Below are 72,089 nucleotides of genomic sequence, written 5' to 3' on the forward strand. Positions count from 1 at the left end.
GGTAAACAGCAAGAAAATGATGAAAAAGTGAAGCGTGGCAATCATACATGTCATGAAAGATCTTACTCCAATGTCAGTGGTTTTACAGCTTCAAAACTGAACTTGAATCCAGTACTACTGTAGCTGGATATGATATTGAAAATTACAAGAATTTTCTGTTGGCCTTAACGGATTCATTCAGCACTTAGTGATGTATGACAAGGTCTGTATCACCCTCATACCTGTCCACTTCATAATCTGGATATTGTTATCTTTAGACAAAGTTAGGAAAGCTGTTTTCCTGCTTATGCTAAGCTATAAGCTAACTAAAGGCTGCAGCTCCATATTTACCTGACACATACTTTGTGAGGGTGCCATTGATCCAATTCCTCTAGCAAATTCCAAAATGTCAAACTATTCCTTTAACAAAGAAGTGACTTAATTCTCACATTGTCCAATATTGGAACTACAACAAGGGTCCAATCCCAGTTGGACCTTGATATTTGTGTTGACACAGGCTCAAACAAACACGCAAATCAGCAGCTCCCAAAAGCTATTGGCATCATGCAGCAAAAATTTCCACCCTAGATCATCTTTACATGTGCATTATGAGAGGAATCAGAGCATCCCGCCAGCTACTAAGGAGGGGTCACCCAGCTGTCTGGAGCAGGGCCATGTTAGTCAGCTACAGCGAGGGAGTACTGCTGCCACCAGCCTGTGAAATCACCGATCAGATGATGGGACTCGTCCCCCTGACAGCCCAGGAAACGGTGACAGTGGAGGTTGGAGAATGAGTCTGGTGAAATATGGGCTTGTCAGAGGGGAGAGAGGCTGAGCACTGTGGCGCAGGGCCGTCACTCCCCGTGGCTGACTTCATCATTGACGCTCCCTACGGAGCCAGTGGAGGGGTGGGTGGTAGAGTGGAGGTTTTTGCAAGGACCCGATTAAGGCTGTAAGCCAATCTTCCTTCTACAAGATCTCCTCATTTGTTCCAATTGCTTGGGACTATAAACACGAATATCCCAACTTCAATTTCTACCTTCAAGGAAGGAAAGCCTTAATGAGAATTTATTGCCCTGTTGTTGTAACGGTGTGGACTCCCAGGGATCCATTTGCATACTTGAAATTGATGAGTGGGCAAAGTGAGGGAAGTAAGTCATAGGAGAGCGTGCCTTTTCTGCAGCAGACACCAAAAACAAGCCAGATGTTTCAGTGATGGGGCAGGTGGTATTTAAACTGTCAGCCAGTGCACTCGAGTGTGTCTTGTGTCAATGACACGAGCTGCTTCTTTGCCCCATATAACGCCCATCGCTTTCAATGTGGAGTGTTAACACAAGAAGTGAAATGTTTGTTAACTCAGATATAGTATATGGTGGCATCGGCTCTGCGTAAAATGTGCGAAGGATGAGCTATTATCAAAACAAATGAGCCAGCGACTGCAGCTGCATGTAAATCAGAACACTGTTTTCCCCTCCTTATTCAAATGTCTTCAGCCATTCCCTATCTCCCAGCCAGTGGTTTCTCATCTGCCTCTATTCTTCCTTTACAAAGCCAGCCTTTCCTCTTACCTTTCCCATGCAGCAATGTGTTTATCCCTTCGGAAATGAAGATTTCTTCACATCTTTATTCATTTAATTAGGTTGCAAAGCAGAGCTAGAGCCAGAAGATGAATTACCTGTGGCCTTGATATTGTGCCATAGAATCTCTACACAGTAGGCTCTGCAGAAATTAGACCTTAAGTCTGGGGGTGGGCTTTTTGGCAATGTCTGCTCACAGACAAGTCCCTATTTTCTCTTTCCACTAAATTCAATTATCCTTACATAAACCTGCAGTGACGAGTGGAAGTCTCAAGTCATGTCTTTTAGGTCTGTCTCACTGTAAGACAGTTGGTCAATTAAGGTGGAGCTGTCTGAGTCTGTCAACAGTTTGACTTTAAATTAATATGGGTCTGATTAATGTGTCTAAGAACTTGGTGACTGCTGGACTTAAGAGGGTGTCGAGCACTCTGCTCTGGAAGGACTTATGTTTCGATGATTACATCTATAACCCTCACCAATTACCATAAAAAATACAATACTGCCTGCAAGAAACTCCAAACTAATAACAAACTATGCATGCATTCAAAAGCTTAATTAAAGTCTTGCACATGCAACATGCAGATTTAATAGGCAATAGCACCCCAGACAAAAAAAAGGATTAAACACAAACAATAATTATGATTTAAACGCACACACTCCCTTGTGATTTGACCTCAGCATGAACCAATACTACACACTGGTAGTGGCTAAAAAGCGATAGGGAAGAGGAGGATAGCAAAGCTAAATGTTATCATGCTGTCATCAGTGTCACGACAAACTTATGATTATGCACTGCATGAGTGAAATCAATGTCAGATCAACTGAACGATCTGGTGCAAAGAGGAGGACAAATAGAAAAGACAAGAAAAAGATAGGGGTAGGAATGTGAGTTTGTAATAATATTCATTAATACCAACTCAATTTGATGGTCCATCAGTTTAGTTGAGCCAGTTGTCCCCATAGCCATTCTGTGTGCTCTGGTCTCATCTTATCTCTTCCTTTTTCAAAACTTTAGATGAAAACTGCAGAGGCGTTTCTTTTAATGCCATCATCTCGTCTATGGACAAGTCCCTGTGAAATGGGGGGAGCCAGTATGTTGGAGGGGGGAATTGGCACACACCAGTCTGCATTCTACCACTGGCTACTGAAAACAAAGAACAGAGAAACTCAGATTACCACACACACACACAGCCCATGTTGTCTGTCATATCTGTTGTAAACCTTGTAATAATAGCTTGTTGAGTACAGTTAACATTATTGTTGCTTCGGTTTGAGTGTGGATTAGGCTAATTGTTAACGGTTTGTTGTGTAATGTGAGCGGTGGTCCAATATTGCGATCCTGTTATTGATGAGTTGGGTTTTAATAAGAGCTGATAACTGTGTAGATGGCGTGGATTGTGATTAGGTGTTGCACATATTTCAAGACTTAGCCTATCTGTGCAAACCACTGTGCAAAACCTGTTTGTTGTCACTTTTTTGCGAGATAAGCTGATTTGCCTAATACCGACCCCCGGTCTGTGATCACCTGCCTCCAGTATGTCTATACATTATAGTTTGGGAAAATAGCCATTCTTACTTATTTTTAACAAGCACATGATAAAATCATAAAATATATAGGTGCTACGATGCTACTTAGCATCACAAGGCAGTGAACTTAGCTAATGTTACTAGCTTGAATTTGGCTTAAAAACAAGTCAGTGTGAATGACATTATTGTGTGTGTGTGTGTGTGTGTGTGTGTGTGTGTGTGTGTGTGTGTGTGTGTGTGTGTGTGAGAGAGAGAGGGAGAGAAATAACGTAAAACCTGCTAACTGTTAGCTAACGTTACCGTAGCTCAGGCGCTGGTCTCCCGTCAGGTAAAAGCTGCCGTTTATTCCTCAAATGAAGCTCATGAAGTTGTTGAGCGTCTTAGTTATCCATCACTGCAGCCGCTAAACTGCTGGACGTAAAAACGGAGGGGTCCGTCTGTTTGTTTACAATTCACGTGCCGCTCACACTTACAATGAGGCAGCGTAGCCTCTGCCTCCCTTGGCATAGCCTACATGGGGGGGGTGAGGGAGGTGGCGGTGGGGATAAACTGCGCATGCGACACACCGCTGCCTGCCGGAGGTAAACTCTGTTGAGTCGCGTTTATTAGACTATGAAAATCACTAAATGCTGACACATTTAAAGGTGCAGTATGTAAGAAATCTAAATCAACTGGCCGCAAAATCCTCCTACTATGTCACAGAGACTCAGGAATAATGTTCATATAACATGATGAACTCACCAACAACAATAGTACAGCCAGAGTATTCGCATTAAAAATTTTTGCAGACTGCAAATCATGTTTATGTTTTGAATTTACGTGTTTACATGTTGCGCCACCTAGCCCTCTCTCCCAGTCATGGAGGTGTCAATGGCATTTCAGCCTCCCACTGAGCTGCCGCTACAACAACAACAACAACAACAACAACAACAACAACAATTGCACATTTCATGCGACAAGCGCAAACTCAATTACTTTCACAAAAAATAGAACAACATTACAGCTCGTAAAATACGTATAGAAAAAACACAATAAGGAAACAATAACAAGAAAGTGTTGCAGATTAAAAACAATTTAAAAACTAAAAAACTTGTTAGGATAGAGGGAAATATTGCAAATTAAAGAAAAACAACAATTAAAAACTAAAAGCTTGTGAAAAAAGAAATGTTTTTAGTCTGCTTTTAAAAGAAGATACTGATACGACTGGGAGAAAAAAACATCACTGTGTTTTGAATTTGACTAACCGTTTTTGGCCACATTCTTACATATTGTACCTTTAAACCTGTGGTAAAGGTAGGCCTATCTGAAATAAAATTTAAAAAATAATTAAACCTTAGATTAACTAGCCTAAATTTAATTATTCCTGACAGCCTAGAGGGGATCGAGGCCATAACAGTCAGGCCTCCCCTGACTGTAACAAAAACTATATACTCCTATATATATAGCCTATAGGCTACAAGCGCTATGTAAATCATTATTATATAGGCCTACTATATACAGTATATAGTCCAAAAACACTATAGCCATACCTCCAGCAATTCCAAGCTGCCACCACCTCACAAAGCAAAAACCTTCACATTTCAGGAAGATGTTCACAGTGAGTTCAGTGAACTTCAAGGGCCTCCCTAGTCACCTGATCTGGATCCAGCAGAACACCTTTGGGATGCAATTGAACAGGAGATTGGCAACACAAATGTGGAGCTGACAAATCTGCAGAAATGATGTGATGCAATCATGTCAACATGGAGCCAAATCTCAAAGGAACGTCTCTAACATCTTGTGGAAATCCATGACACTAAGAACTGACTGAGGCTGTTATGAGGCCAGAGGGAGCCCCTACCCACAGCTAGTGCAATGTTCGTTGTGAAGTGCTTGATGTGTGTAGCCTACCGTGTATGAGGTCTAATTGTTGTGTATTATTCACTGATCAGCTTCCTTGTAAACATAGCATTTATGACTTATGGTGAAGCACTTTGAAGACAGTCAAAATTGTTACAAACATAGGCTACTTCAACAGCCTGTAACACAGATACAGACAGTAGTAGTACAACTGTGATGGCCTACTGCCATCATGTGTCACTGCTGAAGCTAAAAAATTTCCTTGATTGCAGTTGCAATCTTAACCTAACCCTAAAAAAAAATAAAAAAAATAATTGTTGTCAGGGGAAATATTTGTCTTGGAGCTTTTCATAGCTCTGCCTACAGATCTTCTTCCATGTCGAGACAACATTTTACTGGCCAAATGGTCTTTGCCTTCTCTTTCAATGCTCCAATTCCCTTGGGATGAAGTCCCCAGGAGCAGAATGCTTGATGGTACAGAGTGGCTTACCCTGGTTTTAACATGATGAGCAATGACGCTATGCATTCTGTTACCTAATCAGTATCATCTGCATGTTACAATCACATCATAATCTAACAAGCTGCTCTGACCATTTATACCAACACTTCCTCCTGCTACACACTGCTTGTTGTGCCAATTTGTCCCTCCAGTCTCCTCCTGTTCCACTTTCTTACTGCCATGCTTGCGTTGAGATATCTCTGGCAGTGTGCATTATGTATACTACTACATATCTCAGCGATACAGTATGTGTCTGCTGGGTTTTGTTCTGTACTGTACACCCCTCAGGGTATTTTTATGTGCTCCACTCTGAATCTGACACTGTTTGGATTCACTTGGGAAACACCCTCTAGCGCATTTCTGATAAATACAATTGCATATTAATTTGCTGGGGAAAAAAATGCCTTTGAATCATTCACAAGTCTCTGATTCGACTGTTTTGACAGCCAATGCAGACATTACTGTTGAAAATGTGCTGCAATATGTCCTTTTCATTACCAACAACAAGAACATGAAGCCAGCAGTTTAAAAGAGGCTCCTAGTAGACCATGTGCATTGCTGCCTGGATCCCACTGAGGAATATAAGACTTCATTTACGCTCCTTCACCAGCAGCTGCATGAAAATATGTAGAAGCAAAAACAAGAGGCATGCTTATGAAAAATTGATCTGTAACAGTGAAACTTTTCAACAGGACAGGCAAAGTCTATCCAGTCTTTTTTGAAAAAGTAATACCTCTACGCAAAACAATTCAATACATCATTTGGCTTCTCTCTCTCATTAGGAGTTATCCATCTGTCTCTCTCTCTCTCTTTCTCACACACAAACACACACACACACACACACACACACACACACACACACACACACACACAAACAAAAATATACGCAGACACACAAACACACACTCTAACCCAACAGTGGAGTACATGCCAGCACGTACTGCATCACTTTCACAAAACAACATAACGCTGGAATAGGGTGATTTCGTGTGAACAGCCTGAACAAACAGCCCATACTAAGAGGAAGTCCCATCACGGGGGTCAGGTTTTGTTAGGACGAACCAAATATGAGGGTGAGAACTGCGTATGAAAACAACCAGATAATGGATTCTCATTCCTCCGGGGGGACAGGAAATACTTCTACCAAGAATGTGTACGTGTTTTCCAAACGCCATATTTCACAACTGGAACTCCAGTAACAACACTGTGCTACCAGTTTATTAGGTACAGGCTGTAATAGAATCCTATCAATCTGAATATAAATGTTATCAGGGTCACACAGTTGAGGAGGGGCAGAGTATGTTGCATACTAAACTGCAAAAAGATAGACTATTAGCAGTTAAGTTTTGTTTTTGAATGGATTTTTTTTAAACAATATGTTTTCATACAGGCCAAAATCAACTGACAACTTTGAAACTTCTTTACAGTAACTTGTGTTTTTTTCTGTTGTCTTCCTCTTCTCCTCTACTCTCATTTCATTCTTTCCATCTTGTTCAAATAAGTTCATATAAGCAGACTGCTTACAGCTTGCACTTTTTGTTCACACTCGGATCATTTGCTGTTAGAGTTTTGCAGTACAATTGCTAACAAGCGTTGGTCAAAACTGAAGTCACATTTTCAAAACTCTTAACAGTCTCCAAAACAGAAGTCCGTGTGGAGCAAACTGTCAATCACTTTTCATTGCTTTCACATAAAATGCATTCAGTGACCACAGTCACCAAAAACGACTCTTTTCTCAGTTACCAGTCCACCACCTGCAAAACAATAAACTTTTACAGCACATTTTTCAAATGCTAACACACTTCACTCAAAACAGTATGATGGAAGAAAAAACCGACGTTGTGCATTTCTGCTGCAGCCACACGGGAAATCTATAGAAAATGATATCAAAAATATTGACAATAAAATGAAATCACACCAGTCATTAAAGAGTGGTGAAGCTAGCTTGTCATCACTGCACTAGTACTTTTCATTTGTCTACTTTCCATCTACACACAACAGTTTGGCACTGCATTGCCAAATCTCTTGCTACTCCAATGGATGATTGAAAACAAAGCAAAAATAGTTATGTGGTTGTCTCCTTGTGTATAAAACAAAAATTATTACGCTTTGTAGAGTTCTGTATTTATCTTTGCAAACATTAAACTCCTCTTTTGTTATATCAACATGGCGCTGTGTTCCATGTACAGTATGATAATGTGATTGCTGCCTGAAGAAGCCAGATGTCAGAGTAAACTGTGTAGAATGAATACATCTGGGTGGTGGTGATGTCTGACAGTGATGGAAATATGACCCCGTCACATAATATTTCAGGGTGTCTACACAAACCCTCAACATGCCAGCTTGTGGGAAGTCAACAACAGCATGAAAACTCAAGTGACTGATTCATGAATGCACAGCTCTGGTGCCACAACCACAGTTGTTGTCTTCACTGTTTGGTGTTTGTAGGCAGCTTATATGCAGTGTGTGTTTTCCTGCATTTGTTAAGGTCAGATTTGCATCCCTGTCTGAATCAGCCACGACAAAAAGCACATACAGTACCTGGGAAAACATCTTAATGCATTAAACAAATCACACCTAATCTTTTATGAGGGGGATGATATCAGCAATTTGTCACACCTGTCATACGGCATTTCCTTTGGATCTACTGATATGTGTTCTGTGTAAAGCTGAAGATATGGTCTCATACGCAGCACGGTGAAGCGCTGCTGTAAGTGCGCTGCAGAGCATTCATATTCCATTCTGAGTACACAGCAGATGTGTAAATGTATTTATTGTATATGACATTTTGACAGGTGTTCGCTGTTAGAGAAATACAAATTTCATCACCACATGTCAAAGATGCTGTATAACTGTCACCTACTCTTGCTGTCGTTCAACTGAGTGTTAGAATCACATGTTGATGCATTTTTCAGTATTATCATGAGCTACCAGATTAAAAGACTTAAGATCAAGTTAAAACAACTCACTATTTTTTACAGTACAATATGAAAGACCTATGAGTATTATTGTAAATTGGATACAAGGGACTAAGCCTATTCTCCATTTAAAACAGAACCCGTTTCACAAATCATTCGAAATTGCAAAACTGAAACAAACTTAACCAAATTTAATGGTAAAGAAATAAAGAGAGAGATAATTTTGGCACTCCGTTAATGTTGGATCAATACTGTTCACACATTGTTAATGGAAAAAAGGTTGCTACTGTTTAAAGATTGCTTAAATAATAACCCTTGGGGATATTTAAGTAATTGTTAAGATTTTCTGCAAATTTGCTTTTTATGGTTGGCATTTTTCATAATAGATTAAAGCGGTCCAGACACAGTGCAGTGCTGAAGGTGACAGACTGTTTAACCTTTACTGTGTCAGTGTGGAAAACTACAACCACAACACATGCAGCATGAAATTAAGGTGGTTTCCCATGACATGATGTAAGAGGGCCAATTACTGACCGATTTAAACATGTGTTTGTTTGGCTGCACTGTAAACAAATACACCACTTGCCTTTATATTGTATTTCTACTAAAGTTAAAGGAGTGATGCTGCCCCTAAAATTTGGGGTAACTATGTTGCTAATTCAACAAGGACAGAAATTCTAAAAAAACAAAACAAAAAAAAACAGCTCACTCAGAGAGGTAGGTAGAGACGACTCTCAGGCACTCTGCATTATAATACCAAGTCTGTAGCAGTAGCATTTTTTCCCAACAACACATATACTATTTGAAAAATTAAGTTTATCAAGAAATATATAAATTCATTAGATTTCACAAATTACAGTAACAGGTCAAAGTGGATAAACAAAGTACAGTAACAACAAAACTCTCCATCATTTAAGTCATGCATCAGTGGAATATTTGTATATACATTCTTTAAAAGGTATAGATGACTCACATGCCATCTGACCAGTGTTGGTAGCTGAAGTAAAGACCCCAAGACAGTGTAAGTAAACAGTTTACATACTGGGAGTCTTGCTTTCTGGAAAGTACCAATTTCTGCCAGTTAATCTTTCTGTTCCTGTTTTACTGAAGTAAGAAATGACGAGTGAGGACACAATGAGTATATCCATGGATTTGGAGAAGTACAGCATTTGGTGCTGTCAGTCTTTCTTTACGATTGGATGGAGCTAACAAATGAAAGTATAGGGCCTGCTTTCTTCCTCTTGCTGTTAACACAGCATTAAACAGGATGTGACCAGAGAATCACAGTATCCTAGCCTGACCCACTGAGGCAGTGGAGAGGAAAAAAAACTAACACATTATGGTTCTTCTGAGTCACTGGGCAACTCTGTCTGTCCCCACACTGCATGGATAAATGCACTTGGGGAGACTTTGTCCCCTCATTTTATTTGTTGTATTTCTGCTGAACCCTGACTTGTCTGGAGCCACTCATTTCAATGCTGGCACCGCTTCATGCTTTATTTAGAATTCAAACAAAGCCCCTGCATGAGGGGGTGGGTTGGGGTGCATAGATATTTGTGTGGAGATACAGTAAACACCTTCTTTTTTTATTTTTAGAGTCGGTGATATGCCCTAGCTAGTATAAACTAAACCAGTCTTATAACACTGCATTATGAGAAATATAGTTGGTTGGACAATATAATTATGGCAGGGATCTGAACTGTTGGTTCATTATTGGGATAACAATGTGCAACATTGAGTGTGTAAGTGTGTCTACTTCAGTGCCAGTGGAGCCAGTGATAGCCATGGACCCAGGATACCAAAACAGAATAGTAGAGACAGACAACATCAACAATGAACCAACAAACACATTCCATTCACATTTCACTCTAGTACGGCAGCCTTCCAGCGCCTGATCAAGACCTGCAAAATAAACAGAAAATACATAACATTTGTTAGAGTAAGTGTAATGTCAATGATGGATTTTTAAGGCAATAAAAACACCACACACACTAATGAACGATTTTAGTTGGCCTGAACAAAAATGGTTGCTGATATTCATCATCTTGATTCCATTTATGTTCTATACTTTTTTTCTGTTCACATTTTCAGCTCAGTGTTCACTCTGTGAAAACTCAAATACATTTGCAAAACTGTGAATTAGCACCAAGAGGCTTGGCTGAAACGATGACTAGACCATTACACAAAAATAAATGTGTACCTGACTCTGCTCTGTTGCTTCCTGCTGTCAGTGTTTATGATTCAAAATAGCCAGTGACAAAACGCAGGTGTTTTTATTGGTAGATCACAATGTTTCTTTTGTTGTTGTTGTGGGGTAGCAATTTGATCTGACATCATAAATACTTCTTTTTAAAATGATTGTAATTGACAGTTGGCTTAGTTCCTCCTCCCTCAACTGCTGCTGCTCCACTAAACCATATTTTCTCATGCAGCGTATTGAGACATTTAATCAAGTCAATCTTTTGCTGTGATTTTAGATAAAAACAGCATTGTACATATAACATCTGTTTTGCTACCAACAATAGTGCACAAACACATGACATAAAAAACAAATCTAATTTAAGCTAATTGTATGTCATATCAATGTGGACTTCACATATTGTAAGTGTCTTATATAAATAGGTGGTTAAAATATCAGACTTTAATAAGGGCAGCAGGGTTCTTAGCATCTGCTAAGCATGCAATTATTTTATTGTCGTCAGTGTGTTGCCATTGTATCCAGCTTCATGGAGCTCTGGAAAGGCTTTGGCAAACATATTTTGAAGTGTATGTTTAACTGTAGCAATGAAGCTAAGAGAGACCAACTTCAGCACTTGACCCAAGTCACTTTAAGAAGATATAATAGTAATTCTGAGTGCAATGATACACTTCCTAATAGCACTATTGAAACACCCCTACATCTTCCTTTGAGAGAAAATATTAAGGTTTCAGAGGCTATTAATTTTAAGTAGAGAACATAATTCATTAAATCATCAAACATTTCAGCCAGGAACCTATTAAGTCTACAAAGTAGTTCAAAACACTAAAGCTCTTCAAAAAACTGCATTTATCTGCCACCTTGTCATGGTTTGCTGTAACTCAGAGTTGGGAAAAAGACAAACCCCCATTTGCAGTTTTCAGTGCCCAGTCTACAATAGATATATGACAATGACCCAAGGATTAATTCTTTAAAACAACAACAAAAAAGTGAAAAAAAGGGTTTATTCTGTCTTACTTACTGTGCTAATTTGCAGTTGGTTGTTCGAACAAACCGTCCAGTATAGTGAATGTTACATCTGACCACGTTGTTGGTGAAGTCTGATTCCAGCACCAAGAATTTAGGATTAACCTGGAGCTGGAGACAAAGGAAGTAATTACAAATCACCATAAACTCAAGGGACAGCTAACAGACTTCAAAAATACTGTATGAGGGAAGAGTAATACTGAAAACAATCATATATAGATTTATCTTCCAACCATATTGACCCCCCAAAAAACCATGAAGTGGTGCAACCAGAAAAAACTCTGTATGAAACTAGTAACCTAAAAACTACCTGACTTCAAAATTTGGATCAATTTGTTTTGGTCGCCAGCACCCTGAGTGTGAACCTGTTTTGCCCACAAACCTGATGTGTCCATGCACATCAAGTCCTCTCTTCCTTCCTACCTTTAGTATGTAGTTTCCAGGTTGGATGTCGGTGATATCGATCCACTGGCAATCGATATCAGCATTGTATGTATCATAGCAGCCTGGGCTCAGACCCTGAAGGAACAGAGGGAGTGGTGTGAGGAATACTGAACTGAGTCAAAAACCATGGGGATATTAATTTGGTGGTCAACGAGTATAGGATATCGAATAATTTATGATGCAACAAATCCAAACAGGTGAATTTATAAAACCCAGCCATAGCAACAACAAACTGTGGGTCTTGCTACACTGGGTGGATATTAACTTGGTGGTTAATAAAGCATGTGGTGCACTGTAAACAACCAACAGTATTGTGTGTAATTTAAATTCAATGTCACCATTTCCACCTGTATACTTCTATTTGCTGTCTTACCTGAGTGTGAGCAGTGCAGGCGTAGCGCTTGAGGTGACCAAAGTCACAGGTTGTGTCCTCCAGGCAGAAGCTAGCCTTGTGACCCTCCGCCACTTTACGGCCAGTGCTGACCTCCAGCAAATCATAATGGCTGAACTCATCCATGCTGTGGTAGTGCCTGTTGGAACAAGCAAAAGACATGTAATGCATGTAGTCAAAAAACTAAACAAAGAGCTGAAGCTTGTGTTACTCTGTTATGTCATGTGGGCATGAGCAATAACTATGTAAGCAGAGTTTATGATCAAACTGCAATTTTATTCAAAACTTAACTTATATAAGTTAAAGTGTAACTTTCAGTTGCATTCATTTGCTGTTAATTCAACCTGTTGACCTCGTCTGTTAACTTTTGTGTAAGTGATGTTGCACCTTGACTGAACACATGATTAAATATGAGATGACAATAGATACTAATGAGTTGAAGCAATAAAGTATTGCTGAGGCACGGCATTAACACCCTAATGATGTATGAATATTGTTAATTAGCTTGTATCAGTCGGCAAGATCAGAGGTGTCAGTGTGTGCGTTGGTGTGTCGGCATTTACGTTTGTGTGTGTGTGTGTGTGTGTGTGTGTGTTTGTGGATACTTTGAAGCGGGCCTGCACATATTTGCGTGAGCAATGTGTAACTTTGTGTGTGTATCATTGTAACGCTGTATTTGTGCGCTCGCTTCAATGAGCTTGTGTGTGTGTTTGTACAGCTTTAAGAGCTTAGGAAAGCTTGGATGCACATGGTCACTGATCATCTCATCTGAACCAGAATATGAACCAAGTGACTCTCAGTGAGTGAGTCTGTCAGTGAGCTGCTCCATTTGACATCATCTGCAATATTAACTGTATCATGGTTTACAGTAGATCTCTCTCAGATGTCAAAGAGCACTTACATGGTGTTTACTTGGTAACAAGCTCACTCTGATTATAATTGTGGTTTGAACACGCTGACCACACTGTGTATTTGTACTAAGTGTAGCCACAACATGGGAAATACTGTACCTTTGTGCATAATTTCAATAGATTAATGCACGACAGCTGTCAGCAAATTTTTGAAACACATAAAATAATGTTTAAAAAAAAAAAGAAAACACTCTTCGGTTCCATTTGACTTTTTAAAATGTTTTTCCTCGTCTACATAATTCAATGTTGCCAGCTGCTGGACGGGTCAAATTTTCATTTATTTCATGAATGGACGTACACACCTAATAAAAACACAGGTACTCTAAATGTATTGAAAATGTACACATAGCCAAATCTATTGCAAACTGATATGGCACCTTAACAAAAAAAAGGCTAGGAGAAGTGTTTATGTAACTCTGTAGCCACTTTTTTTGTGGTGCCATTGCATTGCACTGGATGTATCAGATGATAATAATGGTATTCATTCATTCATTTATTTCTTTATTTCAGACCCAAGGGGATCCATATCGCCATAAAAGCACAATAAAATAATGTTTCCCACCCACCCATGATGATAGAAACTACTCAATATTAGTGTTAACAGTATAAGAGAGCACAACCATGTAACAATTAACTGTATCTAATTATCTGGTGCTAAAGATAGCAGCACACAGCGTCTTCCAACAAGGCAAATTACCAGCTAGTGAATTTCCTTGTTTTAGATGAGACATGAACATAACATTATGCCATATTTTGAAAATGAATACAACCAAGAATAGGAAAGTTTTCCAGCTGGGAGTACTAGGTATACTTGTTAGAGTAGTTAGGAAACCATTTTCACTAAATTTGTAACTTCCCTTTGCAGAAATATTATAGCTGTCATTTGCAATAAAAGGGTTTTCCTTTTACTTATGATAAAGATTTGATTGAAAAGAAAAAGAAAAACCTCTCCAATTTTTTTTGTGCAACAAGTCATAAGTTACAAAACCAACCTGCAAAAAAGTGACACTGTTCTATAATTAAATGATAAATGCCTTTGAGCAGTTATTGAAAGTATTCATTTCCATTATTCACTTGGTCTTTAATTACTCAGTACAGTAAACAATAAATTAAAGTGGTGTTGACTTTAGTGGTTGCAGCAGGTGAGGTAACCACTGGATCTCTTACAGTCAGACAAACTCAGACTATATAAATATTGCTCTTTCGCCTTACTTCATGGCCCATGTTTCAACATAGCAACAGCTTTTACTGGAACAGTCATTAAAGATTGAAGGATGACTTGGAGGGAAAAGTGGGTACTTTCCACCAATGGAGCGAGTGACCGTTCAACAACTCATTTTTTCCATAGGAGAGGGCGACCAATTAGGAGTTCCTCTCAGGTAAAAACCTGTCTGCTGTTATCTGAGGCTCAACACTATCTTTACTGTTACTATGGGCATAAATTACTCTCCTGCCTCTGTTAACATGCAAATGTATGTGTGTGTGTGTGTGTTTGTTACAGGCTTAAAATATGGGTATGCATGCAGTTTGTGAAATGTATATATGAATGTGAGAGTAAGGATTCACATAAGTGTAGAAATCAGGGTGGGAACTGAAGGGCCTGGAATTTTGAAGCACAGTCTTTGTTTGTGTTCCCAAACCTGGCATTCATTTCAGGAGCAATCTTGAGATGATTATCTACAGTATATGTGTGTATGCTTGTGTGCGAAATAGAAAGAAAGAGTACGGGGAAGCAGAGAAAAAGATTGGAGGGGGGGGGGCTACGAGGTGCCTGGAAAGGTCCCCAGCCTCCTTGGATTCCTGGATCCCCTCACTGACTATGTCAACTATAGAGAATGTGGTGTTGGAAGGACACATAAAGGATTTAACAAGAATAGCTTGTGATCGTAATGTACAAAACATTCCAGGTCGTCTCCGTAGTCGTGAGTCATTTTCCACTTGTGTCGCAACAAACAAGGCTTTGAAGGTTTCTCAGATCACAGTTTGGGTTGTAAAACACAGACCACTACAGTAGGTTCTTTGAAAACATCCAGCAGCGGCCTGACATTTGCCTTCCATGAAGCGCAAGCCAGGATATGAAGACATACGTCAAAGCACCTGCACAAATAGCAGCAATGATCTTTGACCACAAAGGTCACGTAGCTCACCGACTCAGATAAAGCGCAAGCTGAAAAACTCTTTTATTAACTTTTGTAGTATCAAAAATAAAAGTTAAACCAAACAAACCAAACACTTTTAATGACTTCCCATGCTTCTTGCACTGATTGGCAGAAAACAAAGATGAGCTCTATGTGGAATTCTGTGTAGTCATTTGGGTAAAAAAAAAAAGACAAATCCTAACATTTTTGCAGCCCATGATACTCACGAGGATGCTGTTCCCTTTCTTTCTTCTAATACTCAAGCGGGGAAGATAGGGGTGAATGTAATGAAAAGCAAAACCGTCAACTACACAGCTTATTTGACAAAAATGTGGGGCAGGAAAGTTTATTGTAAGAATCTAGGATAGAGATTTTCTTCCCCTAAAGAGATTTTTTTTTTTTGTAACCAAACACTGTGCCCCAGTAACCCACATCCATGCCATCATACTTCAGCAGCTGTGTGATCTGGCGTCACAGATTGACAGGAAAAATGGATTGATTTGTCATTCTGATCACACAGCCAGTGGAATGATTGCCTTGGCTTTCTGCCCCCTGGGAGCCACTGTGTAAATGCAGACTGATGTCAGACAGCAACAACACTGCCAATCTCCTAACGGCCAGTCAACATTCCTCTAAGATGAGGATAGTACAGCAGCGCCTGGCACTAGCGTCAGTGGGCGGACTAGCTGAAATTGAGATAAGAGCCGGTCTACATGGAATATAATGTCATAAAACAATGACAATACCCTCAGAATCACCTCATCAGCGGTACCCAAGAGATATTCAGTCAAAGCCATTGCTGCCTCACTAAACCAACTAAAATCTGTCCACTGAGGAAGATACAATGAGAAAACTGCTCTTTGAATTGATCAAACCCACAGAGCTAAATACCACCATTTTTCATGTGATGTGAATTTTAAGTGTATTGTGCTGTTCCTCTATTTCACGCTGGATTGGCTCTCAAATGAACTCTATAGGTTTGACCCCAACTCCCACCGCCCACCTGGTCTCCACCTCTTTAGAGGAGCATAATGAAATATACTATGTGTTGTACTTTCTCAGCCAACCAGGGAGAGCCTTTCCTGCAATGTAACCATATACGGCACAATATTGGGCTTGTGACTGTATGACACCCAATCTGCATTCACCTTCAGTCAAATGACATTGATATGATGCACCACATCAGCTTTCTGGATATAAACTCAGAGCTCTGTGCCGTTGCTGAGCAGCGAGGGTCTGCTAGAAAACGAATCAACAGCAACACAGTGCTCCACTTCAACAAAGCACTTTAACGACCCACAAACCTACCATGAACCCAGACATTCATCTCCAGACATGTGTGAAACTATGTTAAGAAATACTCTGCTATGATTAATATTTTGTTTAACATGGTTGTCTTACCAAAAAACAAACAAAACAGAATTATTAGTTTGTGTTGTTTGCCAGCTTGTAACAGGCAGTGGCTACAGTGTCGGCTGTGGCTGTACTAATGCCAACTATTGCTCTCTGTGCTGACATTGTTCAGGTGACTAATGAAAGAGTAATTAAAATCAAGATGCTGCTGTGAAAATGAAGCATCGGAGAGACTCAGCCTCATGTTTGAGCCTCAGTCGGGCCGCAGACTCGGATGACCAGACCAGCAGTCTGGCTAGTGCAGCTAATATCTTTATTTGTATTGTTTGTTAGCTTGCAACTGGCATTGGTTGAAGCAGGATTAACGGGTGTGCTATGGCAAAGTTTTGCTTTTTTGTACTGGAAAGGTTTCACATTTATTTTGCTGGCGCCTTGTCCCCATTGGAATTGGTTGCTTGGGTATGTGATGTATGAACCCTTGACTGTCTGAGTCGAGTTGTTAAGAAACCGTTATTTGTTCACTGATGTTCCTCTGTCATGGTGTTCTCTGATTATTAAATTCATGCTATTCATGTCTTGTGCTATATTGACATGTTAACAAGGTTAAAAACTCGGGGCGGTGCGTGGCGCAGTGGGTGGAGCGGCCGCCCCATGTGGAGGCTGCGGTCCTCGCCGCGGGCGTCCCCGGTTCGGGTCCCGCGTCGGGCGGACCTTTCCTGCGTGTCATTCCCCCTCTCTCTGCCTCCCCATTTCCTGTCTATCTCTACTGTCATCACTATCAAATAAAGGCAAAAACCCGAAAAATATACTTTAAAAAAAAAAAAAAAAAAAACAAGGTTAAAAACTCAAATATTTGTCGTTAAATATTAGTACGAAGGTTAAAATGTCGATGGGATGTGTAATTACTAGAAAAAACAGAAACTACACCCGAACTTTTATAAGCCAGAGCTCAATTTAATATCATTTAATTCTCCAGCTTTTTCTTCTTCAAGTGTGCACCTAGATGTAATGAGGCCAACCGAGGTTATTAGGTTGAGTTACATCGAACTGCAAGTGATGACAGGGGTGAGTGCTGCTGCTCCTGTTATACAAAGTCCATTAGGTTTGAACTAGAGGTGCTCACCATATATACTGTACACAGTACCGGTCAAAAGTATGGACCCACTTTGCTATTCCTATTCCTAAAAGTGATACTGTATATACTCCACCTATTACACCTCTCGTATACCTGTATAAACCAGTTTAGTATAAGCTACAGATAAATTCGACTCTGTTAGGGTAACATTTGATCTTTGCTTAACTAGCCCCTTGGTTACCAAAGCAGCTGATCCTCTAGTGACTTATGCATGAGTAGCTGATTGGGTAAAATCTGTTTTGTATTAAGCACTTACTGATGACAGCTATGCCACTCCCAGGTATGACGTGGCCTGTTAGGCATGAAGTCGGCGGTGCCCTTGTTCTTCACCCTCTGTGGGAATCGCAGCAGGACACGTACATCATAATCGGTGGTCTCAGAGCTGTAGGCAGAGCTGAATGGTGGACACATACAAGAACAAAAAAAAATTGTGTGGGAAAACTGCACAACTGGCTGGAAAGAGAATGTTGGCATGTCTGTTTCTCATAACTAAGACAAGGAAAGGGGGGGGGGGGCAGGGCTGTAAAGGCTGGGAGGCAGGAGAACAGCTACTAAATAATTCATTCTACAGATTACAACCATCTCTCCAAACACACTGTTTCAACATGGGGAGAGGGGACACTGTGTTGTACGATATATATATATTTTTTTGCTTGAAATAGGAGACACAACCTCGAGTTCACAGTGCCACTGAAGATCTAAGCCATTCGTCTTGTGGCTGTTGTTGACACTGGAGTGTATGGCAAATTACAACAGCCCATCTGTCGGTGATTGCTGCAAACTCAGACAGGATATGAAAGGGCTTTGAGGGATGGCTGTGCTTGTGATGGGAAGAGGGCAAATAGAGCAGCCATGGGGACAGTGCACTTCCATCATTTCAATAGTGTCCTTAGTGCACTGACAGTCAAAGGGCCCAGGTCTGCAGCTCAGGGGATGCTATCCGCCAACACAGAGAAATGAAACGCACGGCAGCCTGTATCCCTGAAGGTGACTGGGATTTAGTTCACTTGCATTGTGCCGTTGGTCAACTTTTTTCATTATTTCCTTCAGATATTATTGCAAAGAATGGGTATAATTCTGAGAGCTACAATAGAACTGGAGATGGTTCACTCACTGGTTAATGCTAGCCGAAGGTGAAGCAGCTTAAGAAGTATTGTGATCATAAAATCATTTAAATATTCTTGATTCGATACAGGGCATAACCTGGACATACAACCAGTCTATCAGGATCAGGAGGCTATACTTTTACAGGAAACACAGCTTGTTGTTTAACAGTTCAACCTAAGCTTAATAACTGAACACAATGAGCCACGATGCTGCCCTTAACGTGTAGTAGAAACCAATGAAATGAGAACATTGTCATTAACGTGGAAACAGAACCCATAGGGCAGAGAACATTTTTGATACTGTGGCAACAGTAGCATGAACCCTGCTGAAAAAATAAAGACATGTATAAATAAATAAAGGAAAGCCAATACAAGACATTCAGAATTGGGTTTACCTTGACAGACATTTTTCCTCTGCAGCACAGCGGAGAGAATACATGTGGGCTCTCTGGATGTAGGTGGAAGCCTGGACATAATTGGGATCAGGAACCAGGTCAGGCAAACCTGAAATGACAGACAGACTGCTCAGCTTGCATTGTCATTGCACACTGTCAAAACTTTGTTACTGACAGAACAGTGAAAACACAAGTCTGATTACTTACCTTTTTAGAAGTATGTATTTACGTGTAGTTAAAGCTCAGAATATGTATATGTAGCACTGATGTTATAATGGCATTCATAACCAAGGTAATCAAGACGTGACTGATCGTTTCATGACAGGTCATCATTTGATCTCTGAATTCCAGCCCAAAACTGCCAGTGAGCTCTTTCACTTATTTGTCATCAATGTTTTATTACCTGGTAAATATGATGGTGCTGATGGGCAGTGATGCAGTGACAAGGGCCCAGCAGTTCAAGATTGGGTCACTCCAGAGAAATCCATTGGCCACTAATTACTGTGCATTCCAGATTATTATCGAGGTTTCTAATTAGACGCTTTTGCTCACATGCCTCTCAGACAGGGGTGAGTTTGGGCAGAGAGAGAACAGGGGTTACTTTGGATTTTCCAAATATAATCTCAAGTACAGTGCATCCATTTTTAGTGCTGAATACATTTGGTTTTCAATCAAATATGCCCCATAAGTAGGAGAAAAAATACACCAGTATGTGTTGCTTTCTTGCCTAATGTGATGTGATCTTTCATGACATGTATCGTAGTGCCACTTCAGTTTAAACTTAACATGGCAAACAGCATGTCTAGTCATTTTTCTTGGGGATAAGGCTGAATTCTTTCAATTATTTTTTTGAGTTATCACAGGAGTTCTTGCTGCAATGCAGCCTGTGTTTTTCCTACTTTGGTTTCTGCACACAAGTGACAGAGATGAGGAGATGTAAGAAGATGCACGGGGAAAGGCTAGAGAGCCAGACTGAGACACAGTGAGAGAGAACATGCATACCAGGGTAAAACAACAGTGATCTCACACCACTCCTGTTTTTAAAGTGGGCCACTGTCCAAATCTGTCAGAAAGCCTAAGGAATGGGTAAAAAAAACAAACAAAAGAAAAGTAGGCTTGAATTGTTGGTGTAAATGTCCGTCTGTGCTGTTCCCAGTGAAGTGTCTGTGCCAGCAAGGGTCTCTGGCAAAGCTTATCACCCCACTCTGTTCAGCTCACGAAGGCCAGACCAGCTTTAATGTGATATTGTTCAAACAACGCAAAGTCAAACCATCTGACCTCTAAGCCTGGTAGTATTACTAAAATCAAAAATTATGTACAATCTTTAATCTCTGTTGTAGTATGTTTCTGCCAGGGAACAGAAGATAATTAAATAATGTTATCTTATGATTTTGGTCTTGCATGAGGGGATTTAGTCATGGTCTGTTTATGGAAACCAGATAGGAAGTTTCCTCTTCGTGTTTGCCCGTGTTTAACAACCAGCTGAGTCTTCCCTCTATGGCTTCAAGTTTAAATAAGGGCACTGCCTTTGCGGGCACTGTGTAAACATCCCATCTGACAGCTCTCTCTGAGACAGACATATAGGACAGAGGGAACCGTGGAGCAGACCATGTAAACACTGTAAGACCAGTGTGAACACAGAGGTTTTCCAGCAGCACTCTAAACTCTGTTTTTTTCCCTCTTCACCCTAGCAAGGCTTTGTTCTCTGCCCTCTAATCTTTTGAAATATGAAATTGGGTCTCTTTCAGAGGGATAAAATGTATTGAGAAGCCAAAGCTGATCAGCTCTCGACAGCATGTGACAAAGCCACACATTACACTCTAAGTGGGGCACAGAGAGAAGAAACTGGATCTTGCCAGGCTTTTTATACCATCTAATATGGCATAATAAAAGACACACAGGCTCCCTCTCTGGATACTCCTGCTTTAAGCTATAGGCCGTTTAGCTGCAGACAACTGATAGACTGGAATTCATTGAGGTCATTTGACAATCAAAAATCAAAACTCACAACAGCATCAATATTGAAGACTCTACTGTCACAGCTTCCTTAGTCAGGCAGTATATATTCTAGACCATCTTTATGAAACACTAATGCATCTTATTATATTATACCACTTTACTCTTGGTGGTCAGTTGAAATATTACATATTAATTTCAGCAATGATGGGATATTAGAACTTTTTCTCTCCTAATTTGAAGATATCGTGGTAAAACTAATGACTAAAATAACTGTGGTGCTGCCTTGCAGCTGCCTTGATGAATTAATCTACCAATTACAGTTTAATTATTCTAACCGATCACTGCTGGTGGCTTTGTCAGGGGATATCAGAGTAAGGAAGAGTGAGATGAAATGACAATGTGCTGCAAAGGGCACAGTTGGAACAATATGCAGACGTTTTAAACCAATCTTTGCCATGACACTTCATTAAAGACAATTCATTATTCACAAAACCACTGCAACACTGCAGCTTTCAAAACTAGAACATGCTCAAAGAGAGAATACCATCACCAAGGCTGCACTATCCAAGGCAGATTTCTTTCGGCAGCAACTTGGTTAGAGCTCAGCTAACACAGAGTAAAATGCCCTTGAATTTGTTTGCAAATCAGACTCAATGTGCGCTGTAGAACAAAATACAGATTTCTCATGAAAAAAAAAAGAATAGAGAAAAGAGTTTGGCTGAGATTCAGGGTCACACCTTTCCTTTCAGTCTAAGCTTTAGAGATAGTTTTGGTCAACTAATTTGGATTCTGTTCATTTTGAAATGTTATCAACTTATTTGACATCCGATACTGATGGTAACTCGTTTGTTTTCCACTAACATATCAAATCTTATACCATGGTCTGGGTGAATCCTCGATTCTGATTGGCTGCGGGGTGTCCATTAAAAAGTGATAATGGACACCCATAAAGATGTTCCGGTAAAATTGCCTGATTACGTTCTAAATATTACTGCGCTGGCTCAAAAGCTTGTTGGTAACCACGGCAACGGTCACTCGGACCAAAACAACTTTTTTTCAGCGCATCATGGCACTGGAGTCTGCAAACACACAAGCGGTAAGAAGTGCACTGGCCCTCTGAAAAACTTTGTGTCACGTAACATTTAAGCCGTCACCTCACCTCCCTTCACTCATCAACTATCAGGCTGTGGCAGAGTCACTGGCTGTAATATTACGCTGCGGTCACAGCGGGTCCCTCTTTTTTTTTTTCTTTCATCGCCGACAAGAGTTATTAATAGTCCGCTCAGCCGCTTATTGTGAAAGACGTATGATTTGAACGGTAAAAACAACACTAAATTATAAGTAATTGATTTAATATGCATTTCTCTCGTAAGTGACCATGGTATAAGCGGGATAATGCCCTTCGATGTGTCCGATTATCAGAAATTAATGGACTTCGCGGAAGCAACCGTCTCGTCGGGCATTATCCCTTACTTATATTATATCTAGTTGTAGTGACTATTGCATTGTTTCTCAAACCTTAATCCAGGTTTTTGTTGCTGGAGTCAGGATGCAAACACTGGACTCTGGTCTCACTGTGCTGCACTTTGTTCAACCTCCGACCCTCCGACCCTGCCACTGTTGATGCTTGACCTCATGTGGATATGACTTGAGGTCATCATCTCCTTGATGTCAGAGCCAGTGTGGAAAAGAATAGATTTTTTTGCACATGTGGAAAAAACTTAACACTTTGAACACATAATACAGTATGTGACTTCTAGCTCTCTGTCTGCCACACTATGCTGTGAGTGTTCAGGCCTGTTCACACAGTGAGATCCTATTAGCTGGTTGTCTGTGGAAACATTTGACAACTTGAATGGGCAGTGACTGTTCACTGGAACATGATTCATGGCTTTAAACTTTACTGCAGTTGGTTGCCCATGGTAATGCTCACCAGCTCGTTTACTAATGCTAACCTTATCACCTCACCCTATTTGAACTTAGCTGTATTTTTATGCACTGACCTTACACGGCCACTCATGATGAGACAGACTGTCTTTAGATGACACATTAGTTTATGACCAGCCTGGGGAATAAAATATGTTTTGTTTTGTTGTTTTTTTGTATTGTATTGTATTTAAAGATGGTATACAACTTCCCTTTTAAGTCAGATTCAAACCCATGAATCAGAATAATTATTACAATACAAAACAAAAACAGCTAAATGCCTTCCAATGAAGCAATGCAATAAAAATGTCATGCTTTCCCCAATAGCAGAATCTTTATCACAATGATTACTGGGTGCACTAAGGCCTCTGCACATATGTTGGCTCTCTGTGCTGTTAGAAATAGCTCCCAGCTCTGGTGCATCTAATGAATGATAGCTCACTAGAGAGGCTACTGCAGTGTCAGACCCTTCTTCACACACATTGACGGGTATGTGCGGGTTCTGTAAACGTGGGTTAAGTCCAGTCTGTATTTCTGCTCGGACTGAGGACACATGCAAGCGCAAGGAGACACGTCATCACTTATAGAGCACATACACAGAGTAAGCTGTTAATTGCAGTGCAAACTGGGTAAGTAGATCTGTCACATCTCATCCTGGGTTAGTGCTCTTGTAAAAATGTCAGGGGCCTCCAAATGAGATGCTTTGATCGCTTATTGCATGTTTTTTAAAAACTTAGTTTAAAACCCTGCTCACTCTTTCATCCCCATGTTCAGTGCAGCTGTGGTGGTTCTGATTCAACAGCACCATGCTGGGCAGATGACAGGTGTGTCTACAGTGTGTGCTCCAAAAGACATTACAGGAGAAGAGGGTTGAAAATCAGAGAGTTCAACCTGGGTGTTGAGTTTGTTGTCCATCAGAGTAGGAGCCAATAAACGAATCGAATGACCTGGGTGTGAATGCTCATGGAACTCTTTTCTATTGCAGACAGAGGCCTGATATTAGCAGGTCTTAGCAGGTTTTTTTGACCAGTAGAAAAGCAGCTTAAGGTAGATTACTGGGTAAAACAAGGTAAATCTGCATTATCAAGTGTCTGAGAATTTGATAGGAGGTCCTTGTCTCATCCCAGCTCAGAGCAGATGCAGCCTCTGGCAGTCGGGGCTTTTGTCATAGAAGACTTTCACATGTTGTATTATTATTATGTTGTATTTCGCTAAGTCATATCTTCTACCCATGAGACACTAAGAGTATCCCTTTCCTCCTAAGCACAATGAACGTCTTTTTTTAAATAGCATCGCAGAGAGTTTCTGTGCTGTAATGTTGACACCCCCGCCCCACCCCCCAATCACTCTGCCTGAATATTTCTTTGATTTCCTGTAGCTGAAGCAATGGACCCCATGTGTTACTGGGACTTTCCACGCTCTCCCTCCCCCTAACTGAATAGGGAAGAACTGTATCCCCCACCCTGCTCACTTGTTTCCCCTCTCCTGTCCTCAAGCCCAGGAGGCGGCAACTGCCCACCACCACTAACCCCCGTGTCACCAGCCCCGCACCCCCTTTTATGAGGTCACCATCACCATTACCAAAAACACAACTCAAGAACCAGTCTCCTTCCTTGCAGCACACAACTCCCCTCACACACACACACAAAACACAGTGGTTCTTGTGTGTGCTCTGTACATTGGCAGGGCTTGCTCAACACCTGGTTTCAATAACCATACAAGTGGGAAAAGATGAACCTTGTGTCCGCCTTACTTTGTTTGTAAACTGGAAAAGCGGCTGAATTTTAAGCAGCTGTTTCATTCTGATGACTTCAGATCTCTAACAAACATGAAAGAGGAATATTGGAGAAACATGATTGCGTAATTGGGGGGTGGGGGTGGGGGGGTTGGTTAGCTCTCTACACCCCTGGGTTTTGCATTTTTCAAACTCATATGTCCAGCAATAACAGAGTTCACATGGTGAGCTTTTCTTTTTCTGCTTCAAAGAGAGGAATACCTTGGATGAATGCCTAAAATTGAACTTGCCCCATTTTCCCCCAGGAAATGTAAAATATTTTTACTTAATCTACAGCTATTGTCGCTCCTCTCGTGTGTCAGAGCCTCTCCTAATATTATCAAGATTTGGCAAAATTTCCTGAACAAAATGGGAAATAAAGGACACATGTTTTTGTTCTCAAACACCCCAACAGACAATTTACTGTACCTCTCTGTTCTGGTCGGTACACACTCCCAACATTCATACTGGGGTTCTCCAGAGCAGAGTTTGGAGAATTTCTGCCTGGAGGAACGGGCTGCACGAAAGGAGGCTGGGATCTTCCAAATGGAGGAAACTGCTCATACTGAGGACTCCTAATTGGCTGTTGACCACCTGCTCCTGTCCTGTCCACAATCATGGGTGTGGCCTGGTTGGCGTCGGGGACAGGGACAGCGGGGACGGCAGGTCCGGACTCCTCGTTGAAGAGACTGTGGGTGTATCTGTGGTCCAGACCATCTGCAAACGGTGGTTGGGGAGCACGTGCAGGCACCACAGGATTGGGCCCGTAGCTGTAAGACTGGTAGTAGCGGTAGCCATCATCAGTGAAATCGGATGGAGAGCCTGGAAGCACCGGAGCCAGACCCGTTCCGTACCCTCCCCCAGGATAAGGCCGGCCAGCGCCATACGTTGCACCACCGTATCCTCCACCGACAACAGGCTGAAAAGGAGGTTCGTAACTCCTGACTGGTCCCTCCATGAAACCAGGGTCATAAGGCACTGGTTGGAAAGGAGGCTGTTGAGGAAGCGGGTATTGCGAGTAGGATGGTACATTGTAGGAGGATGAAGCAAAAGATGAGGATGAAGATGAAGATTGCCTGAAGCGAGGGTTAGTTGATCCCTGGAACTGGGTGCCACCTGTGCTGCCTGCGGTTTGTCTCCAATTATCAGGCACTTGCCCAAAGCCAAACGGGTGCCTCGCCTGCCCGCGGACAGTCTCAGAGGATCCTCTTGATGGAGCTTGGCGGCGGACATTTCCTCCCTGAGGTCTGCCTGAAGAGCGTGCGCGAGAATCTGCCACGACCACCCTGGGACCTCTGTTCTGGGTTACTGCCCCGGCAGGGACATATTCAGCTCCACTGTTCATCAGGCTAAACACCCGACCATTGTTCTCCCACTGAATCACCTGCCTCCATGGAGTGGCAGCGCTGTCCTGCCCCTGGCCGCGACTCTGGCTGCTCTGCCCCTGAGCCTGTGTGGCAACCTGAGCCTGCCCCGAGCCCAGCAGGACAAATACCAAACATGCCACAACAATATGCAACATTTCGGCTCCAAAGATGCCACAACTCACCACACAGGAACAAAAAAAAAAAAAACTAACTAACTAAAAAACACCCTCCCAGTCCACGAGAGGCTGAAACTCAAACCACCTGTAGCTCTGTCAATAAAACATGTGTATCCTCCCGCGGGCACAGTGCTGGTATGAGTGTTGAGACAGATGCAGGGCTGAGAAGAAAACCTGTGGTTGAGTGCATCTGCAGGTCTTTACTGGCAGCAGTAGACGTGGTTGAACGTGCATTCAGGAGCAATCACATGCCAGAGAGTGAAAGTGGGCTTCAGCAGACCCACTGGTGGCGTTACCGTCCGTGGGTGCTATGAGAAAATGTCCTGACTTCTTGTCGGTCTGCTGGCTCTCCTGTCAGTAGACTGAGCATTGCTCTCTGCCTTCTGGAAAGAAATGCCTGTGCACTGCACGACTGCAAGCTTCTATTTGCCTGATTGCTTACAATGGGCTGTGAAAAAAATCTCAAACTTTTTTTTTCTTTTTTTTTAAACAGAGGTCCCACATGGCCCTAGTGCTAGTGATGTTTCCTGGCCTGCAGCAGCCAGGGCTCCAGAGTCAACATTACCATCTGCAAAGGCATTCAGATGTACTGTATAACATCTCACTTTCAATGACTTGAATTCTTTTCTCATGTTGAACAAGAACAGAGAGATCACACTGTGATTTTGATTTTTCCTCAGGTGTTTTAAAAGGCTTATTGTTATGGTGGTTACTTTGCCTTTAAACTTTTAAAAGTTTACAATAACCATGTGCAGATGGGAAATTACCTAATTGAGAACAGGGGCATCCTGTCATAGAGACACACTGATGCAACTCAAAAGATACACAGTGGTTTCCTTTAACAGTATCCTGTAATATAAAATAAAAGCACTGCTGAGGTAAAGTAAGGCATGCGTTTGCACAAACAATGAGCAAATAACCTGAACATATACTGCCTGGGCAAAATGACCTCATATGCATGAATTAATCTCGCCCCTTCAACACAATTCTACATTTATGTGGTGGTTATGTTGGGAAACGTGTTCTGTACACTCCACCCTAAAAAATATCAAACCGAGGTCAATTAGGTAAGCGTTCAGAGCCCTCCTCCCACCAAAAACACACATCACCTCCTCTCTCCACCCCTCATTCCCCTTGCTGCTTGTAGTAACATTGAATGCACAAAAGACATGCATACATGCCGAGTCTCCCCAGCAAGACAACACTGTGTGTGTTGTTGTCTGTGAATACTATCAAAGCACTGTTGCACTCTGAGACCCTCATTTACACAAATGTTCTGAGAGACAAGTCATTAGTAAACACAATTCAGGCGGGATTTGAAACAGCTTGGTTACTGTTTGCTTTGATAGAGTGCATGCAGGCAGAATTAGGTTTCACCCTGTTATCAAAGTCAGCAGTTTGCAAGGTATTTTCCTTGGAATGGCTCACACAGGCAGCAGCCACAATGTGCCACACACCAAAGAAAGGACAACAGTCCTACTGGGGTGCAGCAGTCAATATTCACTTTGTTGCTCTGAACGAAAAACAAACCTGACTTCAGTACGTTCCCCACGAGCAGGCAAATGAGCTGCAAAGTGAAGCCTCGTCGGGATCGTTTCAGAGGAAACGGTCGAGCATGAGCATACAGAGGACTGCATCAGTGCGGATATGATATCACTACATATGTATACATCACAGCTGGCTTGACAGGCAGGAGCTGTTTCCCTTACACTGCTCAATGACTGAGCACACAGTCATGACAGAAGAACAGACGTTTTAACAACTTGACACTGTGTCTTCTTCTACGCAACATGAGGATTGGTATTTTTGCCACTGAATAGCCTGTTAAAAAAGTCTTACCACAGAGCAATGCTATCCTTTGTGGAAAATGTATCCAAAGTCAGCACCTTTATGAAATGAATCCAGCTCACATAAAAAGCGAGATAATGTTTTGGTGTCCTATATTATTAGATCGAGATAAGAATTTGTGAGGGCTCAACAAGACCTACAAGTGTATATTCAGCAGCAGAACACCACCTCTAGCCCCATTGCCAAGTGACAAGCAGGTTTATTGAATCTTTTTTTATTTTATTGATTTATGTTCAGTGCTCTACTAAACTGTGTGTAGATCTTTTTGTGATACTTTATGGAGGGATTTTTTCTCAAAGTCACACAATATGGAGAAATTCCTTGCGGAAGGACATTGGCATATTCTTCTGAGGTTACAGTACATTGTCCCATTTTGGTGCTTTTTAAAATCCAGGATGCTTCTAATTTCTTTTTTTTTTTTTTTTCGTCGGATGAGACTTGTTTTCATCTCTTGCTCCTTGCATTTGTCTTACATGCCCTTAGACTTTTCTATGGCTTGAGATTTTTTTTTTCTTAATTACAGATTGATCCCAGGGGATTTTTCCTCTGAGACAAAAATTGCTGCTTTAAAGAGGCAGACCAACAGAGAGCCTCAGAATGCCTTGAAATCCTGTCACTGAAACATTCCACAGAGATTAGACTAAGTTGTGAGGCAAGGTTGGTTGTTTTTGTGTGACTGCTGTGTGCGTCTCCTGTCTGCTAGAAACACCGTGTACCCAGTGAAGTACGGTGAAAGAACGCATTGATCTGAGTGACTATGCAGCACAGGAGGAAAGCCCAGGGAGTAGGCATCCTGCTGAGAGCAACCTTTAGTTGCACAGAATCAGAGCCAGGGATGCTCTTGTATGCTTACTACTACATTCATTCTCTGAGCCAATGTAGATAGTAGGTACAAGCTCTAATATGTGATGCTACAGCTAACTTATCATTGTCCAGGAGTCTGTTATACATTGTTTTGGTTTATTATGAAATAAAACTTATGTACAAACTAGTATTGTGGCCTTCCAGGAAAAATTCTACTGCCACGTAATTGCTGAGGATTGATTTGCCTTTAGTTGAAAGATCAAACTAACAAAAGGTTTTCACTTGGTAAGTGTATTTTAATCAAACTAGAAAGCACTTTTTTTACTGTCAAAAGAGATGTCTATTCACCATGAAAACTGGTTTTCCTCAGATGCAGATTCCATGCTAATTTTGACAGCTGACAACATGAACATGAATCACATGAAGAGAATGTCATAGCTATGAAAAAATGTGTCTTTCTTACAAGAAAAAAAAATCTTTTAACTTTGGAGCTGTCAGATGTTGCAACGGTTGCGTTTTGCAATATATTTATTTGATCCCTCCTTGTTCCAAAAATGAAATTTTCTAGTATACAAAATGAAAGATAGATGAAAGGCATAAAGAAAAACAAGAACATTTGTATTGGCTGCCAGTGAAGAACATCCTCTGTCCTGCATGTACCTGATACACTGTGCATTTGAATTAAAATGGAACAATGCAGTGGCAGTTCAGCAAACATGTTGTTAAAAAATGACTTTTCTGTGATGGCTAAATTTGTGTATTCAATGCCAGGCATGACGATAAACCACTTCCTGAAGCCGGTTAAGAATCTGACACATTCAGCATTTTGTTGTCCTACAGCTTCCCTTCCCATCTGTAATCTGGTGGAAAAACATTAAAAGATTGCTGTGACTGCATTTTCAGTGGAACATTTCCAGCTATTTTGAAAATGATTTTTGGGTCATAGAATCTTTTCTTTTTAATTATCACTGCACCCAAACATTAAAGATGGTGCAAATTTGTTGTTTAGAAGCACCGATTTGGTGTGCAATGAGGTTGTTAAATAGGTCAGTTCAAAAATGCTTTGTTGTAAAACACGAGACATGGATACATTGTGAGCAAAAAATGTCAAACTGAAGATTCATATCATTGTCTAAGCCCAGTATGCACTTTGTGATTGTGCCAACCATAAAGCTACACCACAATCTCTTATCTCTCTCTGCTTTATCTGCTTTACTCTACACTGCTGCTGATATTAAGTAATTACTTCCATTCACAATCCTAACTTTCACTCCTCCATGGCACAGATACAACAGCTGAGGCTGGTGATTGCAAGCACATTTGGTCATACTGTTGGAGCAGTCAGCCTTTGAAGTACCCACCTGCTTTCCATTAATTTCATTTTCATTCAAGGAGTGTTATCAGGCACCTGCACTCTGTTCCTGGCACAGAATCAGATACCAGGACACAGAGACAACAAAAATGTCTTCAATCATATAGGCAATTACATTTTTTTTCTTCTCCACACAACATCAGAATGAAGCATGTGATTTCAATCTTGAAATAGACTTTATTGATGGGCTAAATGTGAAGTATAGCGCATAGGCCTGTTGTGTATTTTTCTGTCACTTATATTTGTCTTTCTTTAATGTTTCCCTTGCATTTGCAGTGTATTTGTTAAATGCGATTACACAGCATCCGGGCTCATTTATACGGTCCTAAACACATGGTATGAATATGTGTAATGAGTAAAGTGTAGCCTCACAAAGTGCAGTAAAAGCTAATAGGCCTGCAGCTGAGAAGATCTGAGATCTTGTTAGACAATACCACCTGCCTCAGAGTGCACATCATATATAACATAATATAATTTTGCATGCGCCAGGATGGAAACCCCTAGTGTTTTATTTTGTGTTCTCATGTTTAAGACAATTAAATTGGGTTTCCAACATCCTCCCCATGAAGATGCAAGTGCCAAGATTGTCTTGATTGTTCCCTGTGGGATCATTCTGGACATAATAGCTCTGCTCATGCCATTTTGATTCTTCTGCTAAGCAACTGGATCATCAAGGAAGAGCAAATGTGGGTGGAGCATCAATAAATATAGTAAACATACAACATTTACACTATTAGTTTGATTAAAACATTGATAAAAGCCATATCTTGTTATAATTTTCTCACAGCGACAATTGAAAAAGACATATTGCCTCGCTCCATCTGTAATTAAGGCACCACTCCACAGAACCTTCAAAATACTTTGTACTAGGGTGAGATTGTTCAGACCCTGGATGCCATTGATCTAATGAAGTGTAAATCAGATGGTAAGGGTGGATGGAGGACACAGACAGATAATTGCCTTACAGGTATTGTACATTACCTTGTCAATGGCTGCCCTCCCCACACTGTGGCGGCATTACCGAGAGAAAGTGATGCGACTACTGTTAAATGCTAGTTTAGGTTAGCCAAGGGAACCGGGAGCTGTGGGGCAAATCTCTGCTTATTTGGCGCTGATGTGTGTTTTACATTAATGAAAAATCCACCAGAGTGTTACAGACTGATGGGAAAAAAAACACACACACATGCACATTAACACTCACACATACCTGGCTTAGGTATCCATACACAGATAATACTGTAGCTAGCATGCATTTGAGGATTTCAACACTTTGTTATTCCTGTCATGCACTTTCCATAAGTAAGCCAGATTTGATGACTTATGAGCGTTTCACTTCCCTTGTTACTCTACAAATGTCCAGCTGGACCTTTAGATGGTGGTGTTCACTCCTCACACATTGTGACAGAACCCGGTGGGGATATTAATCTGCTCATCTGATCCGTCTGTTTAAGTGCGAGTTCGCGACCTGTGACCCTTATCTCAGATGCAAACTTCAGAGGCGCGGGCTAATTTGAGATCGGATCCCGTACGACGGCGGCCTTTTGCACACGCTGCTCAACCTCGAGGGAAGGACACGGAGGCAACACACAATCTAAATCAGAGATTATAATGCAAACAGCCCTGTGGGGCTCACTAATGACTAAGGTGAGCCTGAGATGCAGCTCCGACTCTGCTTTGGAATATCAATTAGGTCTCTCAGGGACATGGAGATGGAAGGAAGTGACTGGCATAGTAAGCGCCCGTACTGCTTGTCTGTGGGCACCTGCAGCACTTGCTATGTACCACGCTGACTGCTGGGAGGTACTAAGCTAAAAAGCAAAAAGAGGGAAAAAGAAAGTCGAGGCGGCTAAGGTGGTGGGAGTGGGGGGCAAGTGATGCAACAGGAAGAATTCCATTATCATGAGTTTCCCTAAGAACGATGTGTCTGTAAATTTGCTGGAGCAGCCTATTCAATTAGCTCCAGAAATCCACAGCTGGTCCCCAGAGAGTAATCTCAACAGATGTGTTGTGCGCTGTTGTCTCCACACCCCGGAGAACTACCCTTCCTCTGTTCTCTTAACTCTCTCCTCCCCTCTTTGTTACATTCTCGAGACAACACAACAAGTTCCTGGTAATCAGATGCCGGCTGAGCTGGGATACAGAGCGTAGAGAGACAGACAACAGGCTGAATCTGAAATCATCTCACACCTCCGCTTGATCTGACTGAGAATCTTCACAGACATCTCCACTTGATATTGTTCAAGGAGAAAGAGTCATCCAAGGCTCTCCTCTGCACAGACACAAAGGCAGACGCATTTAAACACACCCACATTCAGAATAATGTACCAAAATAAGAGCTGGCGTTCACTGGATTCATGGAGGCGTGGAGTGAGTGTTCTCTTAGAGGACAGCCTAATGTTATTATACCATTAGTGTGATGCTCAAACAGTGGTGATGGCAGATTAGACTGGAAATTCTTTTTGTAAAACAATGGTGGATGATTTCAGACGGTGTTAAAGTCAAGCTTCTCGTTTCTAGCCTGCGATCGTAAAAATGATCTGTCTCTAGCCGACTCTTTAATGTTTCCAGCTGACTTGTTTTGTTTTAATGTAACCCTGCTATCACTTTTAACAGTACAAGAATGAGGACTAACCGATGTGCGTGGCAAACTTAGTGCCATCTCAGGTAACATTAGCTCGTGCTGCTGGAATATAAAGCTCCCTGATGCACTAACATCACAACAAAGCCGCTAATGTTACCCCACAAACTAATGTTGTTAATTAATGCAGTGCAAGCGCTCATAAATTACATCGCTATGTTGTGTTATATGAAATGTCAATAATGACAATGAAAATGATAACCTTGATATAAAATTTTCCACACAACTCTTTTTACTCTTCTCTTTTTTTCCTATTAGAGAAGTCTCTCCACCTCGCACCCCCCCCCCCCTCGCCCGTTCCTAATCCACACAAAGTGATTGATCTGATACGCCATTGAGTCAGATTACATTATGCAGTTCTCGCTGATAAGAGAATAGCGAAACAACTATTTTCTTTCCCCTTATCTCTTGCAAGAGGTTGCGTTTCTAAAAGGAGAACTAGCCTCACTGGCCAGATATCATTATTCATTTTGATCCAAGGCCTTCAGTACTGATTACATTTTACAGGCTCAGAAACTTCACACCAATGGTCAGCACCAAGACTATTGCTCTTTTTTTTTCCTGAAGGATAAAATCCGAAGTACCACATGAAACCGAGTTACACACGGAAAGAAATTTGTTCAGAAATCTCGAAGCACCTAAATCATTTTGGTCAGGTGTTGAATGTGGAGCTCCTTCCTGAAATTCCACCTTTAAAACATCCGTCTTGTTTAAAGACGGGAGGGGTTAGGTCGCTGAGTGTGGGAATTTGAGCTACGTCACTCCCTCTCACCCTTTGGGCGGCACCCAAATCATTACCCCGCTGCTCCCCGGAGAGACTGAAGGCATCTTGTGTTTATTATTCTGAATGATTACAGCAAAGGAATAAACTTCACCACAAACACAAGCCACAAGTGAGACCATCTACTGCATACAGTGAAATTACCGCGATATAAAAATCAAATTTCACATTGATTTAAGATCCAAAATAAGAACATGTGGAATCAATCTTAAACTAATAGATGCTGTAGATGCTGAAGGGTCCCAAAGGGATGACAGAATATCTCTGTTACATACACTGCAGTCAGAGGCCATTGCTTAAGTGTGTTTTTTTAAACCTTTATTTATCCTGGGAGGGTTGTGCTGAGAACATGTGCTCTTTTGCAATAACGCCCTGCTTCACAGTCACATGCAGTCATACCTAAAAACTGTTCAGTCCAAACACAGCCCACTGACTTTTGGCCCCTGAGCAGCCTCCATGAAGGGTTTGGTGCCTTACTCAAGAGCACTAAAACTGAGCAGGGGTGTGTTTTTCATTGTAGAATGTATGTAATAAATATTCCACAAACAAATGCCGCCTTGGCCCAGTGGAATGGCAGAGTATTTCTGTAATGTATGCTGCTATGCGGGGTCAATGCCAAAGTGCTTCAGAGAGAAGAAAGAGAGTGAGAGTGCTGTGCAAACCCACTGCAGAGGCCAAGCCAAAAAACGACTGGAATATTTGCTCTGGGCTGCCTGATTTAGTGTTCTGGCATTTTGGATTAAGATGGGCAGGTTAAAACACTTCCCAGGCATTTCCTGATGATTACATTGTTGGCGTATAAATGTTGGCCGCCAGACAGACCTGTGCACATGATAGAGATGTAGACATGAAGTCATGCTCTCTCTCTCTCTCTCTTCTTTTTCCTGCCTTCCACTGGGTTGGATCCCAAAGAGGATCCCGTTTATTCATTTTTAGCATTTGAAAACGAAACTGAATCGTACACAAGTCGTGTTCAGTGATTGCTTAAAATGCTAGTGGGAGGAAGTAGTGTGTGATAGGTGGTGCAGTGAAATATAAATTGGTTTTCTTAATGCATCCATTGTATATGTGACAAGATGAATGGAACTGGCTCTTTTCAATCGGTGGACAAAACCGCCTTTATGAAACGGGAGAATTCAGATAAAAGCTTATTGATGAAGAAAGAAGACATCAATACAATACCTGCCCTAATGGCCAATGTTTAATGCGCTTATGTGGTTTTGTGTTTCAACCCATTACTGGTGCACGAAGCTGCACCTCAGCATTAACTCTGCCTTACAGCCACATGACATTGGACACCAACAAATTACTGCCCCCTTGTGGGTCACCTTAAGTGTAAAGACACAGCGCTAAATCACTAATATTCCTTTCACATCTACAAACTGTTTGACAAGGCAAGTTGTATGTATTGTGTGCATTTCAAGCTTTTTTGAAATGCAGAATGGCATCTGGAAGCTTTTACTGGTGCCCAGAATTTGTCACCTCTCACCTGTCAACGGATATGCCCTCATAATCCTTTTACATGTTTATTTATCCTGTTTGTGTCAGCTGTAGTCATGGATATGAAATTATCTACTTGTTATCATACAGATAATCTCAAGTAAACGATGGAATAACTCACATTATTCTCACTTTAAAACCCTGATAATACAGAAGTCTTATCTGTTTCTGTGCATTATAAATTGTACTGTACATTTGAGGACAATAAGCTCACGTTGCGCTTTTGTTGGTGAAAGATAAGCGCACAGCTATGATGAGGTGATAAAACGCTGCCTGACGCGGCTCCTGTGGAGGTGAGGGTGACAGTGCACACTGAGGCTTTTTAGTGTCACTGAAGCCTCCGTTTTTATGTGATTGCTACTAAAAGTAGTTTACAGTATACTACTGTATGTAAACACCTCAGCATGGAGGTGGTTGACTACTTTAGCACTTCGCACACCTTTAAGTTTTATTGTGTATGAGCTTCCCTTGGCAAGTGTAATAGACCTGAAGTGCTGACTTGTGCTCTGCTTTGCCAGACCTTTCTTCTCTTGTTAACCATTTTGAGTCCAGGTCTGAATTAAAAAGCATTTTCTATACTTTTCTTTTCCTTAATTTTTTTATAAGCAATATTGTTACCGTAACAGTAAGGGCTCCTACAATCCACATCAGTGTAAACTAATTGGTGTTTTTGCTATTTGCATTTTTAGGGTCTTTTTTCAACCCACAAATTGCACATGAACTAGACAAGACCTACTGGTTTCTCAGATATTGAAACTTAAGTTTTGAAATTTCCAGTAAGCAGGACCGACCACCAGTGTTTACAAGATCAGGATTCTTTGTGCATCTTCAGCGTGCCCTTTGCAGGAGGCGGGAATCCTTAACCAAATAATAAATATACATACAAAGGAATCAATGACAGGAGCGACTTATTATTCCTGCCATGGTGCACTTCTTGGGTCTTTATCAAGCTGCAACCTCCCACCCCTATTTTCCAATACCGTATCTCTCACCCCTTTCAGCCCAAGCGGCTGGATTCTCCTCTTCTTGGAAGATAAGCAGACTGCCCTTTCTTCACTGGGGAAATGCAAGAATAAGAATGCAGGATTTGTCCTCTGCATAAAATAAATAAATAAAAAAGTTAAAAAAAAAAGAAAAGAAAAAAAACTCCTTGTCCCACAGCTGAAAATGTCATCCTGGCCCTGCAATAAATCACATATGGTTGTGATGTGTTTACTTATTACAGTGAGGTGAATCGCTGTCATCCACACTCTTATTTACTCTCCTGGTCTTCTGCACACACGCCCCCAAACACACTTTCATTTCTGCTCCTCTGCCTCACCTTTCCTCTCTCTCTATCCCTCCCATCCATTGCAGGTTCAGGTCACTTTATTTGTTCCTGAAGGTAGATTTGGTTTTAATAGATGAGGCATCCATCTTAACACACACTTAACAACACTGACACTAGACAAACACAACAAGCAACATTTTCAAATGTCACTAAACTACCAAGGATAAATTCAACATTGCCTCTAAAGCAGCTGTTGTTATAGTATATTCATCATTTCCTGCATTCACACACACACACACACACACACACACACACACACACACACACACACACACACACACACACACACACAAAATAAAATTCTGTCAAAAAAACTAATCTTGGAAACTCTTTAAGATATCAGACAGTGAATTTGAAAGCCTATACCTTACAATGTCCCAATGAGATTTTGCTGCCATTAAGGATGGTGCAGTCACTGTGTAAGTGTCTTAATAAATTGGCACCAGACACCAGAACCAATTCACCAAGGAGAGAGAATAAGGCTGACTCTCTTTATCTGGATATAGAAGCTCTTGTCAGAGGGAAACAAAAACAAAATTGGTAACAATAAGCACAAAGCAACATTTCCAAAAGAGAAAAATGTATTGAAAGTTCACTTTGTTTCACTGATCATTGTTATCTAGAGTTGCTATCAATGAATATTTATGACTTGTGTAATGGCATCAATAGTAAACACATACCCCTCCTCAGTCTCTCTTAGTCTAACTGCACTGGTTAACCAACACTGCATAATGAGAGTGGAAAATATGCTCTGTGCTGTGGAGCTGCCTTTATGTGAGGGCCCCTCTCCTCCCCTTGCATCTCTGGAGGTTGTCAGCGGGCAGCACAAAGACAACTGTATTTGCGCTGAAGTGCAGGATATGGTGGTGCTTCACAAACCCTTTCCCAGGGTAAGAAAAAGACTGCATTGTTCATGTAATTTCTGTTTACTCTGAAGAGGCTCACAGGGACTAGAGTAGGGCAGCAAAAGCTTGACATGAAAGTGGCAGGAGTTTGATAAGAGCAACAGCAGGCAATTACACTTCAGCTGCTCACAAGAGAATTGGAGGCTGTAACCTGTTGTTGGGACAGAGCCATCACTAAATCTGTGGCGGTGGACAGTGTTGCTTGCTCTATGATTTGCTATTTCTTGCTTTTATGTTTTTGGTGGGGTTTTTTTCTTCTCAAGTCTCCTCAGGCTTTAACACAGACATCATGTCTGTCCTATCAAAAGTTCTCGCTTTGTACTTTATCTGCAATTTATTTAATCAGAATTTGCATAGATGAATCTGAAAGTGCAATCAGTACACTTCTTTTTTCTGAAACAGCAGGTAATTTAATGAAATTTAATCTTCCACACTCTGAGCCTCATGGAGGGATTTATGTGTAAACGCTGGTGTATATTTGTGTGTCTGTGTGTGAACACTATCTTCTCCCTTCATTTGAGGCTAGTATAGCCCTCGTGCCCTCCCTCCAGCTCATTTCATCTTGGATTAGTCATGGCTGATGCTGGAATACGGAGAGAACAGAACATGTGATTTTACTATTTTTTTGTTACTTTCCTCTTGTGAGTTAATATTGTAACCTAAATATTGTATTTATATGCAATATTTTACATGTTAAAGGGATAGTTTAACATTTTGGCAAATTGGCCAATTGCCATAATCCCTATAGTCATAGCAGACAAGTTGTGACCTGCACATTCACCACGCTATGAGATAACAGAATGTTACTAGCGGGAGTTGCTTTCGAGGTAAATGCAGAGACTGTTTGCCGAAAAACTGCCCCGACGGGAATGCGTGTCAGTGGTTTCAGTTTTGCATGAATTTAACTCAAAAACAACTCAATCTCGTACAGTAACGTTCTGTTATTATCTCATAGCGTGGTGAATGTGCAGGTCACAACTTGTCCACAAGAGCATTTTGGAGTTGATGGGTTGTGTATTGTGAGTTTGATGAGGGAAATCCCATTTTGCGTGGCAAAAGCTAATGGGGATCTAAATAAACAAAACAAAACAAAACAAAGCCTCCGTAGTGTAGCTTTGAGCAGCTTGCGGCTCTGCTCGGCCGTTCTAAAAATAGCTCGCACCGACAAATAAAGGTAACCAACCTACTGCTATGACTGTAAGGATTATGGCAATGGGCCAATTTGCCAAAATGTTGAACTATCCCTTTAAGAGTCACATTTTTTTATTGAAACTTAGAGGTCATAGTCATTGCAACTGTTTGTATCTCCATAGACATGTGACTATAATCCTCAAGAAAGTTAGGAGGAAAAACACTCTAGATTGGTGACGTGACCTTCTGCAAAGCCTGTCTTGATGTCATACAGAGGGAGAGGGAAGGTGAGCCAAATGTAAAAGCAATTTCTGCCATTTTTTAACTGAGACAGACTCTGGTTGCATTTTACTTGTAGGACCTCTGTTGTGTATCTTCAGCATTCATGTGTACAGTCAGAAATGGCCTGGATGACAAAGATTATGACATCTGGGAGTTGCATAGAGCTCAGGAGATATTTGAAGAGCAGCAATATATGGATTAATATGCAGTCTGCTTAATAACTTTCTTTATATAAGGCTGAGGTGAGCATGAAGGGGCATGAGAACATAGGGGGGGAGAATGCCTTGCTCTCTTTAATTACTGAAACCACCCTTTGGGAGTTTTGTTGTGTCTGATAAACAAGACTGGAATTAGGTAGTAGGTGTACACAGTTTTATCAAAAAAATGAAAACAAACCACTAGTTTACAGAATATTTTATGCATTCAGGGCATTGTAGTAGAAGCTCTAATGTCCTGACTGATAAACACTAAGAAAACTAAAATGGTAACAATTTGGTGGTTGCCAATCTACTCCTGTTGTTGTTGTTGTTGTTGTTGTGAAGGTAAATACTGTAGTGGTTCCTGTCCGATGACCTGTATTTACCTCATGGGTGGATTACTGACCAGACCTACTGGGCACCGGTCCAATGGTTCCCTATCCGGCCAACCCCCCAACCCCCAGTCTCTGTTTGAAGTGACAGTTAACATTTCTTTCTGTGAAGATAATGAAACGACTACAAACAGATGCAAAATGACCATAAAGAGGCACAAAAGAAGAAATGACTACAACACTGGGACGCAGGACGGCCACAAAAGAGACGCAAAATAGCTATTAAGACTCAAAACCACCACTGAGACTCTGGATCTGTGGCTCTCACTGTTACAAAGAAGGAGTGTGGGGCCTTTAATGTGTCTGTGTGTCTCGTAATCTCTTCATGACTTACGTTTAGTGTATGTGGACTATAGGTGGTTTGCCAGCATGAGGTATATAAATTAATTCGTGGTTACTGTAGCCATTTAGGTCATTCACTGAATACTAATGTCTTTGCAGGTTGTACAGAGTGAGTGAACTCATGAAATAATAGGATTCTCAGCTCACTGAGGCACAAAAACTTCAATATGTGCAATTAAAGCAAGGCAACACTCATTTTTCAATCCAGTCATGCTTATCAAATTGATCATGCCTTTTTTTTTTTTTTCAATTTTGTACATATTTCATAATTTTTGCCTGTTTGCACATAAATGAAGCAGTTCAGTCAGCAGTTTCTATTCGTGTACCTTTCCTGTCTTGTGCTTGGTGTTTCCAGATGATGATGTAGTGCTGTCGGCAGATGAGAGATTGGAGAAGTGGAGCAGGGATTTCAGCACTATGCGGTGGTTACATTGTGTGTGTCAGCAAGATACAGCAAATGCCCAGCACACACAAACCTGTCTTCTACACGATGACTTGTCAGCAAGAAGGTCAGATGAACACGGAAGGTAGACAAATTACACATCAACATTGACAAAGGAGTAGGAGAGGAGGAGAACAGCATTGTGGGTCCCAGAGCCCGGGTTTGTCTCACATAACTAATGATACCGGCCGATGGTGGATCATACATGTCATCAGTGTTCAAGAGCCTCAAATACAGTCCCTGAAAGGACTCTTAGTTTTTCTCTGATCCTGGCCCTCTCCCATGGGTGGCCATTAGTGCTGGTTAAAGTCCACCCGTGTTTCCACCAGTAGATGGCGTGGGTGATCTGACTGTTCTGCCAAAGATGGAGGCTCTCTGCCTTCTCTGACAGTCTTCATAATGATGTTGCTGAGTTACATAAGAGTGCAGTATCTCTCAGCAGGCTCTACATAAGAAATTATGCGCTAGATCTCAACCCAAACTCCCTGTTTTTATTTCTTTTTGTTACTGCGCAGAGCTGTAGCAGAGAGCCACCAAAATGTATTTTTTCCTCCTCCCGAGTGATAGAGAAATACTGCTTTGATCACTGACCTAATTAATGAAGCAATTGATGAATGTAAATAGCAGATTAGTTATGCAAATGATCACACCACATAAAAAAAGGGGGAAAAATACATTGCCCCCGTTAGGAAGTTCTGAAGGCGTAGACATTATGAATGCATGAGACAAGATCTTGTTCATGATAATTAAAAAAAAAAAATACAGATAAACAAAAATAAAGCTGTGGATTAGAGACTGTGGCAGAGGGGTTTCAGGGTAAGAGTGATCTGAATGAGGCTGCAGGATTAGGGGTTTTGCCCTTGCTCTCCATTTCTTTTTCTAGCTGTGTAATGAATCCACTTTGTTAAGACAATCTCTGACATTTTCAGCCCTGCATTAGGCAAAAAAGTGTCTAATATAGATCAGTGCTCATGATACCCAGGACATTTCTATTTACTACTGCTGACCTGTGAATACAACTATGAGAGGGGATTGCTACACACACACATGAGAACAGTGATTTATGCATGTACACGCAAGTGACATTAAATTATGCATATGACAGGCTGGAGAATGTGGTCTTCTCAGCCACAACACAAGAGACATGGTATAGTTACAGCATCAATATGCTACCACCATGTATAAAATGATAATACACTGAGATTACTGTAGGTTGAATATTCTGTTTATGGATGTCGGTATTTATGTGAATATACGAGATTAAAGGACAGGACTGTGACAGGACTAAGGCACATTGCAGCTTAAGAACAAGGGTCCATGCATTTTGTCTTGAACATTACAGTATTTACCAATGCACATGTCACCACTTCCTCTACTGCTGTCTGAGTTTATGTATGAGAATTACTAAACCCACAGTGTACAACCTATAGTCACTAAAAAATATACATATTGCGCTTACGCTAAAAGAAAAACAATGTTAAAAAAAAAAAAAAAAGTGATGTCCAAATAGTTCCCAAAAGTATGGTATGTGGACACTATCATGAACTACCATAATCATCAGGCCAAGCAGTTATCTCATTGAAATCTGAAAAATTCTGGTAACAGAATTACTAGGTTATTTTTCTTAATCCGTACAATGACACCAATCAGATCATTCTGAGCATGGCATACTGACCATTAGTACCTGAGCTGTGAGGACCAGGCTGCAGCTATTAAGAATAGAAAGGAAGGATCAGTTTAAGATGCTTACGCACTAAATTTGAACTCAACTCAAGAGTTGTTGCTAATTGTAGGCAAGTGTGGTCCTACTGCAGATATTCTTGAAAGGGAGAGGTGTACTCATCTTGCATGGCAAATCATGGTTCATTGTTTGGAGTAGTGAGTTGACATTAAGGTTGAACCACTCGGACAGTTTGGGACAAATGTTAATAGCTAAATATGCAATGTTGCCAGTACACAGAGAGATAGGTGGTATTTGGGCTGCTGCTGCATCCCATTCATGCAGACAGAGTGGAAGGATTTATTCCAGACGATGGAGTAATTTGTGATTTGGGAGAATGCCTCACTAAGCTGGATGGTCTCTTGTTTCAGATTTTCTTACAGCTACATCATTGTGTGCCCGAGGAAGTCAGAATTGTGCACCAAACTGAAAAAAGGACGGAAGCAAATGTGTGATTGCAAGGTTGCGCGGTCAAAAAATCTGCACCAGCACTAAAATCTTGGCTTTGGAAGTGAATGAATAATCCCCTCTTCCTAACCCCAACAGCTTAAGTGGAGCTATTTAGAGACCTGCAGTTGAAGACTGTGGTCTTAGTGGGCAGCTCTAACACATGAATGAGCAGTGAGCGTAAAGTAGGGCATTTCTGAAGAGGGGAACACATACACTAAAAAAATCTCTGGACGAATGAGAGTTGAATTGTCACAGTTTAATTTAAATATTGCGGAAAATGTGAGGCAAATATATGTTTGATCTCCACTTTAACCCCCTTGTTAAATTCTCAACAAAATGTGCACTGCCAGAAGTTTTTACAAAAGAAGGAAAGGGGGCTTCACACTTCTGCTGATGGGCCATGATGTGAGGAGAAATAATGATAAAACCAGAAAGGCTTAAAAGAAGTCCAGCTTTCTAAAATTACCTGAATTTTTCCAGCTGTCTGTGCCATGCACTAATAAGGATCAGAAGCCCTCCATATGCTCCTCATGTCCCTTTCTACACTGGAGACTCCGGGGATTAAGAGGCTTGTGCTGCAAATGAAGCCAAAATGGCCCCAGCTTTAACGGGGCATATAGACAGCCAGAGACTGAGAGCGCATGAGAGGGTCACAGTGATGTTCATCCTCAATCCTATGATTTTTTTTTGTTGGAACTTACACAAACATGTGGATTCCAGATCAATACATTGACCGAATGCATGCATGCCACACAGTTTTCCGTAACTGCCGCTACAAAAAGGTGATGGCTTATTCTCCTGTCAAGGTTGTTTATTAAGTAGAATGTAATCCTTGTGACCTATGTATAAGCAAGTTCATTTTAAAGCTTCTAATAAAGATATCCTCACTCCTATGATGGTGTGCAGAGTCTTCAGGGTTATCATTGGAGTACAGAAACAGTTGTGCCTGTAGGTACAACCATTAATGCCATTATCTGGGCAGATTTGCATGGGTAAGTAGTAGCTTTACTGTGAAGCTGAGGTGCTGCACAGGAGGATCTGACCGCAAGGCACAAGTGACACAAAATGGTCTAACTAACCTGCTAAAGGCTCACAGGCATAGTGCAATACACGACTGCACACTACCTCCTCAGCACCAAACAGCAGACAGACAAAATGAGCAACTGTCTGGTTAACACACTGGAGCATCAAGCAGCAAGACAAATTTCCTCAAGGAGTTGGTGGAGACCAAAACAGACAGTGACAGTCAGCAGATGACCATAAACAAGATTAAATGAGGGATAATGTCACTTTGTGCATTCTGTATGTGAATGGTCTTTCCATAGACCAGTGTAGCTAAGCTAGCATTATTGCTGTAGCAAGCATGTTTCCTATGGACCAAGAGAGATGACAATGTCATCTTTGCTGGGGGGTATACAGTACAATATTGCTTTAAGCTTTGTTTTTGAGTTTTGCTTATTTTTCTAGGGCAGCTCAATATATTATGTGTTTTACAATGGGGAAGCAAGATGACTACAAACTAGTAACGTAAGTCATTGTCTTACTTTATGTGGCCCCTGAGATCGATTAGATCATAACAGCTCCTTCTGTTCACCATAACAACATCATGAAGTGATGACATGTTTGATATTTGATGCTTCTGCTCAGAAACTCATGAGCAGCATCCACAGCCATCAATTCTAAGAAAATACATTTTGAGGCTAAGACACAATTAAATCTTCTAAGAAATGTGGGCATGTCGAGACACATACTCAAAAAACCAAACAGATAATGCTGTGATAATCATAATGCAACAATCTTAGGATCCAGTTTCTAATGATTCTTCAGTAAAACTTCTGTTCTTTGTTTTGTTTTTTACTGGATGTGGTAGAATTGGCTGCACCCTTTCCTTAACTTCTCCAGGGTCCTGATCCTTTAATGACTAAAAACAATCAAAGCAACAGCACAAATGTGCTTCACTCAGCCATTCCAAAGTCAACAGGGGCTCATGACTTAAACTAACTCCATCAAGAGTGGCTGTGACTTAATTAAACCTTGCAAACAATGTCACGGACCACAGGGGCTGGCACCGCCGCCTTGCCAGAACTCAAAATGTGAGAGAAATACCATTACCTCAAGTTGATTTACAAAGAAAATATGTTGCTCAGAGGAACTTACACTGCTTCTGGCTATGATCTTTTAGCAGACAATCGTCAGTATATTTATTGGCCACTAATTAGGTACTTTGTATTCGTTCAGTATACTGCACTTTTGAAAGTGGATTGCTATATAGATCAAACTCATTCAAGCTTATTTCCCCTATGTATCATAGCAGCAGCATAACAATGTATAATTATTAAATGTATCATAAAGCCAAAGAGAAAAGCCTGGTAACACAACTTGGTTTAAACCTGTTGACTGCAAGCTTCACTTCTTCAGGACTTAGCAATATGGTTATAGGCCATTATCAACTGATCGTTAGAGCCAGCTCAGCAATGTGGAAAATGGGATGTTTAGTGTTCTAGTTACAGGTTTGTGAAGCAGATTGCATTAACACTTGCTGAGAAGTAACAAAACTCGGAGGTTGCTTAATTAAAAGAAACCAGCATCTGTTCAGCGCGCGATTAAATATGAGAGGCATTAACATGTGGCATTTAAACAGAATTTTGGCACTATGGTTTCTTTAACAGATGATTTAGCAAACAGCTGTTGGTTTTTGTGAAATGAGCAATGAGTTTCCATCCGGCTGCCAGGCTACTTTGTTAAGCTGCTATTTTCACGCTTCAGGTGTTTGTAGCCCATAATTTTTGCCTAGCGGAGATGGGTGGTTAAGGAGTTGCTTCTACGGTCAAGTTGGTCGACCTGAGAAAAGCGAACGTCAGCTTCTAGACAGACATAACTTCATAATCTGTGTGTACCTCATAATGCTGTGCACTGCACATCTGTTTTGTTGCTGGCCAAGCTTTCAAGTACAAAAGAAGATTAAGCTGCTCATCTAAATTAGAGAGCAGCCTCAAAAAAGCAATGTTGAGTCTGGACTTTATGGCTATTTAAGGAGTGGTATATGAATTGATAACCTTTGACTACATATACTTTTTTTAGATACAGGAGCTAAATTCTACCAACTCACAGCAACGACAGTAAAACAACCTACTTACTGTATTCAATGTGGGGCATGCAAGACAGAGGCAGAGATGGAAAAGACGTGGAGAAAAAAGAGGCAGTAACGATGGTCACAGATCAAGAATCACAAAAAACATTTCTGAGGTCAAAATGAGTGTCCAGAGCAGGGATGCAGCTTTTTTAGTCTAGATGCCAATACTAATACCTGGGCTTAGTGTATCGGCCAATACCCAATACTGTTGAATGACTGAATTAAAGACTGTACACGGTCCATGTGGAAGAGAGTGAAGGCATCAGACTTGACTTACTTGAACATTACTTTCCTGACTTTGTAAAACGTTGTTGCTCTGTGATTGTTGTCCACTGCCAAGCTGCACAGGCTGCTGACACTTGATGTAGCACGTGTTAGACATAGAATTTAAGGGAATAGATCGGCATCATGGATCAGCCCCATTATCCGATACCAGATCAAGCTATTCAGTCCATATCTGGGCCGATATCTTGTCCAGATTGGCAAACTAGATCAAACAAGAACCTACATTCTCCACAAGGCCAGTCTTATGAAGGCATTTCCCCAGTTATTGCCCACAGGTATTGATCATTGTAAAAATGTTCATATAGTGCTTTATAATTCTTGAATCTGATTATAGTGTTTATCTGGGTATTACTGCAACAAATTAATACTAGCGTGGAAGTGAGCCAAAAAGACCAGAATTCACTTTTACACAATAAGTAGAAAAATATATAAAAATCAAATGACCTATGTTGCTGATTTTTCCTACAAAATCCTAGCCCTTTGGTGATTAATCATATGGCCTTTTCTTCAGAAAGAAACAGTGGTGGCAATGGTGGTTTTACAATGTCCAATAAGTGTATGTAAATGGCACTGCCTGCTTTTATCCTTGACTAGACCCCAGGGTGTGAGCCTTTGGACCAGAGTGGCTCATCTTTTCCTGATGTACCATGATTTCCTTATGACCACAGTAAAGGACAGTCATCACAGAGCCTGCTGGCTATCCTCCAAAAATGCCAGGGGCAACAGAGAGGAGAATGAATAGGTGGGCTGCTGCGACAGATGGGGACCGAGGGTCAGAGGCAGGACAGCAGCGGTGTGCTTCAATGAGTCTCACAGATATCATAAACCAATTCATAAAAGCACACATGGAGAAAACATGTGATGTGGCCAGACAACGAAGGAAGATAGACAGATGGACAGATTTAAAGGAACAGTTGACACCCTCAGAAAAAACTGTGCATAGTAAGTAGTTACCAAGGGCTACCAAATTACAGTATGTGGCCCTGACACCTTAATGCACTGCAACCTATGATAGGAAATGCAAATAGACAAAAAATGTATCAATCAAAAATCTCATTATCATTACAAATACACACCACTTCACCAAATATGGAAATGTGCTGGTTGGTCTTGTCCGAAAGTGTATATTCTGCTGGTTAGACAAGATTGTCTTTGACTGAATCAAATCAATCAATCAAATCAATACTTGAAAACAAACCACAGCGTACTCAGATTTTTTAAGTGCGTCAACAGAAGGAAGAAAGAGGAGACAGGTTCATTTTGCAGTTCCATCAACCTCTGCCTTAACTGGGATGCAAAATTTCTAGTAATAAATTTGCATCATATCAATTATTCCGTAAAAAAAAAAAAAATAGTTGGCCATAATTCCTCAATTCGAAGTTTCCTCAGCAAATAAATGAATGCTGCTAAGCTGAAGCAAAAATTGGCAGTGGGATAGTTGTAAATGTTTTCAGTCTTTTAGAGGTGTAACACCTGTCATACATGGTTATATGGTGGTTTACTATCTAAATAAATGCTTTGAATTCAAACACATTATTTAGCTTAATAAAAATACTTTTAAAAAGACACATGATTCATACCCTAGTTCATATTTAAATTATAAACCCTTGAAACCTAAAATAAAATACTAAATAGTACAAAAAGTTAAATCCATTGCAGGCCTCAGCATCGTGATCAAAACAAAACTGACATTTCACCTTCCTACTGCAATCAAAGAAAATAAAAACAGTGCACTGGTTAGTTTTTTTTACTCACAAATCCACTAGATCCCATCTGCAGCATGAGAAGAGGTTGGTGAATCTGTGGGTTTCCTATGCAGCTTGGGTGAAAGGTGAAGAGCAAGTGATGGCTGACCCACAAAATCTCTGGACTGGAGGCTTCGGTCAAGACAGACTCTGAATGGTAAAACGACTTGTCCAGTGGGTCCATGGAGATTTTCCTGGTGCACTGTGAACATTGACAGTTCTTTAATTACCTTAAATTCATTAACAAGCTAATTTACTTATCATACTGACTCTGTGAGAGCTTGAACTAGTTGGTAACATACCGGTAAGCAAATAACTGCGGCTGTTACCGCATACATGCGATTCCCACTCGCGCGCTGATTTGCTAATTGCAGTTAGCATAGTCACACATCATGTCAAGCAGTAGCTACACAAAACACACAGCATCTACCTTTTTCATGCTTCTCACAGTCTGTTGCTCGTTGTTAAACTGCATCAGCCCATGTACGATCCATACTTTGCACTTTGCACCCTAACTTCCGGGCCTCACCTGCCATGTTACTTGGCTTCCGTTCTGCCTATCCCGCCCGCGTCTATTGTTTTTCCTAGAGCACTGGAACGACACACGCATTGGTCAAATGGAAGCACCTCCTGGTGGCGAAATTTGGGTGTGGCAAAAGTGCCCAAGAACTGACATCTCTGCATTGTTGGTGAATGAGCAAGCGTGGTATTTTCAATAATTTAAGGACATTTCTAAATCACCCACGTTAATAGCATCATCGTGGACCCCTTACAGATAGCTAAACATTAACACATAGGCTAAAAAAAACTGCTGTCTATGTCTACATTAATGTTTCAATCAGCAATTGCAATCAAAGACAGCACAGACACACGGCCGTTTTCATCAATTTACAAGCCAGTGGGCAACACACATTATTGGAGTGAATGGGCCACTCGGGGCGCATGAGGCCACGGGACTCAATGGAAGTGTCCTTCCTTACTCTCTTACTCCAGTGCTCTAGTTTTTCCATGCCTGCCCATCCATGATCCCGCCCCTCTACCTTTCTGATCGGGCTGACCAGATCCTAACAACCTTCTGCTGTTCTGTTCACTAACAACAACATGAGATAAATGCGCATTTTAGGGAGATATGCCATTAAAATCAAACTGACAAAATTGTCTCAAGGTAAACTGTAGTATACAAAGTGAGAGGTAACAATAGGTAATATGTTATGTCATCAATCTGTAAAACATTCCAACATAACTCAAAATATAAAATATTAAGAGATTTTTCAACACTGAAATAATGGTAACCACCTGCTAAAGCAGAGAAAATCTAAATCCTTCATGGCAGTGGCTGTTTTTAAAGCAGTCTGTACCTATGCCATGAAATACTGCACACACATTGAAATTATCACCTTTTTGCCTGAGGTACAGTATGTGTCCCCTTATGTTTGCATAGGTTTATACTGTATGTCTGTGAGTGTGACTTGGTGTGTATGTCTATGTGTCTTTCTGCAATAAGCAGCAAGTTCATCCACTGTTCATTCATGTATATTTTGGCAACTCCTAGCAAATAATTACAGTGTAGAGTTTCCATCTAATTTTTTTGCACCTATAAAAGGTGCAGCCACAAAAGTCGAGGTAACTGCCAACATTTTGTATTCACTTCTAGGATGAGCCAGTCTGTTTGCATCACTTTGCATATTTCTGTTGCTTGGATCTGGGCTGCCACCGTCATCTGGGGGGATCACAGTTTATTCCTCTCACCTCCACTGTCCTCCCCTTTGACCAGAATCTGATTTTCTTGATGGAAGATGGCAGCAGATGGCAAAACCAAACTCCAGAACACCTGCAGAATCAAGTCATAGCAACTTGCTTTGATTAAAACAAACACAGGAATCCTGCTTCAGAGGTTAATGCAGCACAATTAGAAGGCTCCAGCAGAAATTCTCCCACTGCACTTTACAACCACTCACTCTGCGTGTTGCATTTGCACCACCAACACAAATCAATTTGTCATCATCATCGCCCTGCAACCTACCAGCTGTGATCCTACAGTGAGTCATTGGACATTCTCATGATGACTGATCCTGCATCAGTGACTAAGTGATGCCAACAAGCCATCAGCCTCTACGGCCTGGATACAGCCATTAGTGTAATATGATAAATAGGAAACAGATTAAGGAACACAATTTCCCTTTTCTAATATGACCAGAGGTCTCAGTTGGAGATATGGCTAATCTTTACACAGCTCTCCATCTCCATTGTGACTCCTCTTCTGAAGCTCATTGAGACGGTTCCTCTCCTCCTCCAATGACATCCCCATTAGAGCAATCCTGCTGATAAATGCCAGGTAGATTACAAAAAGGGTGGTTTCATTTCAACATGCTCCTTAGGCTGCACTCCAAGACAGGCCAAGACTCTACTTCCCGCCCTTTAAATTATACCCTGTTTCTTCACACAGTCAACCAAGACCCACTGACTATGAATAATGCAGCAGGGTAATCAGGGCCTCTCAATGGATGCGCAGAGCATGGAGGGGGTTGATAAATATAGCACAGATTTGGCTACCACATACTGTATTCCTAAAACATAACTGAAATAATTTAAACATTATCATAAAGTATGAAACCATTTGCCTGGTCATGTGTGTTAAGCAGGTTTTAAGTAAGGCAAGTTGGTTAACAGCATCTTGAATGTAGCACTTATTAATAAGGACACTTACAGACTTACACTTACAGATCAATAGCATACAGTTTTCTGACTCTGAATTATCTATTGCCCTGCAAGATGCAGACTAAATCTACCCCCACCCCACCACATCTACTGGAGGATACAGTGCTGAAGAAAATGTATTGTTATAATTGGGGGAGTGATCGACCAGGGGCATTCACGGGTGCACGGTGCTAATGTCACATCGCAGGTCTCCATACTGTGAAGATCAATTGGACACAAAGCCCATCCTCCTGCCAGTGGCAGTGGGACAGTCTGTTATCAGAGGAACTACACTTCAATTATAACAGTAACACGTTCAGATCCAAGATAATGCCAGAAACAAGAAAGGGCTTTAACAAAAAGCTACAGTTTGTCTTCTCTAGGAAAATACAACCACTGGTAACTGCTGTCCATCTATTGAACTAGCTCATGCACCATACAGTAACTGTACACTATGAGAGAAACTGTGAAGAGCATCTTTAAATTGGCTCCAAAGCTTCATAAGCTTAATCACGTCTCAACAAGTCTCCTGGGTTCTCATGGTTACCATAATAAACATAATTGTACCAAAAGCAGTGTACACATTACTTAAGTAACAATCATGGACTGCATAGGTTTAGACAAAAAAAACTACTTGGTTAAGTTAGAGGATCATGATTATGTTCTCAATATCTGACGATCTTTGCTAACATGGTTACTGCAATAATGACATTAACAACTTTGTTGAAGGCTCCTGAATAATAATAATAATAAAAACGTATGCTGGTTTTATACTGGAATCAAACCCTGTTGTGTGCCTAATGACCCATCCATTCACTCCAAACTCATCTTGATCCCTACTCATCCCTATTTATACAACATTGTTCCAGTTTGGTCTGTCTCCCCTAGACTATACAAACTGGACGGTTGAGTATTCACTTTATCAAACTTTATCAAACAACTTTACACAGCCTACTCCTAACACAATGCAGTATCTTTTAATAATAGGTCCAACAACAACTGGGCATGTGCGGTGCTTCAAACAAAACAGTCCGTGTGGGAACAACATTACATAACCCCGTTGTTTAAGACATCACCCCACTTCATCTTCTGTCCCTGTCATAATAACTATATATTGCCTAACAACAAAAAATAACTGTGGGTTAAAATAACCTGCTGCACAGATCACTTATGACATTGTTGTTTTACAGGACAGTCCCTAACTTACCTACATCATCTTCAACCCTACTCAAATCACCCATCGAAGTTTAGAGTATTTCAACTTTTAATGAGATAGAAATGTTTTCAATGAGTGGCAGATTTTTTGCATAATCTTCTACCGACAGCTGAAAGCTAACAAAAAATACAACAATGGGGCGGCGTTTAGCTCACTTGGTAGAGCTGCTGCCCCACGTCGAGGCTATAGTCCTCACTGCAGGCGGCCCCGGTTCGATTCCCGCATCGGACAGCCCTTTGCTGCATGTCATTCCCCCTCTCTGCCTCCCCATTTCCTGTCGCGCTCTCCACTGTGCTATCAATTAAAGCCCCCCCCCCACCCCCCCACCCCCCAAAAAAAAAAATAAGACAATGAAAAATAACAAAGCAATACCCACTGGACACACAAGATCAATTTCTTCAGTTTGCGATTACTCATAAAGCGTATATTTAAACGTGATGTATTTAAAGGGACAACGAGGAGTTTTGGAAAAGCGAAGCGTTTTCACACTACATTTATGAGCCTCCGCGCGCACCGTAAAATTCTTTGACCGGCGTAAGACAGACTCATGTTTTCATTCATCAATAATTAAAGTCAGAGGTTCAAAGACGTTCAGTTACCGTCGTAGCTCCGACCATAAACGGCGATTCAGCTGCGTTATTCTCATTAGGGAAACGCTGGTCGGCTCGACCAGCATCTCCGCCACCACTAAAAAATAACAAAATAACGATAGAGACAAAACGATATATTTATCGAAAATGGGCCCATTAACAAGTGTGGGTAGCGGAGATTCATCCACATTAACGTGAGACTTTTTTATAACCGAATAGAAACTCCTCGTTGACCCTTTAAGGACAAAATACACAGAATGCAAAAGACACTCACAAACAAGCTGCATAGTTTGGGTTTTTGTTGAGAAACGTTACATGAAACATGTCACACAGAGTATAAACTGTATGTGATTTTAAAGCAACTCTAAGCTACAATGCAGTGTCATGATAGAATAGTATATAAACATTAATCAGGACTTTTCCATTGCTTGAAAATGAATCAAAACATCTGGCCAAGTGGTTACACTGGACAATGATGCAGGCAGCAAGCAACTTTGATTTGAGTTGAAGGAAACTGACAATTTGGAATTTTCTATTGTTTTTTTCCCCCTAACTTATTACTTTTTTATTTTGTTGACAGTGTCATCATTCATGGGCTATACTTAAGTAGTACAATAGATCAATCTCCTGTCAAATAGTGCACCCTCAGTAGGTGCAGTGAGCTCACGTCTTGTTTACAAGACACGACAGTCTGTCTCCATGGCAGCAGACATTACTTCCTCGTTGGTAGTGAGGGCTTGTGTCAGAAATTGACGCACCACAGCAACAGCCCAGTAGCCCTCACAAAACAATAATGTATGACTTGCAACACCTGTTGTTCCTGCTTCAAAAACATGTACAGAGCACTGGAAACCTCAGTTAGGGGTAAGAAATCTCTACTTATTTGGTTTATGTCAATTGGAAAAACAGCCTGTTGCATTCAAAATATAGGTTGCTTAATTGAACAACGGATGGAAGTAAATCAGGAGGTTTTATGAAAAGTAATAATTTTGCCAAGAACAAGTCATGGTTAAGCTGGTTTAAAAGTTGTATAATTGCTGCATTAAAATGCACTTTAAAGAATATGACATATAATTGGGAGAAGACGTGAGGTGACAGAACAACTTGCTACTGCTTGTTAATGTGAAATGTCATGTGTGCATATTAATGAGTCAACTTAAATGAGCATTTTGACATTTTGAGATTCTTAAAGCTTCTCTTGTCTGGATTTAGTTAGGTGGAAAGTGACAAAGTTTAGTCATAATTTGGTGAGTAAATCAAATCAAACTGTAGAGATGGTAACAAGCGCACATCATTGGTAATCTACAGTACAGGACTCATGCTCTATTGCAGAAGTAAATTAAGATAAAATCATTGGCCTATTTCTAAACAAACTACACAGTCAGTTGGTTAGACATCGGTGTGCTGTCAATCCAAGAGAGACTAGTTAAATTAACTTTGCTGACATTTCCAGATTTGTAGCCATGGGGGAGTGAACATGGTTCACCAGCCAGCCTAGATGTTGTTGAGCTGGCTACTCTTCCAGCGGTCGGCGTTTGCTTCTAACCCTGAGGAAATCACAGAGGCTCAGTGTTGCTTACGGTGTGAGAAATGATGGGGTTTGACTGGACTTTTTAGTCACCAAGGGAACTTAGCTGGGCAGGTAGTGAAACCAACAAACAAGATTTTTTCCCAACTCCTTTGTGGTTACCAAGCAGTGTTGATCCAGGTCACCTGCTGTTTCTAGTCTGTGGTAGTGTGGTTTTTTTTTTTTCCTTTTCTGGTGTTTTCACTTCAGCCACTGATGACAGGATGATGTACTATACCTTAAAACATAAAGCACATGGTGCAGAAGTGACTGTTGAGAGGAAAAGGTGAATCCTTTGTAGGGTATTGCTTGTTTCTTTATTGAATTTTATGTAACATATTTCAAACAAATGCACTATTGAACTATGAACTATTGTCTTACAGTTAGATTTTCCTGGAAGAGCACATGATCCTTCAATGCTTTGGATTGTTTTAAAATGGTGCACTTAGTAAAAGCTGAATGGTGCATGTCAGAAAGGGCAGATCACATCTTGAACCTAATGCATGATTCTTTGCAGTGGTGAGATTAGTAAGGTGATAATAGACCACACTCTGCCCTGCATCAAATACACACAATCGCTCAAAAGAACATGGGAGCAAAATGCAATTTCCATGCAAATTTTAAGCATACTTACAAAAAGATTTCCATATTCAGTGTGATTGTGACTCAAACCCTCTGTTTTCCCTGCTTAACCTTTTCATTTATTTATACATTTATACTTATTTAGTTTCCCACTCGCTCCATCTCTGTGTCTCTTTCTCATGTGTTGGCTTAATGCAGGTTTTGTGCACTGACCAGAATATACGGGCACACGTCTGCTTTACCCTCCTGTTCTTGTCGCTTTATTTATTCATGTGACATCTTGTCCTTTTGCCTCATCCAGCTCAGTGCTTCGCAGGGATACAGATGCTTTAGATAGCAGACACATTTGGGTTGCTCAAGCACTGATCGTATGCCAGCTTCTCAGACAACACCATTAATCTCTCTTATCAGCATCTCAGTGGGTGCTCTGGCCCCAGAATGGTATGTTCTGCATTGGGCTACCATTACTCAACGGATGCTAAATAAACCACATTGCTCCCTCTGATTTACCTTCAGTACTGAGTTACGGCCTCAACCGAAGAGACGAAAAGGGCCATTTCTCTCCCAGTGGCACTGACCACTTTGTTATTGTTAGCTCCTTCAAACTGTTCCTGGCCTCTTACACCAACGGCTTGACAATTTTGTAATTGCATTGTGTGATAAAAAGCTAATTAAGTTATGGAAGATCTCTTATCTGTTTTATTTTCCTCAGCGCTATTCAGGGGATGACCTTGATAAGATCAGTTGGAAGCTGCTGGCTTTTTTCACTGGTGCTCTGTGTTAATAGGGACAGTGATAACTACTGTGGATGGAGATGAGAAAGGGCTCCTTGATGACAGCAAGCTTAACAGAAGATACAGAGATACAGGCCCCCATAAAAGGCAAGGGAGAGCCTGAGGGAATCACCCACCAATAAAGTTCTGGTTCTTGTGATCCCATAAACAACTGATAAGGCTTGGAAGCCTAATGAGTTGAGTTATTTTACTGACACATGGAAAATGCGGGGTGACTAGTGTCTTATGAAGCAAGATCGTACGCTCACGCCTGCAAATTTGTACCGTAAGCGACGGAAAATGACTTTTTGAGGCCCCTGGTGCTTTACCAGTGTTGAAGTTGCGGTTACACTCAGAGCAGACACTAAGCTGAGACAACACTGCACACACACTGAGGAGCACTGCACTCCCACAGTAAAAAACAGAGATGCAAAAATAAAAATTAAAAAAGCAAACTCGTCTCTGTTGCTCAGAAACTGACCGGCCAACTGTCCACATACACACACTCAGCAATTTCATTCAGACCACAACTCTTTCCTTAATACTGTCCCAGGAATCGCACAGGGCTGATATCTCATGATTGTGTATTAGGACAGATTAGGATTGTGCTGTCTGTGCAGGAAATACATCTTGGTCTGGGATTTATTGCGCCTGGTGGCTTGTTTACGGTGCTAAGCATGGCAAGCATGGCAAGCTCAGCAAGCGTAGCCCCAGACATAAAACATCATTTATTTTAGTTAGGGATAGGCTGCTGGACATATATGGCACATGAATGGTACTAAATAGCTTGTTTTTCAGTCTGTAACACACGTCAGTGATCCAGTACCTCACCTGGGGCCAAAATATAGAGGGCAAAACTTGTCACAAATAACTCACATCTTTTATCTAGAAGTAGAAGAAACATAACATATACACTGACAGTCATTGATGAATGAACGATAATCCAATTCTGAAAATAATAAATGCCTAAATTTGCTTTAACAAGCCTATTTTCAAGTACTTCAAGGCCCATGGGAGCCCTTCACCATTAATGACTTTGGCACTATATCGTGAGACAATGTGGCTTTAAACTTCTGCTCCTTTGGATATGTTAAGAATGTATCTGGGGGAAAATTTGACAGAGTTCTCACCATGCATTACCTAAATGAACTGTTATCCTCAGCGCTCACCCAGACCTTGTTTGGTATTAAATAATTCAGGACATTCTCTGTTGCAAACTTCAACTGCATGCACATCACGTCTCTGCTTGCTGTCTCCCCTGTGTTTCAGAGGCGTAATATATTACATCGGTCCATGATGCAGTGGAGACTGTTGCACATACTGTATATAATATGTCAGCCTCGCTTTCACCTGCCCAAGGGTGTGGTTACGGTGATGGCGGGGGAAACAACCACGTCGTTATACATCATTCTCTACACTGTTCTATCATAATGTTTTCATTGCATGGAATAACAGCAGACGATAAAGGCAGTAATGTGCTTAAAGAGCAGCTGTGAACCTAAATGCTAAAAATAACAGAAAAAACAAAAAAGGAGAGATAAAGAAAATAAGGATTGATCTATCAGTCAAAATCAGCAGGAAATAACATAAAGTGTCTTCTTGATGTCTTTTTGGCTTCATGTGGCAGGGGCTTTGCACTCTGACAAAGCCTCCATCAGCAGGACTCGTTTCAAACACCTTCTCTTGCAGAAATTTAACTGTCCGGCAAGCTAATTAGTTATCTGACATGTGGCCTTTCCATTACAGAAAGAAAACATCAGAGCTGTGTTATCACTGCTACAAGATGACCTGCTGACAGACAGTGTCAGGGACCTCGCTGGGATTGGTGTATTGATCAGACGGGATAAAAACCCTTTCACAGTGCGAACGGACAGTTTACATGCGAACAGACCTGGGAGGCTAGAGCAATTAAAAATGTATACCATGTAACTAAAATAAATGAGAGTGATACACGAAGACAGGGAAAAGAATACTGTCAGAAATATATATACATATAAAATATTATATAAATAAATATTTCCCCCACACACACACACACACACACACACACACACACACACACACACACACACACACACACACACACACACACACACACCATTTCTTAATTTCAGGTAATATTCTCCAGGGAAACTGATATTGGATTTTTCGTCTTTTAGGTATTGGGTGACCAGAGGAGCGTATTGACACTGCCTGGAAAATGTGCCCTTGAATGACTGCCCTCAGCACCCTGGCATTTGTACTTGACAAACAGGCTCATTATTGGATGACTTAATGAAAGACTTCCATTCAGAATAGATTTCGGTCCAAGACAAATGATGTACCCGTGGCAGCAAGAAATTAGAAGTCTGGAAAGGCAAAACGTGGCTCTGTCGACGCCCACTCAAGTGGACAAATTCCTGTGTCCAGAGGGGCTAATGAGGCCAGATCACTGCAATGATTGTAATTATACTATTATTTTGATCATCAGTAAGTCCCACACATAAGACCAGTTGCAATGTGATGGATTTCAGTCATTTTGGATTGGTCAAAGACAAAAGTCAGTGGGTTTAAACATCCTGGACTACTTCTAAATACATATTTAACCTGTGCTATAGTAGAGCCCGAATAAGGAAATAGACAATGTCAAATCAAGTCAGGAAATAAGTGACTTATTTGGACAAATTAAAAAAAAATCAAAGGACAAATCCACTCATCACATATTTGTTAACTATTATCTGCTTTGTAATTCACCAATCAATTCCAATGTAAGAGACAGCAACTATATAAACTGAAGGCAAAGGAAATAACTTTCTGATCACAGTCGCTGCAGAAAACCAGTTAGAACCAGACATTTACGCAGATGTTTTCCTCCACTGACCTCTTCTTATGATGTGCTATGTTGCCCTAGTTCTTCCATAATCTCAATCCCTCTTTGCAAAACTGCCCTCTCTGTCTGCGAGAGAGGTGCTGGAGTCAGCAGAAACCCAACTTGCCCTGAGCTGGCCTTTCAAACACTGCCTTGGTAAACCACAGGATTTCCAGAAATCCAGGTCTGAGGAGTGCCACATTAATTTCTGCACCACTGGCTTGTATCCTTTCCTTTTTATTAATGTTTGTGCTTGAAAGAGTTCTCTTGATACATCGCTTGACATCGAGACAATGTCTGTTTTTAATATTACAGATGACAATGAGTGATGCCAATACAGTCAGCCTATTCATTTCAGATTACACAAACAAAGACCAATGTCCCCCTTTTTGCATTCACCAGGTCAATAACGAAAGCGCTAACGAAAGTGATTACTCATACAATGACAGCCCACTCATCTGTACATGCCTAAAAGAGGCTGCGGCTTAATTCAAAATAAAAGACAACTACCGTGTCTCTTGGTGAGAGAGAATGGCGGAGGGCTTCAAATGCCGTCCTTTTACACACATTGCAAATACAGTGGGCTGCATGATCCACTGTGGCATTAAAATTCACTCCTCTAGAAATTTGATCTCTAGTGGGTTATTTTTGCTCATTTCTTTAAACCTGCAAAATGCGTATGTTTATTTCTTTTTGGTCAGTCGAAATGAAGCACAGGAAATAAGCTACGAACACACATTGAAGCAGCAGATACAGAACAACTCGATTTATTTACATGTCTCTTAACCACCTAGAGAATGTAATATTGACTTTCCTTTTAAATTTACTTTCCTCTCCACAAACCCCTGAAGGAAATATGTGCTTTAGCTGCTAAATGCAAGTAAGAGCTGGTCGCTAACTTTGCCTGTGTGTTGTTTGATTCTGAAGAGGCAACAAGTCAGGAAATACTGATTGTAGCACCTTTAACTGTTGGTATTATAAAACCACAAACACTAAAAATGCAATTTTGCCAACTTAACATTTCAGGATCATTTCAATTATCCTCCACTTTTCTGTGGTTTGAATAATGATTTGATTCAGTTTGATTTGATTGCATTTTTTTTTAGAACTGACCAGACATGTACTTTCATAATACATGAATGTTTTCTTTGTGAATTAAATTTGACATGACATGAAGCCATCCTACAGTACTATACTTCTTCTTTCCTTGAAATATGTTTAAATATATCAGGAGGCTATCATCTCTAGCATATTCAATGTGCAATGTAAATGAGACATATCTCACATGTATCCAGGATGATGTTTTTGACAGAACACAGTGACACGTAAACATGTCTTTGCCATCAGTACACATGAATATGATACATGTTATACTTCAGCATTTGGAGCAACATTACTGCCCTAGAAAGAAACCATCAGCCACAACTATATATTCCTGGGGCGTCTATTGTGAATGTATTTATGTAAGGTTATGGGAGCTGTATGTTATCTCTTTAATTACTTTCATGTTATCTCCTTTGATATCTGCTTCAGGCAAAGTTTCTAATTTGAATAATTCCCTTCAAAACTAACTTTCATGCAAAACAATCTACTATACATCCTATGACATGCAAAATATTTGTACAATCATACCCTACAGTACAGTAGAATGTGCACAAAGGCACTCTTGGTAACAGATGGTTGTGACTCTGGTATCTGTGGCTATAACTGATGTGATCAATCAGTGGTGTCAAAGTGAAGGTCAGACAGGGAATGATACCCATGAAAATGCACACCTACTGGGGCTTTCACATCTTTGTTTCCTGACAGTGCTACGAAGTTCAGAGCGCACCCCATGTCACAGAGTCACGAAGGACATAGAGTAGACATCATTGTTCCGACTGCAAATAAAAAAAAACAACACCATGTTATATTAAGGTTCATTTGAATTCCACTGACAAGCAGTTTATGAACATATGCCATTGTAGAGTCAGCAGCAATAAAAAGAGAAGTCATTGAGGCAAGTAACAGCCACATGCATAAGGCTTGCTGTAGAATAAAGATCAACCAGCCAGCGCTGGTCAGACTGAGACCATGTCAAATTCTCAATCACATTGTATTGACATTAGCACATGATTGGTTATGTTTAGTGATGTCAGTGCTATGTTTTACAGATGAGTAATACCAATAGGATGTTTACTTATTCTCAACAAAAAATCTCAATTTTGAAAACACAGACATTAATGCAACTTGAATATGCTTACAACAGAGGTGAGTGAATGTCCAATTCAGAGTCTTGCAAACCCGTAAAATGATCTGACACAGTGGCAAAAAATTCACTGTTATTATATATTTTATGCTTACAAAGTAAGTTTAGCCTCATTTCAATTAGTGTGCACTGACTGAAATGGGACAGATGAATAATGTGGTCTGTGCTCACAAAGAGCTTTATTACTGAAACTAATTTGAACTCCTTGATGCATGCTTGTGGTTTTTACCTATATACCACTGTCTCATAATGGTCCTGGATGTAATGAATTCTGTAAGCATTAACAAGGCTAAACAATAACTCAAAAACAGTGTGCATGCAACATTTGTCTTTAGCTGTCTCCCAACTCTCAAATGCTATCTACTCTACTGTAACATGAGGTGTTTCAGCTTCATGGCATTGCTACAGTAACTTAGCTTTGATGAAATATTCATAGATATACATATGTGTGTGGAGATGAGTCTTCACACTATCTTTACTTCTATGAGAAGGTATATTAAGCAAAATATGGAGCCGGTGAATAGCTGCAGAGGGCAAATGACAATGTTTGATTGTGGGAGATATAACACAGTCCTCCTTTTGTGGTCCTAGATGAACTAAAGATTAATGCGTTAAATTGTTTGGCAAATAGCAAAACAGAAGTTGGTAATGAACTTCGAGGACGTTTCTCCCTGGGAGGGAAGCTTCCTTCAGCAAATCAAACAGTGGCAAGTCAAGGTTGGATGGCAATCATTTATTTCAGTGTGTGTAGGAAGGAGAGTTGTGTGTGTATTTATCTTTCTTTTTTCACATGGAAGGTCAGAATACCTGACATATCATGAACAGCCCAAAGTTCAAAGACTAAAAACTAGCACTGAACAATCAAAATATTACCCTGGGAATTACAATGAGGCCAAGCGCAATATCTGAATCACAGGAACTGGAATATTACAATAACAAAAATTGTAATATACCACATAATTATAAATTATGAATATAAATGATCATTTTATAGATTGAAAAGCAGCGGATATCTGACAAAATAATTGCAATATGATTTTTTGTTATTCATACTTTTTTTGCGTTGAGGTCTAAGAACACTAATGGTGTTAGATGTGCACGTTTGGCCTGAGCAGGTAGATTATTTAAGTGCAAATCTCAGAAAACCTTGACACCAAAATGACATTGTGCTGCCTGTTACTGACATGCCTTTGACCGTGCCTCTCATGCACGTTGAAAGTCAAGTTCACAGCAAGGTGCCAAAATATCAATCAAGCGCTGCTGAGAGAAGCTTTGTTTTGTCAAAACCAAATGATGGATTACACAGTCTATAAACAGGTGAATTGTCTTTAGATTACTGAGAAACTCTTCTGTTAAACGTGCATAATTGTTCTAAGGACAAACAGACAGTGTATGTCCAACCGCTGACTTAACACGTATGGATTTCAAATGGATTAGATGAAGCCGTGTTGAAGGAATCTGAGGAGAATCTATGATTTATTCACCCTTGTGAGGAAATAGGATGCTGCCTTATTTTTTTCTGCCACAGAGTTAGACAATGAGACAAATGGTTGCATTAAAAGATAAAAGAAAGTGAACAAGGACTGAATACAAAGGGGAACACAAGCATCGCTCCAGAGATATGAACTATAATTCTTTTCATGACGTAAGCAAGACCTTGCGAAACCACTCTGCACTTGTTTTCTTTCTCTGCTGGCTCACTACTGTCATACTACACAGGATATGTATCAAAGCCACAAAAAACTCCATGTAATTAAATGTACAGTATGTCTATTCACTTGTCCTCACCTCTTAACACAAGGCATACAATTGTATCTGTGTTTCTCATCTCTGTTCTGCAGCGCTTTCGGAAAGAGGGTGAGCTTGTGTGTGTTTGACAGTGTATGTACTGTATGTGTGTGTGTTTCAGTGCATTATTGTTGCCTGCCGAGCCCTTCTCTCGTGACATATCTGAGAAGTGATTATGTCTGCTGGGGATCTCATGTCTGGCTAAAGAATGGGAACACACGTGATCTTGCCTCTTTTGTTCTTGACTGAGCAGCATATAAATATCATATGCTGTTGGTCTGCCTTCTCACTGCCTCGTGTGACTTGTTCTTTCTATTTAGTTCCATTACAGAGTACCACATTAAACAAATGGCTGTGTGTCCTATGCCTTCAATATGCCTTTATTGATCTGGACAGTAACTTTGTGCCTTTGTGTTGCCGCCGTCACCTTGAGTCATGCCTGGAGAGCAGCCAGACTACTTGTAGCCAATTTGCGTCACACTAACAGCACACACTGTTTTCTTAATAGGATTGTCACAGTGCTAGTATAGGGTCCATCGAAACATAGCGCTTTTCCAAACTGCTGATTACTCTTAGAGAAGACCCAAGTAGGGCTTAATGCCTTTACTTATCAGCAGGGAAGAAGCACACTAGCTGGAGTGAAATACTTCTCATTTGCCTGCACGAGTGCAGACCATATGACACAATAAAAAATTCAGTTCCCTGGTGCAGGCTACACGAAATCTGATTTTTTTTTCCAATCTGGGCAATCTACAAACCAGTGCAAGTATGTCAAACATACAGTACAAAGGAGTTTGCTTACACATAGATATGCACATGGCATGGACACCACAGGCAGTCTCTGTATTATTGGACGCACATATACAGTAGTCAACCAAACTATTGCATCTTGATGTTGACACAGTCGGACTTCATTTCAGTTCCATAAATTTTCATTGAAGTAGTGTCATTGTAGGATGAAGGAAACTGAATCCTCTCCAGACAGCAATATCGGGTTTGCTAAATTGAAATATAAAATACAGCTCATCTGCTCTTATCTGACTCTTTGTCCAAGTGCATGGTTACTGTCCGTGTTGACTATACTGTAGAAGAATATACTGTAGAAGAATATTCATATATGTGAAGATGTGAGTGAACACACAAGTGGAATATACTGTAGCATTATTCCTCCTCCTATGACTCTCTTCAGACCCTGCAATAACATGAGCCTCAGGTGATCTGATCACAAGTGGTCAGCTCTAGGTAGGTACATCTGTTCATACTGCACATGGCGTTAAAATGCTTCTCCACATGTGTCTTGAGTGACCACTTGTGATCAGATCTCACTCCCCCACTTTATATGCAAAATAAACAAGTGTGTGTTGTTGTCTTTGGACAATTGGACTACAATGTTGATAATATGTTAGTGTGTGTGTGTGTGTGTGTGTGTGCGAGCGAGCGAGCGAGAGAGAGAGAGAGAGAGAGAGAGAGAGAGAGAGAGCCAGACAATGAGCAAGGAGGGACCGATTAATCTGCACACATCTCTTACGATGAAATTAGCCATTTCAAAAAAATAGTATTTTTGGTTCATTATGAAAATGTGGTTAGACTAATTAGAGCAGGGGGTTCTTCAATGTGGCCCAGGACACATATGAATGTGGTGATCAGATCTAAAACGTGTTCTCAAAGCATCTTGGGTGTGTTCACACCTGAACTTAGAGCCGTCCACTTGTCAGCGGATCAGCAGCATGTTAATGCCAAATCACACTTTTTCATTTTAGAGTAAGCTATTATAAAGGCAAGAAATTATTTCTTTTTTTTCTTTTTGTGTTGTTGGTGTTTCCTTCAGGGTGTTTTGTTTTGTTTTTGTTTTGCTATGATTGTTTTACTGTGATTTTCCATTTCATAGTACTACTAAAATGCACACTTCAGTGGTTCATTAAACTGCTTTCACTGGCATTTTGCTGAGTATGCAAACTATTTTTAAGCAGTATCCTGTTTTCGATGTCAAAAGCATTGATACATAAAGTAGACTTCTGGACACACAGAAAATCAAAGATGGATGTCAAAGAGAATCTATTCTAGGGTGCTTAATTTGACAGCAGGTGACAAACTTGTTTTTCTTTACATCCTTGGAAAACACAAAGGTTGTTGCTTATTTATTCAGTTAGATTACAGACAGTTACACATTTCAGCCATTGTTTTACATTTTTCTAGAAAAAGATTATTTGAAAAATATACTTCAAATTAAGGATGCATGATGTGAAACATCTCTGATAACCCATAAATTCACATTTCCATATTTAAAAAAGATCTTCATGTAATCTGTGCTTTGTACACCAAGGACAGGAACTCTGACCTACCTACAACAGGGAACAGCGGTTCTGGCTTCTTGGTTTTGTGTCAGCTCTTTTGTGACAACAGAGTTTTCTTCAAGGATTTCTTCATACATTTCCTGGAAACATTGTTGTTGCCGTCTGACTTGGTCTTCTTCTCTTGTGTTTCATGAGCCTTCTCAACACAGTTGCGCAGTTCACCTTTTCACCTATTTTTCTGGAGAATGCCTTTTTGTTGTTTGGTTATAATGTTGGTTGCAGCCGAGCTTAAAGGGATAGTTCATACAAAATCCAACTTTCACTCATGATCTACTCACCCTCATGTCGACTAAGGGCTGAGAGAAGTTTCAGAGTCCTCCGTGCCTTCTCTGAGTTACAGCGGGGCTCCGTGCAGCACTGCATGTCCATATGACGGTAGCGAACGGAGCTCACTTTTCTTCGTCCAAAAAGACACATCTAAATACCTCCATAGTGCTCGTCTGTAATGTCCCTCTTGTATTGAAGACCCAACATGAGAAATTGTTCCGAAAAAAATTAAATAAGTCTATGTTTTAAGCTTGTTTGTAGCAGAAGCTCCCAGTGTTGCTCTGCCGGAATCCCGCGCGACTTGCGGAGCCGTGAACTGGGTGTCAATGCAAATCACGAGAGATTTGGACAGACTAGGAAGAGCAGAGCTGTAGCCTTTTCGCTGTCTTTCAAATGCCTGTTGAATAGAGACATCCACATTTGTTTCTGTTTTGTCAGCCGCTGCTGCAGCTGCTTCATACTCTTCAGATACAGCTTTGCTGCAATGACGATCTATTTGGTGAATTGATAGATTTGCTGTGTCTTTTTACCTCCCCTCCCCTGTTTAACATGTTTTGCAAATTGCAGTGGCGTTGTCGTCCTAAGCCACTGAGATAAAACAGACCGGCAAAGACATGTTAGCTCTCAACTCCAGGTAGGACACAGTACATGAGAGCAGTACTGAGATACAGAAATTGATGTGCTGAGTTTTACAATTTATACCTAACTTCCACAGTATAGTGCCACCTGCTGGTGTTGCAATGTCACCGTATCAACTTTTTTTTTGCTAGTTAAATTTCATTATTGGAGAGATAAAGAAATTGGCATCCCTTTTCCCATATTGAACCAATAATTTATCAGGCCAAATAATTATCATGCACCCCCTGCTCAAGATATTAGCAGGCTGTTCTGAATAATGACTTCAAAACATAAAACTCTTGGAACAAAGATAGTCAGATACCTGCCTGCAGCCAGAGAAACATCTGAATTATTGCTACACTTACACAAAACATGAGTCAGCTGTGACGACTTAAGAAATAACACAACACAATAACACATGCTGCTATTGTTGAACTAACTATCACAAATGGGTCACTCAGTGGACATAGTGACTCAGAGGCTTGACCTGTCGCCTTTCAGCAGCAAGGGTCTGCATTTTATTTCTGGCCCGTTTTCTGTCTTCTCCTCCTCATCCCCCCAATAATTCAAAGACACTGAAGCGAGATGGCTTGGAGACCATAAATTGCCTGTAACTACAAATGTCACTGTCTGTCCATTTGTGTGCACTAGGTCCTGTGCACTTGTGGACTAAGATCCCTCTTACCCAAAAAAGAAACATTTTCAAGTCAGCCCGCCTGGAAAGAAAAAAAGAGAAATTGACTTAAGAGATAAGAAAAAACAAATCTGAACCTTAGTTTGTTTTTTGTCAGATTTGTTTTTTCGCCTGCGGTGCGGGAGACTCGGGTTCGAAACCCACTTAAGGCAGATCAGAGCAATATAAAATAACGTTGTGATTAGTGCTTGCAGCTTTGAAATGACCCGTTTTTGTTTTGTTTTTGTTTTTTGCGGGCATTGCAGTGTCCTCCAGACAAAATGTTGAATGACCCCCCCTCACTGACCTTTTTTTTTAGTGGACCCACCCCATCAACAAAGAATATTATGACATGACCCCACCCCATTTTCCTCCGGTGGCCCATTCCATAAATAACAAACGGTCCCTTATTGGATCTTTTCTGCACAAACAGTAATGTTTCCTGTTTCCATCATGAAATGAGCAATCTGGCTGACAAAGCTACAAAACCAAAGCTACAAAACAAATTAGAAGATCAAGCTCACTCTCAGCTGTACAGGTGTGAGCTCACCATCCACCAACACAGAGAGATACGCTTTGATTCCTTGTGCACTCTAACATGCACAATTGCCTGTGTTCACAGGTGGGAGAGGTGGTGAGGGTACTTCTCATTGCTCATTTAAAGCCTCAGTATGTAGTATTGGGGCTAAACCGTGACATCCAGCGTTCAGATTCTAGATTGCAGCGCTCACTTGCTCACCTCTCCTGTCGGCAAGGTGACGGTGGCCGCGGAGGACAAACATGTTCGCAAACTAACCGCTAACTATGACCAATTACTGGGTTTTTAAAAAAAATCTTTTTTCTTTTCTTTAACACATGTGCAGACTTCCACCCGTGCCTTCAGTCATATTTCATAGCAAAAAGTTACACAGGAGGACTTACAGGATGTGCCAGTTACACAGTGCGGTCCCATGAAGGAAGATCTTAGGACAACAAAACTTACTCGGGCATAGATACAGTATGATCAGCTGTTACGCTGCTAAAAAAGAAAAAGAAAAAAAAAGACGTGGGTCGCTGTGCTCTCCAGTCGGTTGAGCTGCAGCTCCGCTGTCCCTCTCTCTTCAGCCTGGTGTTTGGCTGCACTTTGAATAAAAACAGCTCAACATTGTAAGATGTAGCCTAGCTGCTAATGCTAATTAGCACCGTGAGTGTTTTGTAATGGCAAAAAAAACCCCAAACAACTATGTCGATCATCCTCCGGGGGCACTTGCACAGACACTCAATAGTGCATTTGAGCCAGGTTTGTCCGCTTTTGCGTACCGTATGCAAAGATGGCGATGCAACATGACAGCCTCCCGTGGGTGCACCGCCACCTACTGTATATGTATTTGTAAACAACTTATTCTGAGCTACGAGACAGCTTTCATTTGTGCGGTTGTGATTAGACTTCGGTAAATACGTATTTATGAAAGCAATATTTGATTTTCACGAATAAAAAGCCAAATAAGCTTCATACTGTCCCTTTAAGTAGTTTGCGGGTAGGTATAAAAAGAGTGGCTGGTGGCACCATGTGTCACAGAGGTAGCAGATGGCTGATGTCCAAACACTCAACATTAGCAGTGAAAAAGCCCGCAGAGCACTGTTGGAACTTTGCAAATCAGGATAAAAAGTGTAAAAATAAAATTAAAATTAAATCAAAAATGTTTCCTCAATGTTTAGGTACAGATCTTACAACAAATCCAACACAACTCTCCAAGATCCTGTCTGATACAGTAGATTACATGACTGGAGGTGATGCTGAGTGGAGTCAGTTGTTAACAAGCAGTGAAGCACCCTTCAAGAAACAGATCAATTATTGTCTGTTTTGTGCGAGAGAGAGCCTCAAATTGACAAGTGGAATCTGGGTGTTATACAGTAGCCTTACATGAATGTTTATTCTATGCGTGGCTGCACAGTATCATGGGCAACAATCAACACAACACAAAACAGAATTTTTTAATCTGAAACTCATCAGAGTATTCTTGTTCTCAGAAATGAGGGCTATTCCATGCGAGAAATTGCAAAATAACAAATTAAAAAAATTCACACAACATTGTGCACTGTTCCCTTCACAGAGAAGCAAAAACTGGCTCAAACACGGGAGAAAGGTGAGAGGGCCTGAAATGGCAGCTTCACAAAACGTCTTAACAGTTAAGAGGAGCTCTAGGAGCTGCAAAGAAAAAGCCATATCTGAGACTGGTCAATAAAAGGTAAAGATTACGAGAAACAATATATTTTTGACAGAAGGAGATGGAAAACAGTGACATTTTTTTAATTTTAAGTGAAAAGGTAGATTGGCCAGCGCAGTAACAAGATCTCAACCCTAAGATTTGCCCGTTTAACCAATACAAGTTGTGGAGGGTGCTTCAGGACGCATGGGGCTACATTATGCAGAAACTTAAATCTGAGGGACAAATTTATTATTTCAAGTAAGAATCATTGTTTCGCACCTTGTCACTTTGTGTTTTTATGAAAAAAACACAAAATGTTCTGGTTGATTAACACTGTCATTTTGGGAAACAGTGACTATCTTATTGTAGCTCTTCCCAACAAACTCTCTTCAAATGGTGTTAATCAGAATCAACCCCCTCCCCCCTACATGTGCAGTAGACCCAGGTGAATAACTCTGAGTGTAGATGGCAAAACATACAATCAGAGCAACTCTTGACAAAGACACATAAATGGACAGCCATCCTTTTCTCTGGGCCTGTAACCTCTTAAGGGCCTTAATGCTGTTTCAAGATGTGTGGGTGCAGATTAGTTCACAATGGTGAGAAAAGCACAGCTGTTACTCAGTGGAATAGATGAAGATATATATTTCAACATGAACACTGTTGCCGGCATTCAGGCTTACATGAAGCGGAACTAGTACAAACAAATGATTTTTAAAGTACCGGTGTTGTAACGTCCCTAATTGATGGCTAAAGCTGTTTGCAAGCAACCCTGTTTGGCGAAGGAAAAAAACAAACTTGTCTGCTGTTTGCATTGTGTTACCATATGGCAACAATTACTTTATCTTAATTTTTCTAAAAAGCTATGATATATTGTTTTTGTTTACAGTTAGGTTTGAAAAGGGGGCTTTTACTTTGAAGGACATAAAATTTATGAGGTCAAATGACCAGGATATCCTGTTTGCCAGTTCCTTTTGCTCATGGACATTAATGTAAACATCATTGTGTGGGGCTCCCGAAGACTGTCTTTTATTCAGAATTTTGGAAATTTTTCATCAAATAAAAAATTGAAATCACTATCTGGGGTAAGTAAACTTAATTTTTTTTAAACATTTAATTCAGTTTTGATGTAATAGTTAGTTTTTTTTGTAATATGCTAAAATACATTTGTTGCCATATGGCAACAGTATGCAAATATGGAAAATTCCTGGTGCATTCAATGTAATGGAGTCCCAAGTGTGGCGGCGCGAGGAGGTGATTTTTGGTTAATATAATGTTTTAGAAAGGTATTAATTAAAAGTTGTCAGACAACGCCACCCTGGGAGTTTCACCCAGGGAAATTTAAGTTAACCAACTCGGAAGGAGAAGGCACTCAGGTTCGCCACAAAGTGAGGCAGAGACAGCAGTTCGAACGTACAAAAATATTTTACTTTGACAATGGTTCTTTAAAAATCTGAATTAAAAGAAATCATTCACCAGGGGAAATTTAAGGGGGACCAATCAGGGCTGAGGCCTAGTGGTGTGGGTGGGTCAACAAAAGGGGATACCTGGGACACCACACGTGCAGCGAAATAAGAATAAAGTGCAAACTCAAACCAGTGTAGACACAACACAAAAAGGGAAGGGCACCACCACCAGACACCACTCCACCACCGTAGGCTCAGCACCTGAAAGGGGAGAGATCAGAGAAAGCAAATTCCCACACTGTTCTCTCATACACACACACGCACACACACACACACACACACACATACACACTTTTAAGACGTGGCTGAATAACAAAGCGACAGCATTGCCGAACTGCAGGTACGCCCAGGCAGCAACGGGCAGCACGGGAGACACCCAGCCAGCCAAACAGTCAAAGCCAGGCAGGGCAAACACGGGCCGAGTCGGCCGTGGCGGCGATGGGAGCTCAAGCAAAGCAGTAGGAAGCAAGCAGTCAATCAGCAGCAAGCGGTGTCTGAACTCAAGGAGCTCCGGAGAGACACGGTAGCTCCAGCAAGGCAAAGCAGCAGTGGTTTAGCAGTGGTTAGCCGGCGCTGGGCCGCTACATAGACATCTTTACCCTACAATAATAAACAAACACTAATGTAAGAAGCTGCAAGTGGCTGGAGAAGGGAGCTACTGTCATTGTACAACATACCGGTCAGGCAGTCCCGGCTAACACGGCGTGGAGGGGAAGGTCGGCGCTGTACACGAGCGACCTGTAAACAAACCACACAGGTCGCCACATGTGCAACGCCAAAGAGGAAGACACGTGAGAAGAAAGCTCACTTAACCGGCAGCGAGCGGCGAGCGGTGCACGGAGCGGTAGAAGCAGTGAGCAGCATGAGCAGCGTGAGCAGCGTGCAGCCAGCAGCAACACCCAAACAAGCCTCTGCTACCAGAGGGGCGGAAGTGACGGACGTCAGGAAATGACGTGGCCTGGCCTCCGGCAAGCAAGAGGAAGACAGGTACTCTACACCCCCCCTTTATGCGGCATTCACCCACCGCAATTGACTGGGGCCGCCTCCCGAGTGACGTCACGGGACCAAAGACTGCGTCCTGCTACAATAGCATGAACCTACCCTGAGACTATGTTTACAATCCTTTGCTTATATTTTAAAGGTAAAAACATTGTATTTTTTATATTTTGTTATTTAAGGTATTTTGTAACATATCCCATTTCCTCCATGCTGTGGTGGTGGAGAAAAACAAAAGAGGGCCCCAAAGCTTTGTCCCACCAGATCCTGTGCGCAGAGACCGCACCAACCACTGGCCCGTGCATTCACCTGAGAGGGGCAGGTGCAAAGTGCCAGGATGCAAGGGCATCGTGAGGAGCAGGTGCTCCAAGTGCGCAGTTTTTTCTTTGCTTCACTGCAGAGAGGAACTGCTTTGTTGACTTTCACAAGGCATAAAATGAAATCAAATCAATTCAATGAAATCAAATGAAATGAAACAGAAAAAACAACTGAATGAAATGAAATAAAATGAGTGATTGAATGTACTTCATTGAGATGGGTTCCAGGTTCTTAGACATTTTAGATAACTGTTGAAATTATACATTGTTTTTACTGTATAAATGTTTGTTTATTTGTTTTGGTTGAGTATGAGATGGATTTGTTGAGTGTTGCTTTAAATAAAATGAGTTTTTGGGTGAGGGTGTGGGTGTGGTGACATAGCCTACTGTAGGGACGAGGGCGGGGACTGCTAACTCCATCGGCTGACAGGAAGTTAGCCAAAACGACTGGATCGCTTACTTCTGTTTTAAGTAATAAAAACATGCAACCATGCCTAAGTAATATTTCATGCAATAGAGGGTTAATGCTGTTTATAATCTCACTATCACAAATTATTTCTTAGATTTCTATATATAACCACTGCATATACCACACCGCACTGCCAACACAGGTTTCTTGTGCAAAGGTGAAGAGGCTGTGAGATCTCTATACCTGCGGGGATCCCCTATTCCAATCTCTCATACTCTGCAGTAATGCTGACAGCTGTAGCTGCACTGACTCCCTCACCTGCCTACACTAATATATACATTACGCTCCATGAGTTGGAGTTAGGGAGCAAAATGTACATTGCATGGTTTTCCCTGATGCAATTAAAGACCGCTAAACCATGAGCAGTGGCCTAGTCTGTTCCATAACCATGAAGCGGAATATTAGATTTCCCAGCTCCCCCTGTTTGAGCAGTCTGAAAGTGATAAGGAGATGGGGAAACTCTGAGCAGGAAACCTGGGATCAAGCACAGTACGGAC

At 41.0% G+C, this 72,089-nt stretch overlaps 1 protein-coding gene across 2 annotated transcripts; it reads right to left on the reverse strand.

Moving 5' to 3' along the window:
- Positions 1-8,176: 8,176 nt before the first annotated feature.
- On the reverse strand, positions 8,177-27,065 carry loxl1 (lysyl oxidase-like 1). 2 transcript variants are annotated; one of them, XM_085764985.1, is made up of 7 exons: positions 25,524-27,065; positions 19,436-19,544; positions 18,191-18,328; positions 12,380-12,536; positions 11,986-12,081; positions 11,558-11,673; positions 8,177-10,241 (listed from the first exon to the last, which is right to left on the reverse strand). In XM_085764985.1, the coding sequence occupies exons 1-7, from the start codon at positions 26,614-26,616 to the stop codon at positions 10,235-10,237; spliced, it is 1,716 nt and encodes a 571-aa protein (XP_085621111.1). In that variant the 5' UTR covers positions 26,617-27,065; the 3' UTR covers positions 8,177-10,234. The 2 variants fall into 2 exon arrangements, with proteins under 2 accessions (XP_085621111.1, XP_085621120.1); XM_085764994.1 differs by lacking the exon at positions 8,177-10,241 and having other exon boundaries at positions 11,554-11,673.
- Positions 27,066-72,089: the final 45,024 nt, after the last annotated feature.

The sequence above is a fragment of the Trachurus japonicus genome, chromosome 3 (assembly GCF_045865225.1).
Source record: "Trachurus japonicus isolate A0001 chromosome 3, Traja_1.0".
Lineage (NCBI taxonomy): Eukaryota > Metazoa > Chordata > Actinopteri > Carangiformes > Carangidae > Trachurus > Trachurus japonicus.

What these genes read in the sequence shown, in the direction of transcription:
- loxl1 (XM_085764985.1), bottom strand. Translation starts at nt 26,616, where the DNA reads ATGTTGCATATTGTTGTGGCATGTTTGGTATTTGTCCTGCTGGGCTCG. An exon ending in GAGGAAAAATGTCTGTCAAG is followed by an intron (nt 18,329 to 19,435) that starts GTAAACCCAATT and finishes TCCACCATTCAG; the next exon opens with CTCTGCCTACAGCTCTGAGA. An exon ending in GAGTGGCATAGCTGTCATCA is followed by an intron (nt 12,537 to 18,190) that starts GTAAGTGCTTAA and finishes TTGTTCCAACAG; the next exon opens with GCACTACCACAGCATGGATG.